Raw genomic sequence first — 72,089 nt, 5'->3', positions numbered from 1 at the left:
GAGTCTATGTACTTTAATTCTTTCTAGACTCTAGTAGATCAACCAAATGACGTAAAACCTATTGGTTGTAAATGGATCTACAAGAGAAAACGAGACCATGCCGGTAAAGTACAGACTTTTAAGGCTCGACTTGTGGCAAAGGGTTATACCTAGAGAGAGGGAGTAGACTATGAGGAAACTTTCTCTCCCGTTGCCATGTTAAAGTCAATTAGAATACTCTTATCCATCGCCACTTTTTATGATTATGAAATTTGGCAGATGGATGTCAAGACAGCTTTTTTGAACGGTAATCTTGAAGAGAGTATCTATATGTCTCAACCAGAGGGGTTTATAAAACAAGATCAAGAACAAAAGGTTTGTAAGCTTAAAAAATCCATTTATGGATTAAAACAAGCTTCTAGATCCTGGAATATAAGATTTGATATTGCGATCAAAATCTTATGGCTTTGAACAAAATGTTGACGAGCCTTGTGTTTACAAAAGGTCGTCAATTCCATTATAGCATTTTTTAGTCTTATATGTAGATGATATTCTACTTATTGGAAATGACGTAGGATATCTTACTGATATCAAGAAATGGCTAGCTATGCAATTTCAAATGAAAGATCTGGGAGATGCACAATACGTTCTCGGAATCCAAATTGTTCGAAACCGTAAGAACAAAACACTAGCCATGTCTCAAGCATCTTACATAGACAAAATGTTGTCTAGATATAAAATGCAGAATTCCAAAAAGGGTCTGCTGCCGTACAGATATGGAATTCATTTGTCAAAGGAACAATGTCCTAAGACACCTCAAGAAGTTGAGGATATGAGAAATATTCCCTATGCTTCCGCTGTTGGAAGTTTAATGTATGCAATGTTATGTACTAGACCTGACATTTGCTACTCAGTAGGGATGGTCAGTAGGTATCAATCCAATCATGGACGTGATCACTGGACAGCCGTTAAAAACATTCTACATGCTCATGTATCGTACAAAGGATATGATCCTTACTGGATACACTGATTCGATTTCCAAACTAATAAAGATGTTAGAAAGTCTACATCAGAATCAGTATTTACTCTAAATGGAGGAGCAGTAGTTTGGAGAAGCATAAAGCAAACTTGTATAGCTGATTCCACAATGGAAGCTGATCATTTTACAAAAGCCCTCATGGCTAAAGTGTTTGAGGGTCACCTACACAGTTTAGGTGTACGATGTTTGTAAACTAGGACAAGTGGGAGACTTATTGGCCATGTGCCCTAGTTTCATATATATTCTCTCACACCACATCTCTCATACCACTAGGAATTTTAGTCCAAGTGGGAGTTTGTTGGAATTTTTTGTCCTAAAACTCGTAGTTTGTAAATCATATTCTATTCAATAAAGTTGTTATTGAGAAATTAAATATTATAATCTTAAATCCAATAAATCAAAGTTCCAAGGCTATTTTTTGAATAAACTTGAACTTTATGTGTAAACATAAACGTGGATCAAGTTCGAGTATATAGCCTAAATAGTCTATAGTATATGAAATAAAGGTTGGGCGCCTTATTTTGAGAGACTATGGATGCGGCCCACTTTGTAGTACAAACGATGTGATCCTAATCGTTCATGTAGAGACATGAAAGTGGGGGCATCCTATGTAAAATGTTTACATAAGACTGAACCATGAATTAGTCATTTTTACGTTATAACACCGTTTACTGTTTAAAACTGACTATCTCAATTATTGATGACCTAGGTAACTTAGTCTTAATCCTGAGTTAACTATGAACTCCTGTTCATACGAGATTATCCTTAGATCTGCATAGGTGAGGGCAGCTCATCAGCGTTGGCCCAATAAGCCTCCCATTTCAGGGGTAAGATCGGGTGGATAGCTGGGAACATAGGGTACAAGATGGAATTCACTCCTACCCGCTTTAGGGTTAGTAGATAGGTTGCTCTCTTAAGCACTGAATCCAAGTCTTGAACAAGGGGCCCCACCCTCTCATTGGCCCGAGAGGGATTAAGTTTATAGGTTGAACCTTAAACCAATTGTTCAATAGTGGATTAGTGGGACTTAAGGAGCAAGATGTAATCTTGGGGGTAAAACGGTATTTTGACCCAGCCAAGGTTACGAGCAACCTGTGAAGGATTAACTTACTGATTATGGTTTTATCAAATGGACACAAATATATCTATAGTGAGGGGAGTGCAACTACGGGACTTTAGTGGAATGACCCGTTAGTTAACGAATGTTGATTAACTCGGTTTAAAAGAGTTTAGCTAGTTAATCTTGAATCGTTGGAGCCCATGATCTATAGGTCCATTAGGTTCCTCTGCTAGCTCATATGGATTAAACTTAGAACAGTGTGATGAAATAAGTCGAATTGTTCGAATAGGGAGAAGAAAGGAAAACCGACATATACAGTGATATAATCGTCGGTCTTCTAATTAGAAATAGAGCTTTATGTTTTACATACTATAAGTATGAATGCGGATTCATACTAAGAAGCTCGGAATTGGTCAAAAATAGTAAAAAGTCAAAATGTTGACTTTTGACTTTGAAAAGTCAAACTTTGACCGGCCTTATATTCAAATGTGATTTGAATTTTGGAAAAATGAATGCGGATTCATGCTCGGGAGGTTGGAATTAGTCAAGACGGACAAAATGGTAAAAAGTCAAAATATTGACTTTTGACTTAGAAAAGTCAAAGTTTGACTTTTGACTAGAAAAATCTAATGACCATTTTACCCTTGGACTAAGTTAGTGGGAAAATCCAACATTTTGTTGGATAATCCCACTAACTCTTAGTGGGATATGTGGCTATATGAGATATAGACACCTAGCCCACTAAGTTCCACTAATTGTTAGTGGAATATTAGGTGTTGAGATTTGGCAATTGAATTGCATGCATTTTTGCATGTAATTAGGCTATAAATAGAGATGTTTTCAAATGTTGAAGGACTTTTGCCTCTTTTATCATTTTCATAATCTCAACAAAAGAAAAAAGAAAGCTTCCAATCTCATTTTATCTCCATTACTTTCTACACCAAAATTGGGTCCCACAACCCGGTTCTTTGTCTAGAGGATAGCAGTTGAGTACTAGTGGTGGTCTCGGGTAGAATTGGTAAGAAGACATCAAACCTTTTGAAAGCTTCAAAGGTAATACTTCTTAAAACCCTAATTTGATTAGTTTATGGTTAGATGTTAATTGTGGCAATTAGGGTTATTCTTTTCCGCTGTCTTTTTCCGCTGTGCATGACTTAGTTCTATCAATTCTAACAGTAGCAGTGACAAGCATAAATGGAAAACCAATTCCTGTCTGCGAGCATTGCAAAAAACAATGCATACCAAAGAACAATGTTGGAAGTTACATGGTCGTCCCCCAGGAAGTAAGAACGCCCTTCCAACGACAAACAGAACACAGGGCGGGCGTATGTGAGTGAGTCTGCTGAACCTCCTCAACAATCCGATCCACACAAAAACCAAACTGATCTCAGTCTTGCCACTTTAGGTGCCATTGTCCAATCAGGTATACCTCATTCCTTCGGTCTTGTTAGTATTGATGGGAAGAACCCCTGGATTCTGGATTCTGGTGCCACAGATCATTTGACTGGGTCCTCTGAACATTTTGTATCTTACATTCCTTGTGCTGGGAACGAGACAATTAGAATTGCAGATGGCTCCTTGGTCCCCATTGCTGGAGAAGGGGAAGATTTCTCCTTGTGCAGGCCTCTTCTTACATAATGTTTTGCATGTGCCCAAACTATCTTATAATTTGCTTTCGATAAGCAAAATCACTCGTGAGTTAAACTGCAAAGCAATATTCTTACCTGATTCTGTCTCTTTTCAGGACTTGAGCTCGGGGAGGATGATTGGCACTGCCCGGCATAGTAGGGGACTCTACCTCCTTGATGACGATACCTCTTCTAGTAGCATTCCTAGGACTAGTCTCTTATCTTCCTATTTGACTACTTCTGAACAAGATTGCATGTTGTGGCATTTTCGTTTAGGCCACCCTAATTTTCAATATATTAAACATTTATTTCCACATCTCTTCTCTAAAGTTGAGATGACTACCTTATCTTGTGATGTGTGTATTCAGGCCAAACAACATCGAGTCTCTTTTCCCTCACAACCATACAAACCAACCCAACCCTTCACTCTTGTTCATAGTGATGTCTGGGGACCATCCAAGATAACAACCTCATCTGGAAAACGGTGGTTCGTAACCTTCATTGATGATCATACCCGTCTTACCTGGGTCTACCTTATCACTGATAAATCTGAGGTTTCCTCTATGTTTCAAATTTCTATCACACCATTGAAACACAATTCCATCAAAAAATTGCTATTCTTCGGAGTGATAATGGTCGGGAATTCCAAAACCATAACCTTAGTGAATTTCTTGCTTCAAAGGGGATTGTTCATCAAAACTCGTGCGCCTACACTCCTCAACAAAAATGGAGTGGCCGAGCGAAAAAACCGTCACCTTCTGGAAGTAGCTCGTTCCCTTATGCTTTCTACTTCCCTTCCTTCATACTTGTGGGAGATGCTATTCTTACAGCAGCTCATTTAATCAATAGAATGCCTTCTCGTATTCTTCATCTTCAAACTCCCTTAGATTGTCTTAAGGAGTCCTACCCATCGACTCGTCATGTTTATGAGGTTCCTCTTCGTGTGTTTGGGTGTACCGCTTATGTCCATAATTTTGGCCCTAATCAAACCAAATTTACCCCTCGGGCTCAGGCATGTGTGTTTGTTGGGTATCCCCTCACCAACGTGGTTATAAATGTTTTCACCCATCATCCAGAAAATACTTTGTCACTATGGATGTTACTTTCTGTGAGGATCGACCCTACTTTCCCGTTAGCCATCTTCAGGGGGAGAGTGTGAGTGAAGAGTCTAACACCTTTGAATTCATCGAACCCACTCCTAGTGTCGTGTCTAACATCATTCCTCATTCCATAGTCCTACCCACAAACCAAGTCCCCTGGAAAACGTACTACAGGAGGAATCACAAAAAGGAAGTCGGTTCCCCTACTAGTCAGCCGCTGGCTCCAGTCCAAGACTCTGAACCTCCTCGAGATCAAGGTATGGAAAACCCTACTGAACCCTGTACTAAGAATATGATAAGTGAGAATGACAGGTCTAATGTTGCTGTTCTTGAAAACGTGGAAGAAAAGGACAGTGGTGATGAGATTGAGGTCAGAATAGAAACCCGTAATAATGAAGCGGAACAGGGTCATACAGGAAAATCAAATGAGTATGATTCCTCTCTTGACATTCCCATTGCTCTGAGAAAAGGCACCAGGTCTTGTACTAAACACCCCATTTGCAATTATGTTTCCTACGATAGTCTCTCTCCTCAGTTCAGAGCTTTTACAGCAAGCCTTGACTCTACCATAATACCAAAAGATATCTACACTGCTTTAAAGTACCCTGAATGGAAGAATGCTGTCATGGAAGAGATGAAAGCTCTTGAAAAGAATAGTACTTGGGACATTTGTACTCTACCTAAGGGACACAAAACTGTGGGATGCAAATGGGTGTTCTCTCTCAAATACAAAGCTGATGGTACTCTTGACAGACACAAGGCAAGGTTAGTTGCGAAGGGATTTACTCAAACCTATGGTATTGACTATTCAGAAACTTTTTCTCACAGTTGCTAAGTTGAATACTATTAGAGTTATGTTATCTGTTGCTGTGAACAAAGATTGGCCTTTATATCAGCTGGATGTTAAGAATGCCTTTTTGAATGGAGACCTCGTAGAGGAAGTCTACATGAGCCCTCCGCCTGGATTTGAAGCTCAGTTTGGTCAGCATGTGTGTAAACTCCAGAAATCTACATATGGTCTGAAACAGTCTCCCAGAGCATGGTTTGACAGATTCATTACCTTTGTCAAGTCCCAAGGGTATAGGCAGGGACACTCTGATCATACTTTATTTACTTTATTTAAGGTTTCCAAAACAGGAAAGATTGCTGTTCTAATAGTTTATTGGATGACATTGTTTTGACTGGAGATGATCAGGTAGAAATCAGTCAACTAAAGCAGAGAATGGGCGATGAGTTTGAAATCAAGGATTTGGGAAATTTGAAATATTTCCTTGGAATGGAGGTGACCAGATCTAAAGAAGGTATCTCCGTATCTCAAAGAAAATACATCCTTGATTTGTTAACCGAGACAGGTATGTTAGGATGTCGTCCCACTGACACTCCTATTGAATTCAACTGCAAACTAGGAAACTCTGATGATCAAGTTCCAGTTGATAAAGAACAATATCAACGCCTCGTGGGTAAATTAATTTACTTATCTCATACTCGTCCTGATATTTCCTTTGCTGTGAGTGTTGTCAGCCAGTTTATGCAGACCCCTAATGAGGAACTATGATCAAACGTATTGTAGATGTTCAGTATATGGTTCCGACAACCCTTAAGGAGATAAATCCTCAAAGCGATTCTTGGTGTTAAACTAAATTTTTTTAAAGAATTTTTTCGGGAATGAATGGAATCAATAAGTGAACTGGTATTATCTTTAATAAATCCAAAGTAAACCAAACTTGCAAAAAATGTGACTTTTGAGAAAATAAATATACATCAACTATCTTCAATCACTTAAGAGCTCTAAAAATGAACGTAATTCCGCAACTTGATTCTATCTTTTCACTCATGAAACGCGAAAGTACTATAACAACCTTGTAAACTCAGGTATAAGGATGTGTAATATATGAATGGCATTCTTTCAAAGGAATAAAAAAGCCCATATGAATATATCTTGGATGAAATCATTTTTCAAGATGCAGTCTTTTGACGTCCATTAAAGAGATACTTACCTTGGAGAATATATCACGGTTGCGCAAGTTGGATGTAGAGAATGAAAGATGCCATTAGAAGAGGAGAAAAAAATAGGAAGAAGAAACGAATTAGATGGCTATAAGTTACATGAAGTTAAGAATAAGCAACGAAGGAGGAAGCAACCATGGCTACATCTACAACAAATCCAACATGTATACTCCAGAAGATAATACAACCCCATTGGAAACAGCAGCATAGAATAGAGAGGGTTGTCGAAAAAAAAATTGGAAGAGGGCGACGGTGGCTGCTGAAAATCCGTCACCTGGAGGTGGGCGCTACACACTGGCATTCAATGACTAAAATCAAAATCCCTTACACACCCCTTCCCCTAAAGAAAAAATCAAAGTTCAAGGACCCTATTAAAACGATTTTGAAGTTCAACGTCCTTTTAAAGACACAAAACAGAATTCAAAACCATAATTAAACAATATATAGAGTTATCAAATTCCCTTTCACACACTACCATTACTAAGAAAAAACAACAAACAAGAAACAGGTCAATCCTTATTAACCCAATCATACTTTAGCGTAATCGTACACCCAATCTAAACGAGAATCACAAGTTCATATCTATATCTCATACCAACACAATCTACAATCTTTGTCCTGTCAACATACACACACTTATATATATCTTCCATGACATTCACGATATACATTCGACGTTATGTCTACTTCAATTCACATGCATTCATATATATTTTCAGTCAAACCACAGTATACATTCAACACACATACAGTTCACAATCACAATTGAGTCCAGTAGAAAATCCCTTACCTCGATTTCTATGCAAATTCTTCAAACGACTAAATCCAATGAATCAAATCCGAAATATTGGCGAACTGAACCCTCAACAATTCACAATTTGGTTGTGAATTTAAGGGAGCCCAAGGTTACTCCCAACACTCAACGCACGACTGTCGAACTCGCAGCAAAATCCTAAGTGTGGGTCGGTCAGCGGTCGGCTAAAGAAGACGTGGCCGGAGAATCGCGCGGCAGTACAGCGGTTGGAACGAAGGTTGCGCGGCTGGCTTTACGGCGGTTGTGAGCGGCGAACGTGGTGGTTACTGGTTCACACGGCGGCTCGGGCTTCGACGAAGACAGAACCGGCGATGGAGACGGCAGATCGACGCGCGGGACGACTGCTGCAAGGTTGCTTCGCGAACCGAAGATGGAGACGGCAGATCGCGGGCTATACGGCTGGGCTGCGGCGGGAAGAAAACGAAAGAGAAAGACGGCTGGCTGCGGCGGGAAGGAAACAGAAGGGAAGGGAGAAGGAGACGGTGGAGTCGTCGCGGCGTACGGGAGGAAGGAGAAGAGGCGCGACGGTTGCGGCTGGGGAGAAGGGGAAGGACGCACGGGGAGGAAGAAGGAAATAGGGAAAAGAAAGAAAAAGGAAAAAGAAAAGAAAAGGAAAAAAGAAAAAAATTTTAACCCTAACATTCTATGACAGTTAATAACTGTCGCGAAAAGTGTTTTCCGAAAAATTCCGTCTTTTCCCGACAAAAACGCGAAATTTTATATTTCGTGACAGTTTTTTTTTCTTCCATTCATTTTTTGAGATATATAACTGTCATTGTAGGGTAGTTTTCTTCTAGTGGATGAAGAGGACGAAGAAGACGAAGAAGAGGACGAAGAGGAAGACGAAGAAGAAGAAGACGAAGAAGACAAAGAAGAAGAAGACGAAGAAGAGGAAGACGAAGAAGACGAAGAAGACGAAGAAGAGGACGAAGATGAAGAGGAGGAAGAGGACGAAGAGGAAGAGGAAGACGACGACGAAGATGACGAGGACGACGAAGAAGACGAAGAGGATGAAGAAGACGAAGAGGAAGAAGAAGACGAAGAAGGAGAAAACGAAGAAGGAGAAGACGAAGAAGACGACGACGAAGAGGAAGAAGAAGACGACGAAGAGGAAGAAGAAGACGAAGAAGAAGAAGAAGGAGGAGGAGAAGAAGGAGGAGAAGAGGAGGAGAAGGAGGAGAAGAAGGAGGAGAAGAAGGAGAAGAAGGAGGAGAAGAAGGAGAAGAAGGAGGAGAAGAAGGAGGAGAAGAAGGAGGAGGAGGAGAGAAGAAGAAGAAGGAGAAGAAGGAGAAGAAGAAGGAGAAGAAGAAGAAAAGGAGAAGAAGGAGAAGGAGGAGAAGGAGGAGAAGAAGGAGAAGGAGGAGAAGAAGGAGAAGAAGGAGGAGAAGGAGAAGGAGAAGGAGAAGGAGAAGGAGGAGGAGGAGAAGGAGAAGGAGGAGGAGGAGGAGGAGGAGGAGGAGGAGAGGAGGAGAGGAGGAGGAGGAGAGAGGAGGAGGAGGAGGAGGAGGAGGAGAAGGAGAAGGAGAAGGAGAAGGAGGAGAAGAAGGAGAAGGAGAAGGAGAAGGAGAAGGAGAAGGAGAGAAGAGAAAGAAGGAGAAGGAGAAGGAGAAGGAGAAGAAGGAGAAGAAGATGAAGAAGGAGAAGGAGAAGATGAAGATGAAGATGAAGATGAAGATGATGAAGAAGATGAAGAAGGAGAAGGAGAAGATGAAGATGAAGATGAAGATGATGAAGAAGATGAAGAAGAAGATGAAGATGAAGATGAAGATGAAGATGAAGAAGAAGATGAAGATGAAGATGAAGAAGATGAAGAAGATGAAGATGAAGATGAAGATGAAGATGAAGAAGAAGAAGAAGATGAAGATGAAGAAGAAGAAGATGAAGAAGATGAAGAAGAAGAAGAAGAAGAAAGAAGAAGATGATGATGATGATGATGATGATGATGATGATGATGATGATGATCATGAAGAAGATGAAGAAGAAAATTTATGAAAATTTTCATTTTGTCACACGAGCCGTAAATATTTAGTGGATTCGTTAAATTTATGAAAATTAACCCAAAAATTATTGCTCTTAGTTTCACATATATAAGAACATTGATATATGCATCTTTGGAGGAAACAAATTTTTTCCCCCTTCTCTTGGGCATCAAACTATATTTACAGAGAGAAAGTAACCAATGAGACAAAATTATATTGAATAGAGGACAAATTTTCCAAAACTCTAAAATATTTAAACAACTTAATTAAGGAACCACTCAGTTTCATACACAATTGCCAACTATGGCAATTCCATATATAACACACATGAGCTTATAAGTTAAGGATTATGACTTTCCATTTTTCGTTTTTTGGATTAAATTATAAGTTGAGTTTATATGATTTTCTAAGTTAACCTTTATTTTGACTGTTTAAGAATTGGTTTAGATTCACTTAACAAAAACAAAATATTTTCAACAAACTCAATTATGTGAAAATTATTTAAAAAATAGTTTTGAGGAGCTTTAAAATACTCTAATTTTTTTTAAAATCTTATATTTTAAATTAAAGATTTGAACATGTATTCTAAACACACACATAACTGTTTCTATATTTGTATACAATACGTTAATGTAATGTCTAATAGATATTTTTTTTTCTCGCTATCAAAACTGGTTGAGGTTGGTTGAAAACATTTTTAGATTGAGAATAGAAAATGGAATGGTAAAAGAAAAAACATACAAATATTTTCAAAACTAAAAACTAACAATAAAAAACAAAAAGAAGGAAATAGAACTTTAAAGACCTTCAACACTTAGGTTGGACCTTGAAACGTTAGAATGAGAGGTAATGAGGAGGTTTAGTTGCAACTTGCAATGAAACAATATATTTTTATGTTGTTGAAATGAAAGAATAATATTTTTATGAATTCTTTCTCTACATAAAGGAATATAAATGCGTGTGACGTCACAGCCAAAGAAAAGCTGGCAATTGATTTACAAAAACCCACGACCTTTAATTCATTATTAACTTAAAATGATATATATTGATTTGGATGTGTTGAGAGATGGAAAGAAAATTGAACTCCACCAACAATGTTTGTTTTAGTACTAGTTATACAAAAGTATATATGAATGGGTAATGTTTTGTTTGATATTTTGATACATTGAATATATATTTATGAAACCAATAAAATATGGTATCATTTTATTATTCTTTTATTCCCTTCCACAATTCTATTATTCTATTAGCACAAATCAAGGTAATGTTTTCCAACTTTGCACAACACTTGTTCAAAAAAAATTACTGTTTATCAAATTGTGTTCATATAAATATCTCTTCACATTTCTTTTTCTTTTTTTTTTTTTTTTTGCTATATTTGAAATAGCTGTTTTTGTCCTTTTATTTCGATTACAATTACAATTACTTTGGTTTCTATACTTTTAGTTTATTTAGTTGTAGTAGCTTATTTTTATCGTGATTTAGATATTTATTGATTATTAAATTTGTGACCTTAACAAAACTTCAACATAATCAACAATATAGATATTCACGGCCATTAATCTTTGTATTTGGGGTGGCAATTCCCCAAACTAACTAAAATAAAAATCTAATTGAACGAAATCAAATTTTGGATTTCTATTAAAGTAGCGATACAGTTGGGTCTAAAATTATAAAAATCAAACATTTGTAGTTCAAATCATTTTGATTTGATGTATACCCAACTCTATAATTTTTCAATTTGATTCAATTTCGCCATAAAGGAAACAGATTATTGTATGAATATAAATGAAATGTTGAAAAGAATGTAAAACTTCTTTATTAGTAAAAAATAATTTATAAAATTAACATCTTGACATGGATCAAGAGTACATTTTCGCTTGAAAGATCAAGTAAATCATGAAACTTTGAGAATCTATACAAAGTTCATACTTCCTTACCATTACGCCCGCTTATCAAAAATTGAGGGCTCCACACGTCTTTCTAATCCACTTGAACCAACAAATTATAATCCACAAATTGCATTAAAACATGCAAGCACATTGTTGTTATTGTTATACATTAAAATGTAGAAGGAAAAAGAAAAAAAAACAAATTTTATAATGTCAACACAGGGTGACCTTTTCAACTTCCAATCCTCATGTTTGCAAAGCTGTAATTCATATATATATATAATATATATATATATATATTTATATTTATAGGTCTGACTTCTGCAAATTAAAAGAAAAACCAATGTCTAACAATGAACAAAGAAAGACAAACTATATAAAGCAATCAAGAACTTGAATTTTCAAAACGTCTCATTTCAAACCCAGAAAAGAAAGACTTAGGGAGAGGTTACCCTGATATTTCGATTGAGATGGCAAGGTTTCAATCTTTTTCTCTAGCATTTTTGGTCATTGTGATTGTGTCTAATCACATTGCTGTTGATGCAAATATTTCAAAGAACATGGTCATAAGCTGGGGACATAGTCAGTCCAAAATAATAGGGGATAGCCTTCAGCTTGTTTTGGACAACAGTACAGGTGAAAATAATATCATTTCTTGACTTTTTTAACAAAGTACATGTTTCTCATACCTGTGTGAGAAGAAATAAACAAATCATTCTAGTAGTTATCTTTGACAAGCAAGAATGATTCTGTTGTTGCAGGCTCAGGAGCAAAGTCAAAGAGAAGTTTCTTATTTGGAAGCTTTGAAGCTCGCATCAAATTGGTTCCGGGAAATTCTGCGGGTGTTGTAACGGCATATTATGTACGGTTCAATGCTGGATAGTGAACGCACATCTTGACCCCACATTTCACAAAATATTGATGTGTTACATCCTTTCATTTCTGGTGCTAATTCTTGATCTTCAAATTTCTGCAGCTATCTTCTACTGGTACAGCTCATGACGAGATAGACTATGAGTTCCTGGGGAATGTTACAGGACAGCCTTACACCATTCATACAAACATATTCACTAAAGGTGTTGGAAATAGAGAACAGCAGTTTCGAGTGTGGTTCGACCCTACCGCTGATTTCCACAACTACACAATCCACTGGAATCCTAATGCTGTTGTGTAAGTGAGAATTAATGTCCTCAAACAAAAATTTAAAGTTCTACTTTAAAAGAACCCCATTTATTGCATTATCTCATACTTTTTTGGATAAGAAAACAATTTCCGATCTGAAATATTTAAACAAAAACAGTAGAAAACCCCACAAAGGGATACAAGATTATTTCATTCAAATATTAACATTTCGTATTAGAATTTCATTTTTAGTTTTCACTTTCGGAAATTTACACATGTTTCTTCTCAATTTCCATGTTATGATTATCACTTTCTTGAAGTAAGTTTTCAGCCAAATTGCAAACCTCTTAAAACAAGTTTTTAAAAACTACCTTGTTTTAGATCTCAAAAGTTAACTTGATTTTCTGAAAATTTAGTAGAAAGTGGATAACAAAACAAAGAGATCTATAAGTAGAAGTAATGTTAGCTTTCAAAAACCAAAAATCAAATCGTTATTAAACGGGACTTGAAATATTTGCCTGTGGAAGAAAATAACAAATATGAGGTATGGCTAATTTCAGGTGGTATATTGACGGCACCCCAATCAGAGTTTTTCGCAACTATGAGAATCAAGGAATAGCTTTCCCTAACAAGCAAGGAATGAAAATATATACCAGTTTGTGGAATGCAGATGATTGGGCAACTCAAGGAGGTCGTGTGAAAACAAACTGGATCTACGCACCATTCATTGCTGGCTTGCGCCAATTTAGGCCTAGAGCTTGTTACTGGAATGGTGTGCCCAGCATTATCCAATGTGCCACCAAGTCCCTAGCAAATTGGTGGAATTCTCCAGCTTATGCACGGTTGAGTCGTCCTCAGTTAGCCAAACTTAATGAAATCCAGAGCAAATACAAGATATATGATTACTGCAAAGACACTATGCGGTTCAATGGGAAAATGCCATCTGAATGTTATAAAGCACAGTACTAAGACAGAGATGAGTAAATTCTACCAACAATAATCCTATCGCACTCCAAGTTTCAAAATGGTTAATTTTTCTTATTTCGGAGATGAGAGAACATTTCTTCTTTTCTTTCTTGGTTCCTGTTTGTAAGGTTATAGCTCTCTGATTGGTTTGATATACATGTTTATTATGTTCTAAAATGATTTACATGTTTCATATAAAGCTTGCTTTCCCATTGCTTTACCTGTATAAGCCTTGTAACTAAGAAGCTAGACAAAGTATACGTGCAAAAAAGTAATCTAGGATGAAGAAAACATCCCCAATCCGTTCAAAAGTGGCAAACAAAGGTTCTATTTTATGCCTTTTAGAAAGATCTGTCATCGAAAAAGGACCCTTGTAAGATTTCCCGAAAGGAACAAATGCATTCTTTTTAGCTGTAGAATTTTTGAAACTGAAGTCAAACCTAATTAACTTTAAGAAAGGCATTATGCTTCGAGTAGTTGAGGAAGAGAAATAGCTACAAAAGTCAACTATCTTTGTTTCAGAATTTGTCCGTGGCTGTCCAGAACTAGAGAAATTCTCCAAGGAGACCACCACAATGTGGAGTGCAATTTTGCACCGTAAGAGAGCAACTGCCAAAAACATTTTGAATCTATATCTAGTTGTTATTGGGAAACATGTAGATTTTTTAAAATACACCCAACAATTATTAAAGGGCAACTATATTGCAGCGGCCTCATTGGATAATTCTCTGTAGCTCGTGAAACTGTTCAAGTAATTCATAGGCTGTTTAGCCCCCAAACTGAAGTTGATGGAGTTGGCTATTATAGCCCACTCCATGTTTGAGGCTCCAAATATATAATAGTGTTGACAATTATTTGTAACCAACAATTATCTACAATAATGATTTGAAATCCCTCATTTACTATTTCCTACATATCTCATTCTCCCTCTTTATTATCATGTTTACTATGTATTACTTGGACTAAAATAGTTTGCATCATAAACATAAAATATAACCAAGACTAAAATAGTTTGTACTCCAAATAGGGACTATTATAAACTATAAAAATCAACTCAATGTTCCAAACGCCCTTCCAATGGCCAATTTGCACCTATCTGTGCTCTTTCAAACGCCTAACCCTAACAAGAGACTAAGATCCACTTTTGCTACCAATGTACATGATAGGTATAGAGACCAAACACAAAGCCAAGTAGATAAAAAGAGTTGGATAGAAAGTTGGCATAGGAACTCACAACCATGTCCATCCTCTCAAGTTTCTAATTCTTCGACCCGTCATCAAAACAACCAGCTCTCTTTCAGTGCATTAAACAAATCATTTTCGAATTTGAAGAGACTAAACACATCCCAATTTCACTACAGTTAATGTCAGAGTAAAATTCAGCAGGGCTACTTTGGACAGATTCATATCATACATCTCTAGAAAGAGAAAAATTACAAGAAAACCTAAATTCTGCGATTGAGAAATCAGCATTAGTTAATGCAAAGCCATACGCCGAAACCAATGAGAGTGGTACCAAACAGAGCGTACCCGACACGAGTGGCCTCGCCAAGGAGCATTCCGAAAACAGCATGGCAGCAAAAGTAGTAGCGTTGGTGACCGGAACGGCGAGAGATATTGGGGCATGGCTTAGAATGGTGAAGAAGGTAGCAGAGGCAGTGAGATTAAGAAAAAAAGGGAGAGTGTACTGCCAAATAGAGAAGAGCTTGAGCCATCGACGGAGGGAGGAAAAGGGTTTAGTTGAATCAGAGGAAGATTTGAGAGCTTGGTCCCAGAGAAGAGCGCCGCGGCGCATCAGAACATTGGTGGCGCCCCAAACGAGACCGATAGCAACCATTTTTTCTACATCTCCTATCATCATTTTTCCCTCACTCTCTCTCTCGCTCTCTCTTTTCAGTCATAAGTTGTGAAGAAACCAAAGTTACCTTTTAAAACTAATATGTATCAAATAATTGGAGCATAACCAAAATATTTGCAAACCTAAAAAAAAAAGAAAAGAAAATGGCATAAACCACACCCCTACACTACCTTTACCCGTGCCCTTGCCATGAACGTTTGTTAATAGTTGCAAAATTATTAACAATCATGTGTGTTTTTAAAAGGGTCTCTTCAAAATATGGCAAATGTAATTTCATAAATTAGGCTCATACCACATATCTATTACGTTTGCAAAAATGAAAATTTTCAAACTCAACCTACATTTGAAAATTGCAAACTACAAAGCTACCCTTTTAAGATCAGCACGAATACAGCATCTCATCTCCGATCACACAGCAAGGATGAGGCATCCCATTAAAGATCACACAACAAGAATAAGGCTTCTAAAGTACAAAGATCAAATTATTCAATCGTTATGAAGTTCTCAAACCTCCTTTAAGCACATCATTTCTAATGTATAGTAAATCATATTCATTTGTAAATCGTATACATTTCAAGAATAGGAAACTTAAGAAAAATCATATAAGTCACGGTCTCGATAGAAATGCATTTTAGAAAACTTTGAAACTTAGAATTATTTTGTAAAGGAAACCACTCATAATATTGGAGGCTCCACTCCTTCCTTCTTGCTTTCAACTTTGACTCTCTTTTGATGAATTCTCATAATCCTAATATCTTATGCCCCCTTTTCTTTCGCTCTTTGATCCTATTTATAGTGGCCCTTCACATCCATGCGTTATTTTCACGCTTTACACATGTCACATTCTCATTTCACTGCGTCCTGCAGCCAACCCAAATTTGACACATAAGTCCAATGTGAGTTACGAATAGACACTCTCCTTGAGACACGTCAACCTTATTATCTCTTTAGAAAGTTAAACATCTCATTGTCTAACTTTTTTTTTGGAAAGTCACCGAACTAAACTTTGCGTCAATGAGTTGTCCAATCACCTATTCGACGTCCATCTTTTTAACGGTATGTCTACCTCATGTGAGTTACAAATACACACTCTCCTTGAGACACCCTAACATTATCTCTTTGGAAAGTTAAATGTCTCATCATCTAACCTTTTTTTTGGGAAGTCATCGAACATTAATTTTGCGTCAGTGAGTTGTCCAATCACCTATTCAACGTCCATCTTTTTAACAGTACGTCTACCTTATCACGACCAAACTTAGGTGTAGGCATTTCTCCTCGCATCAGTACTACACCCTTCAACTAACCTTCGACTTTTGTCGTGTGCTTCTTCCTCCCCAATTTATAAGTCTCATTGCCTCGCTTTCTTTAATGCGATAGCACTTGGGTTTACACGCTTCTTCTCGCATTGTTCTTTCTTCATTCTCATCCTTTCTCGTGGAATGTCTTTCTTTTATACTTAGACAAACTTATCCTTCTTAGTGGAGCTTTACTTCGACAAGATTTTCTTTTAGGATGAGGGTCTCATGTCACAATCGTAGCCTTTCAAACTCGGGATGGACAATTGTGCGGCACTTGTTCGAACTCGATGCACAAGTCAGCCGATCGAAATCCAAAAACTGCAGACAAACTTGCGATATGAATCAAACTCCCGTCACGTTCTTGAGAAAATATTTTAGAAAACGTGAGAGAGAAATAAATTCATTGAAATCGGCGTTACAATATAAAGTGAAAACTGTCAGTTGCAAAGGAAAAAGTTTGCTTGCAAAAAGTGCGACAATGCGTGGACGCGGATTCAACTATTATCTTCCCTATAGTACATTTTGAACATTTTCAACTCTGGTAGGCTTGCATATGAAAATGTTGAAACGTCACACCCAAGTTTTATGACTTAAAAAGGAAATCAACCAGCGAAATGAAATACAAGACATAAAGATAAGATAAATTTGGGGTATTTGGACATACAACCATAAGCAAACACACCCTGGACAAGTATGACCGTGATGCCTCACACCCCTATTGTATAGTATGGATCAATATGAGTTATAATTTAGTTTTAGATTTTACATGTTTGCAGTATTTTGTGTTGCATATATAAGACTTAGTTGTTCAGTTAAGATATATAACATTAAGATAGGGCTTGTTAAGTTAAGATAAGGGAAGGTTCAGTTCAACCTAACCTATGTTAAATTATGAATGTATATAGTAGGAACTCGTATACAATAGCTTAAGATGTTTCTAAATGATTGAGGAACTTATGATGAGTTTCTAAAAAGTTTTATTATGTCTTGTGTACAATGATTTATACATTTAAAGCTTAACATTGAACATAACCATTTGGAAAAATGTTTTAGAAAACATCATTCATTCGGCATTTTTAGCTCTTTCTTTCAAACGTTTTCTCACTTTCTAGATGTTGATCATGTTTCCCGGATCAAAACTTATCGCTGTCATATCGACCATTCCGTTAGGAAAATTCCGTAAAGTTATTATGGTTAAAGTAATTGTGTTGTGGGTAAAAGAAACTAATTGTATCAAAAATTTGGTTTGTTAGGACGTTTGTAAGTACTATATTTTACAAATTAGAAATAAAATGGGTTACACCTAAATTTTCTCTCTCAAAGATGAGTTATATGCTTCCGCTGAGTTTTAAGTAAGGTTAAAGAGTTAAGATTAGCATATATCGTTGAGGTGAAAGGCGGTATCCGATTGACCTCACATCATCTCTGAGATAGAGTAGATAGTTTGAAATGGATGTGACAATATCAATATTTTATCAATACAAATTATAAAATTGAAAACAATCTCTACCATCATCAATATCTTAATCCTTGCACAAGGATGATTTAAACTCAAGTTTAGCCCACTATTAGACCAAATGGATTCAAAGTATATTAATCCAAAGATCAATAAAACATGAAATTTTGAGAATCTATATCATAGTTCATATATAATTTCTTAGTGTGGACCATTGTTTCATTAATCAAATTGGGGGCTTCCACACATTATTTTGCACACACCATTTGAACCAACAAATTATTATAGCCAACAGATTGTACACCATAAAAACATACGTGCACATTGCTGTCTATCCATTCAGTGAAAATATTACATTAATAGAAAAAAGAAACCAACGTTCTAACATGGAAACAAGAGACCTTTTCAACTTTACTATTCTAAAATTTGCAAAGCTGTAATACATAAAATATAACCGATGTCTAATATTAAACAAAGAAATGAAAGAAAAAAACTATATAAAGCGATAATCTCAAACTTGAATATTTGGAACATCTCATTTCAATCCCAAAAGGGAAGACGATCTTCCTAAATATTGGGATTGAAATGGCAAAGTTTCAATCCTTTTTTATAGCCATTTTCATATGTGTGATTGTGTATAATCACATTCAAGTTGAGGCCAATATGTCAAAAAACATGGTCCTTAGCTGGGGAAATAGTCAGTCCAAAATAGAAGGGGATGACCTTCTGCTTGTTTTGGACAAAAGCACAGGTGATGAAAGAAAAACAATATCATTTCTTGCTTCCTTTCACCATGTCTTTCTTGTTAATTAATGATTTCTCATACCTTTGTGTGCAAAATAAATAAATTCATCTCGTCCTGATTTCGTTATCACAGGGTCGGGATCAAAGTCAAAGAGAGATTTCTTATTTGGAAGCTTTGAAGCTCTCATCAAGTTCGTTCCAGGGGATTCTGCAGGATTAGTTACAGCATTTTATGTATGGTTCAATCTAAACAGTAACGTTATAACTCATGAAGTGTTACGAAATTGACAAGCAAATAATTAAAAAGAAAAAGTCAGAAAAGAAAAGATTGACATATATTGTGTTTGCTTAAGTTTAGGAGGGATGAGAGAACAATGTTATTAGAGAGAATGCTACAAAATATCGAATAAATAGCGGGTTTGAAGTTAGAAAATCTATATAATGCACTCTTTTTTAGATCGTAAGAAAAGGAAAAGGATTAAACAATTGATAGAATTCATACTGGGTGGTTATTAACTGACGTGGAGGACACACGAGTTTGTGGTGCTAATTCTTGTTTTTTATTTTGTAGCTATCTTCTTCAGGGACATATCATGATGAGATAGATTATGAGTTTTTGGGGAATACTACAGGAGAGCCTTATACAATTCATACAAACATATTTGCTGAGGGTGTTGGACATAGAGAACAGCAGTTTCGATTGTGGTTTGATCCTACAGCTGATTTTCATAACTACACAATTCACTGGAATCCCAGTACCGTTGTGTAAGTGACATTTCATTATTGGAATTCATGAAAGTCGTGTTTGTTAACCACTCCCTTCAAATTTAGTTAAGAATTCAACATTTTTATTTGGGGAAGATGCAAAACATAGTAAGAAAGTTATTTGGAATTTTTAAAAACAAAACAATCAGTAAAAGGAGTCTAAATCTATCTATTTATATTCTAAACCTCATTTTCATCCAAATAAGACTTCAACCATAAATGGAATATTGGACCTTGCCTTAAACTTCAAATCCAGTTACTTACAGTCTAATCCTCTAAGTTTTTATTTGAAGAATAATTTTGAAATATATATATATATATAACTTTTTTCACAGCCAACGAGTTAGAGAACATTTTGAAATATATGAACAAAGTCTAAAATGTTGTTGCCTTGTCATCTAAGTTAGTAGCATTTTTTAAATATAAAAAAATAAATAAAAATATTTATAAAATATAGTAAAATTTTAAATTCTATCAACGATATAGACCTATTCATAAAATCTACAACTTTGTATTTACAATAATTTTGCTTTAAGTTAAAATAACATCGATCTATAAAACATGTTTGAATGTTACTTTGGATTATTTTCAGGTGGTATATCGACAGTATTCCAATAAGAGTATTTCGAAACTACGAGAGGTTGGAGCGAAGAAAAGCATATCCAAACAAGCAAGGAATGAGATTTTATACAAGTTTATGGAATGCAGATGATTGGGCAACACAAAGAGGACGTGCGAAAACAAATTGGACCAATGCACCATTCACTGCTACCATCCGCCAATTTAGGGCAAGAGCTTGTCATTGGATTGGAGAGCTGAGCAATAACCAATGTGCCACCAACTCTGCACAAAACTGGTGGACTTCTCCTGATCATTCTCAACTTACTGATCGTCAGTTGGCCAAGCTTGGTCAAGTTAGGAAGAAGTACATGATATATGATTACTGTAGAGACCCTGCACGAAAACGACCCAATGGTCTGATGCCACCGAGTGTTATAGACGGCAGTACTGACACAAATATGATGCATTAGTACTGATAAATGACAAAAATTGGTCACAGATAAAACACACATTTTATTAAAACTATTATTATGTATTGTTTTTACACCCCAACAAAATTTGGAGTGAAAAAAATAGCTATGAATGTCGTCTAGTCTAACACATTTGGTGCACTAAAAATAAGAATAGTTTGAAACTGAGGTCAAAGTATATATGAGTTTTAATTAGAGAAAAATAATGGGTCCAGTAGTTGAGGAAAAGAAATAGCACAAATTCAACTATCTTTCAACTCAGAAGTTAACACTTATTATGTTAGGAACTTTGACAAATTCGTTAATTAGGATATTATAAATAGAGGGGTGGGAAATAAGTAATATTGTGAATGATGAATTAAGGTGGACTTCAAGGATTGAAAAAGATGCAGTTTACCTCCAACAAAAACTGAAATATATCCAAATTGTGGGCCTTTTCTCACCCACATTATTTATAATTGTGATTTTATAACAAACTCTGTTTTACGTTCATATTAAATACAATTTCTCATGTGAATTTTTATAAATTCAGTTCATTTTTTTAATATAATTGTATTATAAATTATAATAAAACAAAATAATAATTATATAAATTTTAAAAATTATAAATATATAATATAAAATACATTTAAACATTTTTTAAAACTACGGCCAAACACACATTTAAAAACCTAAAATACAGCATCTTTTTATTAAATCTCATTTTCAAATTTCATTTTTCAGATACTCATTTTTATCTCTTTTCTAACGATGGAGGATTTAGCAAATCAAGTTATGTCGAGCTACCATAGCCGGACCGGTTAACAAATCAATCATTAAATTTAAAATAAATAAATAAACTTTTTTTTTTTTTTTCCTGAATATCCATTCAATATGTTAATATTAAAAAAGAAATTAGTTTAAGAAAAAAAGAAGATGAAAATAAATTATTGTAGAGCTGATTTAGTATCAACTTCATCAAGCGTCTCCCAATTCTTAAATATACTATAAAACAAGAAATTATTTTGATGTATGACATAAACTTAGATATGAGTGAAGATGATAGAAAAAGAGTGCATGAATTAGTAATATACGTAAGCGATCAAATCATTAACTAAAGTATAATTTACGTAAACAACAAAAACTAGAAGAAGCTTACAACAACCCTTCAAAAGACGCCTATCCATGAGTTGAAAGATCCCATCTCACTACTAACTGCACCCTTCTTTCCAAAACACCCACTCAACGGATCCAATGTGGAGTCACAAAATATACCCTTGATTCAAGAACTCAAAAGTTGGGATCCAATCTTCCCAACCCCACTCGTCCACTCGTCAAAGAAAAAAAAAAAAGAAAGAAAAAGACCAGCTGATGGCCTCTGTATTTGGTTCAGATGTCTATATTACTACACTTTACTTCTGGAAAACTAAAATTGGTCTATTGAATCCTCCTGAATTGCCGTCGGCCAAGCCAATGTTTAAGGCTTCAACTGTTCTGAATCCAATCTGGGGTGGGATGTTGTCCAAGAATTAGTGAAAACTGATGCTGTTTGAAAAACTCAGCCAAATAAATCATATAAATACCTTGTCTAGGAGTATTTCTTGAAAATCTTCTGGAAGGATCTTTATAGTCCTGAAGTTCATTTTAGTAGTCTGCATTCGAAACATCAGCTGAAATCTAAGGCAATATGATAGGAGAAGCTAGAACACCACTAAGAAAATTTTCAACTTTGGCTCAAGGTGATTGTCGATTAAAACAATCTGGATGCTCGGAATATTTTACCTCGGAAACACTATAGTTGGCTTCATAAGACTTCCAAGGTTGAGGCTCCAAAACAAGAATGCCACCCTGCCTTTTCAGAATGAATGGATAATTAAGAAGGTTCTGAATCAGATTGAAAATGTAAATACAAACCAATATAACAAAGTGCAGGATGACATGCATGTACGACGGTTAAGTACCGGGTTAAGCAGTTTCCAAATCTTGGAAAACAATGTAATCAAGCCATCATCTCCCCAGTTAAGATGAATCCACTTTGCCACACTCAAACTGCAATACAGGAAAAGAAAAACATGCATACTGTAACAACAAAAGGGAAATGTATCAAGGGTCAAAGAAACAAATAGCATTAATGCGTAACATACAAATTAAAAGATCAACTTACCAAAGAATTGTATCATAATGCTGGTCCGGTGGATGGTGACTGAATATAAAATTCTGCCGTTTGAAGGAGACAACCGCATGAAGATCATGTTCTTTGGAAGAAGAAATACTTGTAGAAGCTTCTACTAAGTCTATCCTTGAAGCTTTGGAAGCACGGCACTTCAAACCATTATCAGGGTTCCCATCACTCAGTCTTATTTCCCTTCTAAGATTCCAATAAGCATCGTCAACTCGATCTTGCATAAAGAGAAGATTAGGTTGGAAACAAAGCAACATTTTAGATAGAAAAACCGAAAGGTTAACTCGGGCTTAAACACCTTGATTTTTTAGAAGTATTTCACCTTTGAGATCAATTTTATCCCAAAATAACAACCAAATTGTGATGTAATGATTGCTAAAGGTACTAGTAAAAGATAGACTTCATAATGATGAAGTCACTATGATCCAAGAAACTCAACAAACAATGAAATTTCCAAGAAATATGTTCTAGACGCACAAGCTTCTTCAGGCAAATACTGGGCAGTTTAAAGTCAGTATGCACTATGTGCAACAATGATTAAAATCTTCTAGGACTGAAAATTTTCCTCCTTCAATGCATAAAATAATATTTCAGTTCATGAGCTTTATCATTTCCCACCCATTAAGTAACTAAGAGGCTCTCCAGCATGATATGGATTAAAGATATTAAAGAAGAAACAGCTTCATTGATGCTCCCTACTAATAGAGTCAAAACAATAAATCAACATCCAACCATCTCAAGCTACATTTTACATGACTAGTAAGTGCCTAAAATAGTTATTGTAAAATGCATCATTGATTAAGGCTTAGACCTCCAAAGAAAAGGGCCATTCACAAAACTGCCTCTATATACTTTGTAAAATTAAGAAGAGGATCTACAATGGGAGCTGAGAAGTTCAAAGTGCAAATCTTACCAGAGTCAATATCAACACCAAGAATACTCCGGCAATTAAACTTTCTAGCTGCAATAAGAAAATTATCCACATAAGTAAATAACTCTAGTATTTGAGGAAAACAAATTCCAGAATCTTCAACGATAATGAGAAATAGGCACTGAAAAGGAAAGACAGTTTGAAGCTCTCCATACGTATGCCTTCCAAGCATATACTATTATTAGAAGTACGGCAAATGACAATGATATATCAATATTTTTTTTTTCTTTACATGTAAATACTGAGATGGAAGTATTGGTACCTATCTGGATGGTAACTATCCCATTATTGCACCCAATATCCAGGCAATCCTTGCCTTCAAACCATTCTTTCTTGAAAACCTTTAAACGAGGATCTTCAACCAATTTTTGACCCACCTGCAACACAAAAGAAAAAAAGAAAACCCAACTACCGGGAAGGTTATGAACATTCTGCCGGCCGAATAAAAAATCATAACAGCATTGAAGTTGGAAAAAACAGAGATGAACTGAAAAAAAACAAAAGATCTAAAATGAGTTGGAGTGTCAACCAGAAGCCGGAAATGATGAAGAATACTTGTCTTAAGAAGCAGAAAGGGTAGGGGAAGTGGGGAAGAATAGGGGAGGAGAAATACCCGGTAGCCATAGTAATTTCGGTAATTGCCATAGGAAAAGCATGCTTCCTGTGCTTTTTAGGATTTTGGTTGCGTTCTACTTGGGTTCTATCATGGGCTTCCGCCATTTCCTTGAATCGAAACTTGGGATTACCTGAGACGCGGAAGATGAAAGGGGAATGGAGGGAAGAAAAATGGCTAGGGTTAGGCAGGTACCAGTAATTAACAAAGGTGATGTTCTTCCTAATTTTCGCGGCAAATCCAAGCGGCGGGTGTGTAGGTTACCTTTTACAATTCCACAAAATTAGCCCTTCCCACTCTTTTCTTTTTATTAACTTCTAAACAGCCACTTACTAAGTGATAAAAAAAAGTGTAGTATAGTTAATTCCTTTTTACATTTTTGCATAGCAACCCCACCTTTTATATTCCATCAACCACCCATTGAACTTGTGATTACATCCACATTTTTCTTCCTTTCTTTCTTTCTTCTTCTTCCTCTTCTTCTTCTTTCTTTTTTTTTTTTTGTTTATACGCACACTACTCGAGTGATCTCGAAGCACCCAACCCACATAATCTGAAAATCAGACTCCAAGTCGCAACAATCTTCAACTTTAGTAAAGATGGATCAAGAGGGTTTTATCTATTCTTAACAGGATAGAATTACGAAGAAGCGATTTCTTGCCTCTGGAATCAGCTTGTCCACCATAAGAGAAACATTTTAAGTCTACCTCGAAATTAAACCACATACTAGATAGACTGAACATTAACTTGTTGACTTTGAAACACCACTTTATCTTGTTAATATCAATAAAAGACACACGCTCAAAAATCTAAATATGAAATATGACTCCTCTATTCCTCTCACGTAAAATATTTAATAAAAGGGTGGGTACATGATTGGAAATACATAGTTTTTGAATACTCAACAAATCTCTCTTCATATATTCAATCCTCTTAAGCTCTTTTTCACTCATTCCTTTCCTTACCAAAATCGAAAAGCCCACAGATCATTTGCGTCTTCCTTGATAATAGAAAGAAAGATAATTTTGGTAGTGTTCTGTGTTTTCTTTTTTCACTTGGGTTCATGGAAGAAGTTTGAGCAATGAAGTGTTCGGGTTTTTTAGGAGAGCATTTATACGTTCATAGAAATTCTACGAAGGGAGAGTGTTTTCTCTTCTCTCTTTCTTCTTAGTAGAAGCATACTTTAGAGGTGATTGTTTTATTCGTTTCTTTTTCTTTCTTTCTTTATTATTTTTTTTTTTGGTCTGTTTTACATGTTTCTTTTGCAAAAATAGTGAGAAAAGCTCAACCCATGTAATACTTCACATATATACATCCTCAATACATTACTAATATATACACTTGATACACTACTGATATCCATTTTGATATATTAGATACACCATCAGTACGTTACTAATATATACTTGTATACACAGCCATATCCACTTTGATACACCTGTGATATACACCGAATACATTTGATGTCTTTCAAATATGTTTGATACACTTAATATACATTTGACTTAATGCACACTTGATACATGTGATATACACTTGGTACACATTCGATACACACTTGGTACACATTCGATACACACTTGTGACTTAGTATACACTTGAAATAACATATTTGGATTTGTGATAGAAGATTTTGAATTTTTGTTAATGATTTAGGTAAAGAAAAATATGTATTTTTTTTGTAAAAATATAAACCACAAACACATACTATATTATAACCAAACTAAAATAATCTACAACCTATAAGCAAACTATTATAACCCAACTATAACATAGGACTATACCAAACTCATTCTTACCCCAAATGTCTAAAAAATAAGTGTTTCACGTCTTTTGATCCTAAAGTTGATAAAGATCAACTTATTTACAAACTATCTCATTGTTTTATTTACCCAAATGTCATTAAGCATATTTACTTAATTGTCATTAAATTAAAAATATTTAATATTTTATCATTTTCAAACATTTATGTATATAAATATGTGTATCATGTGTATCAAATGTGTATCAGATGTATCACTTCGGTTAGACTTGAATTTTTGCCATATCCGCAAAATGAGAAAAAACGTGTGACAAGTTTGGAAATCTCTAAACTCAAATTGTCACCACTCCAATTTCCATTTATATTAATCACATAATATCAAATGCTCATAATTAATTTAAACAATTCAACTTATTTCCTAATACTTATTCATATTAATGTAATGAGGGATACCTAATAGAGCTACAAATTAGAAGCGTCAATGGTATCAGATTAATTAATTAAACTTTTTAAATTCAATTAATCAATATTTATTTACAACCGATCACTCCACTAAAAACAAATAGTTTCACTCTTCACAAAGTAGATATATTTATGTTTTGATGGATATAATCAGTCAATAGTGAGTTGACCCTTCACAAATTACTCATAACTACAACTTAGTTAAATTATCGTTTTACCCTTATAGTTACATTTAACTCCTTAATGGTCATTTTCACCCATATAGATCAAAGGAATGTTGTCATAAACAAAACTTCACAACTCACTCAAGATTAAGGTCAAGTTTCCCTATGGTCATCCTAAAAAATATTGGTTGCTTCAAGTAACAGTATTATAAAGAGAAATTCAATTATTTCGAGGTCCAATCTATGTATATAAACATTTTTGAGAATACCTCCATTCACATGAACAATATGGTTCATATTGTTTATAACAACAATTACATCTTCTCTAACAATTATAAAGTGAGTAATATGTGCAGTGTTACAAGGATAAGACACCCAACGTCTATCTATTTACTATAGACCTTTTATATTATAACTTAAACATAAACCACTTGTATGTCAACTACATATTGTTCAAGTAACACATCATAGTAACCATTTTGATCCTAGCCTTTTGGATTGAATTAATGTTGTCTAAAATACTTCTAATTTATATTAATAAAACTAAAAACTACTAGATTTGGCCAATTTCGACTGGAACATACAATTTAGTTCTTCAATAACGTTTAACACTCCTGGGTAAGAAGATAAATTGAAATTATGATGCATTCACAAAAGAAAACAATTGGTCCTTTTTTAAAAAAAAATCAAAGAAATTAAAAAAACACCCATTGGGTTGAATTGCCAAATTTATGTGGTATGGTATCCAGTGGGGAATTAATAACTTAGAAATGAATACACTGATTACCCCTCAACTAAAAATAGTACATTCAATGCATAATATTCAAACCCAAACGTAAATAAGTGGTTTAGATATTAAAACAACCAAAGACTTGGAACAACCCAAATCGAGTTGATACACTTTTTTGAAAGGTGTCATTGTAAAAGACAATTATTCATCCCTTTGCATGGGGCTACAAGTTAACCACATCAATTGTCTCAACCAAAAACAGCAAAATTCTCCGTCAAAATTCTCCGCTACTCGCTTTCACTTAACTCAATGTTAAAAGGAAAATGAGAGAGATCTCTTCAATGAACAACCAAGTTTGTTATTTGTTTAGTAACTCTTTAAAATACAAAATAAAAATCAAATAAATACAAAATTTGAATCATTATTCTACAAATCTAATTATTACTTCACCAAAAAATCAAACACAACTCATTCAAATTAAAGATAAAACTACAAACAAACAATTTATTTCTCTTTCAAACATCTCATTGTTAAAAAATTGAAAGTACATAGATATTAAACATGGTTAAAAATTTGAGAAGAGGGAGAGTTGTTAAAATTAAAGGACTAATTAGTTTAAAATGGAGTGAATTGTTATAAAAAGTTAAAAAGGAAAAACGAAAAGTGATTTATAACCTTAGAAGTATTTGATAAGAGTAAGAGAGAAAATTGAATTTAGTGTATAAATTGAATTATAAGTAATTATCCTTTTTAATGCTAATTTGGATAGAAATACTTAGTGGTTATAATTAACAAGGTTGTAGAGCAACAAAGATGCATACCTGGTGGCTGCTGTGTAATCACAAGCGTCTTCTTCGATAATTGGATGAGGTGGTGACAAATGGCAACTTGGGTGTGCTAACTGTTTCGTTTGGAATTTTCTTTACTTCAGGGCATCCTTCTATGTCCAACCTCTCCAAGCAGACATACTTAAGTATACATTTTCCAGAGTGAAAGTTGGTCAATTTTGGTAAATTATACAACTCCAAATAATTCAGTTGATTGAAAATAATTTCTTCCTCATTTTCTTCGTCTGCATCTCCTTCAGGCGCTGCAACTATATAACGCATTTTTGTACACTTACTTATGCTCAATCTCTTGAGATTCACTAGACTTTTTGCCACCAAACAGCTAAACAGATTCACCAATCCATTGCAATCTGTAACTCCAACATATGTTAAGTTGGAGAATGTGATTGATAATGGTAGCAAACACTTCAAATTATATCACATCCGTCCACATAAATATATTCCAAACTATCAAAGCTTTGATCAGTATCCTCCTCCCACCCCTGTGTAAGCTTAGGAAGATTACGTACGTAACGTTAAATGCTTCAATTCTGCACCACTTTGATCTTCTCTATTTGGGAATACTCGCACCAATTCAATGGAATTTATAATCGAGAGTACCTTAATTCTATATAATAATTCAGTCAACTCCTTTGGCAAACTGACCGTGCCATCATCTTTGAAACCACGTAAATGGACATCTTCAAGTGTGGGAAATGATTTCCATCCAAGCGAACAACTTCTTCCTGAGCTAGTTGCCAAAATCTTAATCTTGGGAATAATACAATCTGAAAAACAACCCAAGATCCATTTAAATTTAAATTTAGTTTTTATTAACTTTTTGTTTCTTAAATTTAGAATTGTTTGATTGTAAAACTGGTTGAGGTGTTTGTGAATAGTGTGAATTTCCACTATTTGTTGCTTTGCTGGGTAGAGAACCAAATATGTCAAGATTTATGAATTTAGTAGAGTTTGATTGGCAGAGATTTGATGGAAGAATCAACTTTGGCATATGGCAAGTGCAAGTCAAGAATGAGCCCTTGATAGAAGCTGTGGTTATACAAGGGCTTGAAGGGAAGACAAAATGTAGTACTTCTAAAGAGTTAAGCAATGATTGTGTGGTTAAGGAGAGTTGGTATGGGTTGAAAAAGCGTATAGATGGTTAGTATACATGCTCACTAATGTCATACAAATAACTCAAATAATAAATGAATCATCAACAAACAAAAGTAACGAAAGGAAACACAGAGGATGGTAATTCAATTTAGTGAAATACCACTTACACACTTACATCTGGACAGTGTCGAGGAAAGATAATTCTTAATAACCAAAAGTTAAGCAAATTAGAATACAATACTTATCTATAATAACAACTACAATGACTTCTATAAAGCTTAACTACCTAGACTTTTCCTAGATATAAGACTCTCTCTTAAGTAAACTTATGCTTTCCCTACAATATTGGTGTCTTCACCTCTCGGCTCCCCTTGGTAAATATGAGACTCTCTCGCACCTAGATATCTTTCTTTGTAATTCAACAAACTCTCTATGCTGAAAAATCTTAGACTTCCCTAAGATAGAGAATCCATTCTCTAAGACCAAGAATCCCTTCTTGATGGTAAAGATCGATTTAGGCTCTCCTAAACCAACGAACTCTTCAATATGTTGCGAATAAGGGTATAAATAACTTTGCAACAGAACAAGTTGAGTGATGAGAAAATGCAATGAAGAACATAATGGTCGTATGAACAACTGTTGCTCAAAATAAAGTTGTAGCTTAAATGCATTTTTCACAATAAACATGTTCATCTTCTTTAATAAACAAATTTGGCAACAGTAAAGGGGTTTCATAATTTGCTTCAAATAAACTAATTTGTTAAAGGAAATAACTTCCAAAAGAAAAAAAATCAGCCGCCATCCCAATTTGGGACAAATTTCGAATAAAGGAATGCATCCATATAATTCAAAACAAGGAAAGTATAAGTAGAATAATCTTCCGATGTTTTGACGTTAAGAATTTACGCATGACAACAAAGCAACCAACTGCCTTGTAAAAAAATATATAATATACCAACTAATAGAAATAAGCTCCAACAATGGTTCTAGTAAAATTTCTAAGATATCTATGTGGGCTATTAATTTGCCATGATCTTCCTAAATAGGTGGAAGAATTAAGTTATTTTTCTATTTATTGTTTTTGGTTATTTGTTTTCTAATCATGTCCAAAGTTTTAGCAAGCACTAAGTTAGTTCTTTGCTTCCTTTTAGACTATAAATATTAGTCATCAAATTGAATAAAGGTAAGAAGTTCCATTAATTTTCTCTCCCTCTTGGCAATATATATCTTACAAAGTATTTATCTTTGCTTTCTTCAAGAAGAGTGCGTGAGATTTTACAGATCCTTTGTTGTAAAACCAACATTTGGTATCAGAGCAGGTTGTCTTCTCATCGCATATTCCAACGAAGATGGCAAGCACCTCGCAACAAACAAAGGAGAATGGTGGAATGCTGATTCTCTACCCGATGTTAACTCCACACAACTACACAGTGTGGACGATAAAGGCAGAAGCAATCCTCGATGCCCAAGGAGTTTGGGAAGCAATAGAGCCAGCGAGAGGAGCCGAAGTGGATGTGAAGAAAGACAAGAAGGCGCGTGCATACATTCTCTAATGCATCCCGGAAGATGTGCTTCTACAAATCGCTAAGAAGAAGACCGCAAAGGAAATATGGGATAGTCTCAAGACAAGGTACTTGGGCAGTGAGCGGGTGAAATGGCGAGAGTTCAAACCTTGAAGAGTGAGTTTAATGTTCTTCGGATGAAGGAAACCGAGACGATCGATGAGTTCGCAGGAAAAATCAGCGGATTAGCAAGCAAGTTCACCACCCTCGAGTTGCACTTGAGGATTCATCATTGGTCAAGAAGCTCCTCGATTCTGTCCCCGACAAATATCTTCCCATTGTCGCCGGAATCGAGCAATTCAAGATCTCGAAACCATGTCGTTTGAAGAAGCAATTGGACGGATGAAGGCATACGAGGAACAACAACACGACTTAAAGAAACAATAACAACACGATGGACAACTCCTACTTACCCATGCCGAATGAAAGCTAGACAAAAAGGACATAGTGGTGACAACTCTCGATGAACAAAGGCGCAATTTGGTGGTACCGATCGAGGAAGATGGTGAGGACGTGGTCGTGGCACTGAGCGTCAAAATAGTGCGGGAGACACTAGCAACACTGGAAATGGCACTCGTGATAAAAGTCACATTAAGTGTTTCACTTGCAACAAGATGGGACATTACGCGTCGGAATGTCGTGGAAAAGGTCGTGACGAGGAAGCTCATCTAACTTGTGCGTCGAAGAAGAACCGACTTTGATGATGGCCATGTCCCAGGAGGGGACACGCACATAGATGTGATCAGGAGGATGCCATACTACTCAGCAAAGAGCGGTTGTTGCCAGAGATGTATTGCAACAACAAGAATGGAGAAAATAATGATGTTTGGTATCTAGACAACGGTGCTAGTAACCACATGACTGGCCATCGTGAGAAGTTCCAAGAATTAGATGAAAGCTTCACTGGGAGGGTGAAGTTTGGCGATGGATCAACCATTCAGATCATGGGAAAAGGAACAGTCATGTTCGAGTGCAAGAACGGTGATCAGAAGGCTCTCCAAGAGGTGTATTACATTCCAAAATTATGTAGTAACATCATAAGCCTCGACAAATGACAGAAAACGGAAACAAGGTGCAAATGATAGAAGATATCATGAAAGTGTCTGATAGGAGTGGGAAGCTTTTGATGTCGGTGAAGCGAACTCAAAATCGTTTGTACAAGATAACTTTGAAGACACTCAAGCAAGTCTGCCTTCTGACAAGCCTAGAAGATCCAACATGGTTATGGCACGTGAGACTTGGCCATGTAAATTTTCATGACTTGAAGCTCATGGGGGAGAAGAAATTGGTAGTTGGAGTACCACTAGTGACTCAACCGAACAAGTTATGTGAAGCGTGCGTGATTACCAAACAAGCCAGATTGCCCTTCCCCGTCAATCAACATATAGAGCAGAGAAGCCATTAGAACTCCTCCATGCTGATATATGCGACCGATTTCACCATGTACTCTTGCTGGAAACAAGTATTTTTGTTGATCGTTGACGATTCCACGAGATGGATGTGGCTGTATATGTTGGAGGCAAAAAGTGACGCATTTGAAGCATTCAAGAAATTCAAACTCTTAATGGAGAACAAGACGGAGTACAAGATCAGAACGCTCCGGACGGATCGAGGTGGTGAGTTCTTATCTGCAGAGTTCACTCAATTTTGCAAAAAGAAGGAATCGAACGACACCTCACCGCTCCATATTCACCACAACAAAATGGCATTGTAGAGCGTCGTAACCGCACCGTAATGGCGATGACGAGATCACTCCTCAAAAGCATGCATGTGCCTGCAAAATTTTGGGGAGAGGCAGTGAGACACGCGTTTATTTGTTAAACCGTCTTCCAACGAAGGCCCTTGGAGAACGCACACCATTTGAAGCTTGGATGGGGAGAAAGCCACATCTTGCACACTTGAGAGTCTTTGGTTGTGTGGCATATGTAAAGAACACAACCCCTCACCTCAAGAAACTCGACGATCGAAGCTCACCAATGGTATATTTTGGTGTCGAAGAAGGATGCAAAGCCCATCGCTTATATGACCCAGGCCGTGGAAAACTACAAATTAGTAGAGATGTTCTTTTTCAAGAGAATCTTGAATGGGCTTGGAACGAAGTTGTTAGTGACGGTAAGGAGATTACAGAGTTTCAGGTGATGGACCAATTTTATTCTGACGAGTTCGAAAACTTGGAGGATGCAGAAACTGGGGTTGAAAATGCCTTACCACATGCAACTGAGATACCTGCGATTGGAGAGACCAGTCCATCTCCTCCATCGACGAACACACCGGTCCGTCTAAGATCTCTCAGTGACATCTACGCCAACACAGAGGAAGTTGTAGGTGGTGATGAACAAGAGAATGAGGTGATGATGGTAGTGTCCGAAGAACCGACTTGTTACCAAGAAGCTGTTACAGAGGGTCGCTGGTACGAAGCAATGGAGAACGAATTAAAATCCATTGAGAAAAACAACACATGGAGTCTGACCGAGCTTCCACTAGGACACAAACCCATTGGTTAAAATGGGTGTTCAAATTGAAGAAAGACCCTAATGGAGAAGTTGTCAAGCACAAAGCAAGATTGGTTGCTAAAGGCTATGTACAAAGACAAGGCATTGACTTTGAAGAAGTTTTTGCACCGGTTGCAAGACTTGACACCATTCGAGTCATTCTTGCACTCGCTGCAAACCAAAGTTGGGAGGTACACCATCTAGATGTGAAGTCGGCATTTCTCAATGGAGAATTGGAAGAGGAAGTATATGTTACTCAACCGGAGGGTTTTGAGGTTCCAAATGAAAAACACAAGGTGTATAGATTGTCAAAGGCTCTCTACGGATTGAGGCAAGCTCCACGAGCTTGGAACATTCGACTTGATAGGAGTCTCAAAGATCTTGGTTTTAGAAAATGCACTCAAGAGCAAGCAGTCTACACAAGAAGAGAAGAAGAGGAATGTGTTCTTGTTGGAGTGTATGTTGACGATCTCATTGTAACAGGAAGTAGCACTGAAAAGGTCAATAAGTTCAAGCAATAAATGATGGCAAATTTGAAATGAGCGACTTAGGCCTTCTCTCTTACTACTTAGGAATTGAAGTTGAACAACAGAAGGGTCGAATCCTGCTCAAACAACCAACTTATGCCAAAAGAATTTTGTCCCAGTTTGGAATGGCTGATTGCAATGCCACAAAGTACCCGATGGAACCCAAGGCACAACTTCACAAAGACACGGAAGGAGCACCAATTGATGCTACGGAGTACAGAAGCATCGTTGGTTGTCTTAGATACTTACTGAACACAAGGCCAGATCTTTCATATGCTGTTGGGATGGCGAGTAGGTATATGGAAAGGCCTACAACCATGCATTACAAGGTGGTCAAGCAAATACTTAGGTATTTGAGAGGGACGATTCATTTTGGGCTCACTTATACGAAAGGTCCCAGAGAATTCAATATATTCGGTTACTCTGACAGTGATTTAGCCGGTGATCTCGACGGGAGGAAAAGCACAAGTGGAATGACATTCTACTTAAACGAAAGCTTGGTTTCATGGAATTCGCAAAAGCAAAAGACGGTGGCACTCTCATCTTGCGAAGCGAGTTCATTGCAGCCACTACCGCAGCTTGCCAAGCATTGTGGTTAAGATGCCTTGTTAGCGAGATAGTCGGAATGGAGCCAAGGCCGGTAACATTATTTGTGGACAACAAATCCGCATAGCTCTCATGAAGAATCCCGTATTTCATGGTCGCAGCAAGCACATAGATACACGTTTTCATTTCATTCGAGAGTGTGTCGAGAATGGACAAATTATCGTTGAATTTGTCAACACTGGAGAACAACGAGCCGATGTTCTGACTAAAGCATTGACGAGAGTAAAGTTAGCTGCTATGCGTCAACTACTTGGTGTTCGTAACTTAGAATCATGTCAGAATTAGGGGTAGTGTGGGCTATTAATTTGCCATGATCTTCCTAAATAGGTGGAAGAATTAAGTTATTTTTCTATTTATTGTTTTTGGTTATTTGTTTTTAATCATGTCCAAAGTTTTAGCAAGCACTAAGTTAGTGGTTACTAATTTTTGCTTCCTTTTAGACTATAAATATTAGTCATCAAATTGAATAAAGGTAAGAAGTTCCATATAATTTTCTCTCCCTCTTGATAATATATCTTACAAAGTATTTATCTTTGCTTTCTTCAAGAAGAGTGCGTGAGATTTTACAGATCCTTTGTTGTAAAACCAACAATCTAGCACGAGCGATGGAGATTCGGAGGTAACAAATCTGAGAGTTGGAAGTTCAATCATGCTAAACTTGGCTAAAAATGTTTTTGCAAACGTAGGAAGCTTGAAGTAATGTATGATATGAACAGCCGAGACACATCACATTACTAGTTTTTATGTTATTTAATAATTTTGATGTCATTTTAGTATTTTTCTAGATTTATCCTTTTTAATAAAAGTTGAGTAGGGCTAATTTTGTAATTATTTGATCTCGTTGAATTGGGGTTTTAGATTGGAGGCTAATTGAGCTAGACCATTAGGTTACAAAAGTAGTTTTTGGCATATTGAATTTGGAACGAGGTTTTTAGATTCATCATCGGACTTTAAAACTTTTATCTAGGGTTTAATTTGTGTGCTTTGAGCATTTAGGTAAATTTGATCAACAATTTCCTTTGGATTATTGTCAAATTGATTGGCAGACTTTAGTGATTTGATATTAGGAGTTCACCGATTAGGTTTCTAATTTTCAAATTCCTAGAGTTTTCGTATCAAATGTATGAGGTAAAAAAAAAGATATAAAATCGACTTTACCCAACCAAATGAGCATTTTCCATATGTTGTGAATGGTTGAAGGGACAAAAATCTCAACTTGTTGTGAAAGTTTTTCTGAGTTGGAGGTGATAGAAGTGATGGTAGAAGATGAAAATAAGGCACACCAACTTATTTGACCAGTTCCTTTCTTTCTATGGACATACGAAAATCTTGAAGTACAAGAGAGAAGCATTAGCCTTTGATGAGGTTACTAGTAGATTTTTGTCAAAAGAAAGAAATATTGAAGAGAGAAGGATCTTCGCAGGAGGGTTCAAGACTGGTAGCTAGCAAATGGAAGAAGAAGAAAGAGTTGGCGGGGAGAAAGGTTTGATGGAAATGTGTTGACTTTATAGACACACGTGAAGGAGATTGTCCTAATAGATTAGGTTCATTAAAGGCTGTCAGACGCTATAACATGGTTTCAATTGTTGGAGATGATGAAAATCCACTCTAGTGAAGTTGCAGATCCACATGTTTGCACATAAGAGAAGTTAAGTTAAGTTATGTAAGGTGTGCGGTGGAAATTAAGGACTTTGAAGTGAACGAAGTAGATGCAAATTAGATTGCACCATAAATTTGAATAAGATTTATATATTAACTCGTAACAAAGAAGAAAAATCTTAAAAATTATTTATATATTGACTTGTAACGGAGAAGAAAATTGTTAAAAGTTATTTATTTATTGACTTGTGACAGAAGAAAAATGTTAGAATGTGAAATTTTAAGTGGTCTATATTTTATAGCAAAAAAAAAAAAAAAGATAACAAAAATATTTAGAAATATAACCTAGTAAAATGTCATTGAAAAAGATGCATTACCTCATGGGACACCAAGTGGAAGCTTCATCGTTTGAAAATATTTGGTTTTGTTGAGATGCGTTTAATCTTTCAGTTTCCTTCATATGGGTGATGAAGGAAGGTGGAAAAAGAGTTTTAAGCGTCGGACACTTTGTAATCTCCACTTTCTTTACATTGGGGAAGAAGGTCTGAAGTTGTGGGATTTGGATCGGTATTCCAAACATGCTTTAAGTTTGGTAGAAAAGATAGGTGTAAGATCGTGAAGGGACTAGTACTTGGTTTACATCACCTGCACCACCACTACCACTCCATTCTTCAATTTCAAATATCCTTTCTACTAACTTACAATGATGTACTTCTAATGTATTTAAGAAAACAAGTAACGTAAGCATATGTGATGGAAATACGTATGTTAATTTGTTGCAACTTGAAATGTACATATATTGGAGTGTGCAATAAGGAATTTGCAGGTAATCCATTATTACGCCATAACGTCTTCAAATTGTTCTCTCCTCCAATATTAAATCCATCAACTGAGGAAATGAAACCTGCGAATTGCATTTTAGAAATTAATTATATAAATTTGGTGTTTTAATTTAAAAAACGAAAGAAATGATATATATGTTATCCGTAATTAGTTTTACCTGAAGATCAAGATGCATGGGTTATTTTCAATCCCACGTGGCATGTCTAAGTATTGATTTTGATTATTGTGAATGTAGATTTGAAGTTCCTTCAAACGGGGATACCAATTATAATTTCCATATGGAACAGTATGGTTATTATTGCAAAGAAGGTTTGTAAAACCCACCGAATCTTTTACAACTAAAATCTCACATTTTTGCAACACTATTTGGAGTACTCCACCAATTGAATGAATGGATGAGTTTATACCGAGCCCCAAGCTTGGTGTGTATCTCTCCTTCCTTGTGAAGTACACATCAACATTACCAACACAAAAACTAAATTCTTCCAACTTTTCTGCTTTTTCTACACTCAGTTCGTTTAACAAGATCTCAACATTCTGAATCCTTAACTCTAAACTGAAAAGGCGTGTCAGACGGTTCAATTCGGAAAGTTCATTCATTTTGAAGCCATCAAATTTCAACTCTTCCAGTTGTGTCATACTTTCAATGATGTTTGGAGGAAACTCCGACGGATTAAAGTCGTCGCATTTCAACACGTGTAGCACCTTTAGTTTTATCAATTCTCACATACATATACCCCACTCTCTAATCTCACATTTTTCCACATCTTCAAAATTTTCAATTGCTTTAATACTTTGACTAATGCAATCAATATCAATAACTCCACAATCTGACAACCATATAATGCTTCAAGGTTGTTAATTGATGCCCAACTTGATGGTTCAAAACTTATACTCATAGTTTCCACAGACAAAACTCGAAGCGCTTTCATTCTTTCAAAAAATGCAGTAGGAATTCGAATTTTATTACCCTCCCCGATGGATGATGATCCACGATTTGTTAATATTAACAATTGAAGGTTCGGAAACTCCAACTTTTGGGGGAAGGTATACACAATATTTCGCACAATCTGCATAAATTGCTTTATAAGATTCATGCATATCATCATCTTCTTCTTGCCAGTATTCCAGCCTTTGCCCACTCCTATACGTCAAGGACGTCATCTTATCTTTCTTTGATGCAACGTATTTCGCAAAATCGTGGACCACATCATGCATTTGAACACAATCATCTGATCCTTTCTTGGACTGCTCATCTTGAAGCAAATAGCAAGATTTAAGATCATCAACCAACTTGATTACTCTATTCCCTGCATCTTCCCAAGTATTTATGTGCTTTACCAATCCCATACCCATTGCATACATCTGCAAATCCTTCACTTCAATCTTGTAATCATCTGGAAATACACTACATAGAAGTAATACTTGCTCTGCTTCATCTTCTGTTGAATCGTAACTGAATTGGAGACAAGAATACAATTGCTCACTCACTCCTGAAATAGTCACTGTAACAGGATTTTTCAATGACTTTAACGCATCCTTCCATATCTGTACTCTTTTTCCCTTCAATGCTTTTCCTAGAATTTTAAGTGCAAGTGGTAACCCTCCACATTCTTTTACCACATCCTCTGCTATTTGTTGTATATTATGTCCATCTTCAACACACGAAGACTCACCAACTATTGTCACGAAAAAGTTCCTAGACTCTTCGTTGGTAAGAGAATTCACCTCAAATGTCTTTTCTGTGTTCATTTCATTGTTTAATACATGTTTAACTTGTCATAAGTATCTTACATCCTTCTTTTCTTGATTCTGAATGACAAGGAATTCCAAACTCTTTTTCAACATCGTGTTCCTTCCATATATCATCCAACATAAACAACATATTCTCTTTCCTCTCGGCAATATGAGTTCGTAGGCGACATGCTCTTACCTCCTCACATTCTATATTCAATTCCATATTTAACTCATCTTTAATTTGTTCTTGAATATTGAATACACTTTTGGATTCACCAACTTCCACTTGAATCACTCGATCAAACAAATTCTTTTCCAACACTAACTTCTTAACTTCATTCAATAAAGCAGTTTTTCCAACACCACCCATACCACATACTCCAACTGTGTCGACATTAGGGTTTGCAAGTGCCTCTTTTATTTCTTCTACTATTGAAGTTCTTGACGCGATAATTTGATAATCGGTAGGGAGAGTGGGAGAATTAGTATCGGGAGAAGGTACGGGATAACCAACATTATCTTTGTTAAATCCATTTCCTTCATTTATGAGTTCAATAATATTTTCCACCTCTTTTTTGCTTTTCTGGATAATTGATATCGTTCAACAAAATTAAAGCATGAGGGGTTTTCATTTTGTTGTGCTATCTCCAATACATCCTTTACAATTGTCAACCATTTAGAAACTCCATCAAAAACTGCATTCCCTTTTGCCTTTATCCTGACTGACCAAAATTTGGACACTGTCCTTAACAGTCCCAAGAGCTTCAACTTTCTTTTCAACTTCCTTAATATTTTGCTTGTAGTGGAACAGGTAATCAAGTTGGTGTAAAATGGGTATTTTGCTTGTAGTGGAACAGGTAATCAAGTTGGTGTAAAATGGGTTTAATTGTGTACTCAACTACTACTACCAACTACAGCATCCGCCATTTTTTCCCCCCTTCAAATTCTCCTCTCCCTGTAGATTTGGACATGGTCAAATGGAATGAAACTTTGTTGCCGAAACTACCTAAAATATTCCTAACGTTAATATTTTTTTTTTAAAAAAAGAAGTACCTTTAAATTTGATGTTTCAAAATTTCGATATGCCCTTAAAATTTTAAAGAAAAATATATTTAAAAACTAAGGATTGGGTTGGGATTTCGAAAAATTTGGCATCATGGCATGTCCACTATATTATTACAATGTCCAATGTATTATTAGAAGACAATAATTGTCAAGTTTCATTTGAGAGCTTCAAATATCATGTTTAATTCATATTATTAAGCTTTACACATACATCAAACATTGAAGTTTACTTTTTGCAGAGTAAATAATTTTAGCGTACCAACCTGCTAGAATGGCCGTCGGAGGGAGACAGGAGACGTACGGCTACTGAGGAGGGAGCGGATGGCGGCGAGAAACTGAGGGGAGAGAAGACGCACGACTAACTCAAATTATTTAACTTTTTTATTAAATAAATAATAAAATACATAATTAAATTAATTTAATCCCACTAAACCTTAAGTTTTGTTTAAAAAATAGGGATACTTTGTAAAAATGGCCGAATAAATTGTAATTATTAAGTTCATACCACACATTTTATTATTTGCAAAAATGGCAAAAACGAAGCCCAACCCACACATCAAAAGCTAAAATATCACAAATGTCCTCGTTACTAATATACGTTTGATACACCTTATACACGTCTCATACAACTAATACACCCCTTGATACACCTAATTGTTGGAATTTTTTGTCCTAAAACTCGTAGTTTGTAAATCATATTCTATTCAATAAAGTTGTTATTGAGAAATTAAATATTATAATCTTAAATCCAATAAATCAAAGTTCCAAGGCTATTTTTTGAATAAACTTGAACTTTATGTGTAAACATAAACGTGGATCAAGTTCGAGTATATAGCCTAAATAGTCTATAGTATATGAAATAAAGGTTGGGCGCCTTATTTTGAGAGACTATGGATGCGGCCCACTTTGTAGTACAAACGATGTGATCCTAATCGTTCATGTAGAGACATGAAAGTGGGGGCATCCTATGTAAAATGTTTACATAAGACTGAACCATGAATTAGTCATTTTTACGTTATAACACCGTTTACTGTTTAAAACTGACTATCTCAATTATTGATGACCTAGGTAACTTAGTCTTAATCCTGAGTTAACTATGAACTCCTGTTCATACGAGATTATCCTTAGATCTGCATAGGTGAGGGCAGCTCATCAGCGTTGGCCCAATAAGCCTCCCATTTCAGGGGTAAGATCGGGTGGATAGCTGGGAACATAGGGTACAAGATGGAATTCACTCCTACCCGCTTTAGGGTTAGTAGATAGGTTGCTCTCTTAAGCACTGAATCCAAGTCTTGAACAAGGGGCCCCACCCTCTCATTGGCCCGAGAGGGATTAAGTTTATAGGTTGAACCTTAAACCAATTGTTCAATAGTGGATTAGTGGGACTTAAGGAGCAAGATGTAATCTTGGGGGTAAAACGGTATTTTGACCCAGCCAAGGTTACGAGCAACCTGTGAAGGATTAACTTACTGATTATGGTTTTATCAAATGGACACAAATATATCTATAGTGAGGGGAGTGCAACTACGGGACTTTAGTGGAATGACCCGTTAGTTAACGAATGTTGATTAACTCGGTTTAAAAAGTTTAGCTAGTTAATCTTGAATCGTTGGAGCCCATGATCTATAGGTCCATTAGGTTCCTCTGCTAGCTCATATGGATTAAACTTAGAACAGTGTGATGAAATAAGTCGAATTGTTCGAATAGAGAGAAGAAAGGAAAACCGACATATACAGTGATATAATTGTCGGTCTTCTAATTAGAAATAGAGCTTTATGTTTTACATACTATAAGTATGAATGCGGATTCATACTAAGAAGCTCGGAATTGGTCAAAAATAGTAAAAAGTCAAAATGTTGACTTTTGACTTTGAAAAGTCAAACTTTGACGGCCTTATATTCAAATGTGATTTGAATTTGGAAAAATGAATGCGGATTCATGCTCGGGAGGTTGGAATTAGTCAAGTACGGACAAAATGGTAAAAAGTCAAAATATTGACTTTTGACTTAGAAAAGTCAAAGTTTGACTTTTGACTAGAAAAATCTAATGACCATTTTACCCTTGGACTAAGTTAGTGGGAAAATCCAATATTTGTTGGATAATCCCACTAACTCTTAGTGGGATATGTGGCTATATGAGATATAGACACCTAGCCCACTAAGTTCCACTAATTGTTAGTGGAATATTAGGTGTTGAGATTTGGCAATTGAATTGCATGCATTTTTGCATGTAATTAGGCTATAAATAGAGATGTTTTCAAATGTTGAAGGACTTTTGCCTCTTTTATCATTTTCATCATCTCAACAAAAGAAAAAAGAAAGCTTCCAATCTCATTTTATCTCCATTACTTTCTACACCAAAATTGGGTTCCACAACCCGGTTCTTTGTCTAGAGGATAGCAGTTGAGTACTAGTGGTGGTCTCGGGTAGAATTGGTAAGAAGACATCAAACTTTTGAAAGCTTCAAAGGTAATACTTCTTAAAACCCTAATTTGATTAGTTTATGGTTACATGTTAATTGTGGCAATTAGGGTAGAAATTCGATTCTTTTTCCGCTGTGCATGACTTAGTTCTATCACTAATACACCCATTGATACACCTAATACTTCTTGATACACCTGATACATTTGATTGATACACTTGATGCACCTGATACTCTTTGATACACTCGATACCGAAACATGCTAATATATGTTTGATACACCTGATACATTGCATATACATTTAGTATTATCCACTTATACAATTGATTGATTAAATGAACTTGATATGCTTGAAGTCCTACTTATACACTTGATATGCTATCGATATACACTTGTAAACTCGATTCATATACTTGTTAATGATTCACTTTACTGATATGTTTTAACAATATATTGTTGATATACTTGATAATGATATATTGAATTACATCATTCATATACTTAATAATACTCTAATAAACTACATAAAATTTGAAAAAATGAAAACCACGTAGTAAGTATATTAACCAACTAATACATATAATATAAGTATACTACAATACTATCATACGAAACTGAGACAGAGTAAAACAAAAAAATTAATATAAAAAAATAAAAGAAAATCATTTGGAATCAAATTCAACTCAAAATACACATAAAGAAAGTAAAAAAAAATCACAAATAAAGTTAAATTACTCCAATCAACAACCATTATATTATATTATTCATATTAAAACTAATGTACTATTGATATTTTAAAATTAAGATGAAGACAGAAAGAATAAATAATTTTTCTAGTATAAGAATAAACAAGTAATTAGGGCCTTAAAAAGTGGGAGCATAAATAAATAATGAGTAGGACATTAAAAAGAGGAAGAAAAATAAGTTATTGAATGGTAGTTTAGAAATAATGTCAAATTTAAGATGAAGAAGTAAAAATTTTACCATATTTGCAAAATTCTAAAACAATGTGCTATAATTGTTATATTATATTCTCAAAATGTCATCCTATGCAATTTTCCTAAAAAATAACCCTCAACTATTAAAAAGTTTTAAAAAATATAATACCCTTATGCTTCAAAAAAAAAAAAAAAGTTAAAAGATAATCTCCAAATTTTGCACCAATTTATAAAATAAAAATAAAAATTTTAAATTAAAACTATAGTTTTATTTTTATCTGACTATTAACCCATAATCATAGATCACAAACATAACCCTTCTCAATAGTTATTGTTGTACCATTGTCAAATAACAAAATGTATATGACTATTAACATATAGTGATAGTCTGATAGATCTCTCAACGTGAGATGTTTTTTATTTGACTAGTAATTGTTTTAACGAGAAAACTTCGTGAAATTTTGTAAAATTGTATGGTTTAAATCATGTTTAAGATATGAATGTTGACTGATATATTGAAGTCTTGATATTACATAAATTTTGATTTCGATAGATATTTTTGAAAAATTATTATAAAAACAATAATTAAAAAATAATAATTTTAAATTAGTAAATAAATATTTTATTATTTTCAAATAAGTAAACATGTCTATTATTTATATTTTATATTAGTGTTATTTTTATGTTTATTTGTTGTGATTTGTGCATTTTTCTATGGTGTAATGGAAATATTGCTTCATTACTATCAATATCAAACACATGAAAATGTGAAAATATCGATAGAAATGCCTACATATGGATGAAAATTTAAAACTATAGTTTTAACTTAAAGTTTTGATTTTTATTTTGAGGGATAAGAAATTTTGTTTAAAAATTAGATAAATGAAAGTATTTTTGAATTTTTTATAAGTTTAAGAGTGTTTATGAAAATTTTGAATAGTTGGAGGATACTTTTGAAACAAAATTTTAATAGTTTTCATACAAAACTAACTTATAGAACTTTTGAACCATTTTTAAAAGTTTAAAAACAGATTAAAATTTCTTAATTTTGTTTCTCTCCTACTCGTCGTCTCCCAAGTTTCGTTGAAGGCTTCGCTCACAGCGTTGCCTCCGAAACAAATGGGTATCCCTTTTGATTTTGTTGAACGACCGAGTTTTGCACTTTACCTCCGAAACTCAATCGCTTGCATGTTCACCACTCTTCTTGGTGAACATGCAATTCCGACTCAGTTTTCCCCTTCCACTTCCCCTTGCCGCTTGGACTCCCATTTGCCGATCGAGTATTTTTTTCTCTCTGATTTGGACACTTCCTACACTATCGTTACTATCATCTTCTGCAATTGGGATGTTTGAGCAAGGTAGGGTTGGAGGTAAGTGGTTGGATTTTGAGTTTCTATCGAAGCTGATGATAAGGATTACACTTATGTATTGTCTGAATAATTATTTGTGATTAATTCTGTTTATGTACTTGTCTGAATAATTATTTGTAATTGTTTTTGTTTTTTTCTTCAATTTACTTCCAATTTTTCATATTCGGTCATCCCTGTTTGAAACTGCAATGTTGTTGTTTGTTTTTCATGTTTCTGATTAGTTTTGTTTGTTTAAATTCATAATTATTCGTAATTACTTTTGTTTATGTGCTTCTCTGAAAAATTATTTGAAGTAGTTTTGTTTCTTACTTCAATTTACGTTCATGTTTTTTCATTTTTGGGCATCCTCTTTGAAACTACAATGTTGTTTATTTTCCATGTTTTTGATTAGTTTTGTTTCTTTGAATTCATAATTATTTGTAATTACTTTTGTTTATGTGCTTGTCTGGAAAATTATTCGTAAGTAGTTTTGTTTCTTACTTCAATGTCCTTCCATATTTTTTCATTTTTGGCCATCCCCGTCTGAAACTACAATGTTGTCCTTGTTTTTCATGTTTTTGATTAGTTTTGTTTGTTTGAATTTCTTGTTGCTACGATGTTTAGCAATCTGAACACTGCATTTTCAGGCATGTTTTTTAATTGGTGCCCTAAGAAATATGTTGTCATATTTATTTCTTTTGACACTAAGAAATATGTTGTCATATTTATTTCTTTTGACATTTGACATTTGAGTAACTATGTTTACAGTTTCAGTTTACTTGCAATTAAGATGCCTTATGATGTTGAGTTGCTGTGAAGTCTGCTCTCTTTATTTGCAAGCAACTGTCTGTTCTGTTTTATTCTCTTTATTTGTAAGCAAATCTCATCAATCCATAACATTGCACTGTCTGTGTTCAATCATTTTCCTTGGTTATGCATTTGTCTATTCATAGCTTATCTTTGTCTTAATGTGGTAGGTTTTGACTATGTCCTCCTCTTTTCTGTACACTTCTGTCATTTAAAGAGGTTCCCTTCTTTTATTTTTTTGGTATGGGTCAATAAAGGCATACTTGACCATCTATCCCTCTATATATAGCACTTCATTTGTTGTATTTTATTATGTGTTGTTTTCCTTGCTTCCTCCTCTGTTCTTTCTTCATTTGGTAGGTAAATTCATTTTCTTTTATTCTTTTGAAGTTCCATTTGTCCTTCTTTTTTCTTTTGTCATATCTATGTTAACAAGAATGTGCATGTCTGTCCTTACTGTTCAATTCCGATCTGTTATGTTTAAGGCATATTATGGGTCATGAATTTCTTCATTATTTGAAGGATATACCTTCTTATACATAAAACCTTATCCACTGCCATTTCATACTTTTCATGATTTCTTTCATGTCATCTCATGTTTACTATCCATAGCCATTTTAAGGGATGTTGATGTTGATGTTGATGTTGTATGATTGTTTGATATATATTTTTTGTGTCGATGTTGTATGACTGTTTGATTTTTATGTGTTGATGTTGTATGCTTATTTTGTTTGCATTTACAACCCTATATATACTTTGCTGCATAATTTGTATTGATGTTTCTACTAATAGATTCAGTTCGTTACATCGAACAGATTCAACTCCTCTGAGGCACAACATTTTTTAAAAATAAAATAAGATCATTTTCTCATTCATTTTAATGAATCTTGTTTTTTCATTTCATCATCGACATTCCTCCAAATAATAGGGTATGTAAGCGATACACTTCATCCTTATAGTATTTTTACTCGTACTTGTGTTAGACCAGAACACCGATTTCCTTACTTTCTTTGCAGAATATTCGACTTCATACTGTTGGAATTTTTTGTCCTAAAACTCGTAGTTTGTAAATCATATTCTGTTCAATAAAGTTGTTATTGAGAAATTAAATATTATAATCTTAAATCCAATAAATCAAGTTCCAAGGCTATTTTTTGAATAAACTTGAACTTTATGTGTAAACATAAACGTGGATCAAGTTCGAGTATATAGCCTAAATAGTCTATAGTATATGAAATAAAGGTTGGGCGCCTTATTTAGAGAAACTATGGATGCGGCCCACTTTGTAGTGCAAACGAGGTGATCCTAATCGTTCATGTAGAGACATGAAAGTGGGGGCATCCTATGTAAAATGTTTACATAAGACTGAACCATGAATTAGTCTTTTTTACGTTATAACACCGTTTACTGTTTAAAACTGACTATCTCAATTATTGATGACCTAGGTAACTTAGTCTTAATCCTGAGTTAACTATGAACTCCTGTTCACACGAGATTATCCTTAGATCTGCATAGGTGAGGGCAGCTCATCAGCGTTGGCCCAATAAGCCTCCCATTTCAGGGGTAAGATCGGGTGGATAGCTGGGAACATAGGGTACAAGATGGAATTCACTCCTACCCGCTTTAGGGTTAGTAGATAGGTTGCTCTCTTAAGCACTGAATCCAAGTCTTGAACAAGGGGCCCCACCCTCTCATTGGCCCGAGAGGGATTAAGTTTATAGGTTGAACCTTAAACCAATTGTTCAATAGTGGATTAGTGGGACTTAAGGAGCAAGATGTAATCTTGGGGTAAAACGGTATTTTGACCCAGCCAAGGTTACGAGCAACCTGTGAAGGATTAACTTACTGATTATGGTTTTATCAAATGGACACAAATATATCTATAGTGAGGGGAGTGCAACTACGGGACTTTAGTGGAATGACCCGTTAGTTAACGAATGTTGATTAACTCGGTTTAAAAGAGTTTAGCTAGTTAATCTTGAATCGTTGGAGCCCATGATCTATAGGTCCATTAGGTTCCTCTGCTAGCTCATATGGATTAAACTTAGAACAGTGTGATGAAATAAGTCGAATTGTTCGAATTGGGAGAAGAAAGGGAAACCGACAAATACAGTGATATAGTCGTCGTCTTCTAATTAGAAATAGAGCTTTATGTTTTACATACTATAAGTATGAATGCGGATTCATACTAAGAAGCTCGGAATTGGTCAAAAATAGTAAAAAGTCAAAATGTTGACTTTTGACTTTGAAAAGTCAAACTTTGACCGGCCTTATATTCAAATGTGATTTGAATTTTGGAAAAATGAATGCGGATTCATGCTCGGGAGGTTGGAATTAGTCAAGACGGACAAAATGGTAAAAAGTCAAAATATTGACTTTTGACTTTTGACTAGAAATATCTAATGACCATTTTACCCTTGGACTAAGTTAGTGGGAAAATCCAACATTTTGTTGGATAATCCCACTAACTCTTAGTGGGATATGTGGCTATATGAGATATAGACACCTAGCCCACTAAGTTCCACTAATTGTTAGTGGAACATTAGGTGTTGAGATTTGGCAAATGAATTGCATGCATTTTTGCATGCAATTAGGCTATAAATAGAGGTGTTTTCAAATGTTGAAGGACTTTTGCCTCTTTTATCATTTTCATCATCTCAACAAAAGAAAAAAAAAACTTCCAATCTCATTTTATCTCCATTATTTTCTACACCAAAATTGGGTCCCACAACCCGGTTCTTTGTCTAGAGGATAGCAGTTGAGTACTAGTGGTGGTCTCGGGTAGAATTGGTAAGAAGACATCAAACCTTTTGAAAGCTTCAAAGGTAATACTTCTTAAAACCCTAATTTGATTAGTTTATGGTTACATGTTAATTGTGGCAATTAGGGTAGAAATTCGATTCTTTTTCCGCTGTGCATGACTTAGTTCTATCATGTGGTATCAGAGCATGCTTCATTTTTACCCAATTGCATGTGGTGGGTTCATATTTATTAGATAAATTTTGGTTTGAACTAAAATGGATATATTATGATTTTGGCTCTAGATTAAGTGTTTTTGTTCTAATTATTGTAATTAGCCTTGTTAATGGCTTATTTTTATTGTTGCAAAGTGTTTGTAATTTTTAAAAAAATAAAAAAAGTCATTAGAGTTGAAGCTAGGCTGTAATTGGTTCAACCGGTGAGAGAATTGAAAAAAATGAAGAAAAGAAGGTCACAGACCGAAAACCCGCCTTGACCCGCTTCGCGACCCGCACGCGCCGCGCGCCCCTGCGCCGCGCGCCCGCCTCGCCGCGCGCCTGCCTTCGCCGACCCGTGTGCGCCTGGGCCGTTCAAGCCAATAAATTTGGTTTTTGGGCCGGTTCAAGCGGTTTCGGTTGGTTTTTCAGCCGGTTCGAAGTTTTTGGGAGTGGTTCTGTACTACACCAAATTAATTATGTAATAATTTAGTACTTAGCTTAATTTAGGAGCCAAAAATCAGTCCATTTTAGGGTGTTTTTTTTATTTATGCATGTGATGTATGATTAAATTACTTTAAATTTGTATGTGCATTTTGAATGTCATATAGATTTAAAATCCCACCATAGGTTAACATGTTCATGCATTAAAATGTATGATATAAAGGTTATATTGTATTGTATGCATGTTAATTGATTAATATGGAAATTAATTAATATGATTAATTAATTATTTAATAAATTAAGTTATTCTTGATTAAATATGATTTAATCAAATTAATTATATTTATTGTTTGATTTAATTTAATTAAATATGATTTAATTAAAGTTAAATAAATTAAAATCCATATTAATTGATTGTTTTATACGTTTATATATTGATAAAATGATTGATTAAGTTTAAAAAGTTTTTATAAGTGTTATAAAATAAATTAGACTTTTAAAATCAATAACAAAGATTAAATGCATGCTCACTTAGGTTAAACATATCTTCCATTTTTCATAGAAATAGGTCGATATCTTGTAAAACTGGTTACAAAAGGCTCACCTGGTTCAATCTTGTCAACAAGTCAGATAAGATGACTAAGGTTGGAGGTTCTTAAGTTGACGGTTTACGGAACACCTCCTACCTGGAGATCGTAATCAGTTCTTGAGCCTAGTTAACCTAGTTTTATGAGCATTCGTGAGAGGTGTGAGGTAATAAAAATGGTTTTTCACCTAGACATCATAGGTTAAAATCCTGTATAATGGTTATACTTGGATGTTTTATCTAGACTTAAGATTTGTTTAAGTTAGCCTAAATATAAATCTTGAAGCTTGGATTACCCTATTTTTTTCTCTAGAACACTTCAACTAGAGAAAAATAATGTATTTTAGCTCTAGTGTCCCTAAGAGTTCACACCGTGAGGTCCATGCAGGGCTTTGTGCCGTGCATAGGAGCGGCCTCCCTTCGGAGAGTGTTTGCATGGATCAAAATCAAGGTGAATAGGGGAAGTAGTTCATAGTAAGTGGGTGAGGGATTTGTGGCAGCACATCCCACGGTCTCTTCCATTAGGTCGCACCGTGAGATTTCTATAATATGCCTGCTTGTCTGCCCTGGAGCGACGTTCCCTTCGGAGGGTTGTATTATAGGATTCGGAACACCGCGAACTCCAAACTGGATAGGATTTCTTAGATTAGTTTTCATAAATGATTCTAATCTATGAAATCTGAAAATGGTGGGTAACACTTACAAGAATTACTAAGTTGTTAGTATATTCTTGACTAAAGTAGCGATAACTAAGTGCTATAAAGAATAAAGAGTTATTCTAGAGATAGCATCTAGTCAAGATTGTCTTGGTTCAAAGGAGGAATAATCAACTACCCTTCGGAGAAGGTTGTTCTAAACCTTTGAAATATTGTTGCAAAATACAAATAATGAAAGGGTACATTATTAGTAATTGCTAAATTAGATTGGATATTTTTTATGATTATAGTTTTTTCCTAAAAAGAATATGTTGTTTTCAGCATGAATAGCTCAATAGTTCAACTTTTAGCTTCCGAAAAACTTAATGGCGATAATTATGCGGCTTGGAAATCAAATCTTAACACAATACTAGTGGTTGACGATTTAAGATTTGTCTTAACTGAGGAATGTCCTCAAAACCCTGCCTCTAATGCTAACCGAACTAGTCGGGATGCATATGATCGATGGATAAAAGCTAATGAAAAAGCCCGTGTCTACATTCTTGCCAGCATGTCTGATGTATTGGCAAAGAAACATGAATCCTTAGCCACGGCTAAAGAGATTATGGATTCATTAAGGGGAATGTTTGGGCAACCAGAATGGTCCTTAAGACACGAGGCAGTCAAATACATTTACACTAAGCGTATGAAGGAAGGGACCTCTGTTAGAGAACATGTTCTGGACATGATGATGCACTTCAACATCGCTGAAGTGAATGGTGGTCCCATCGAAGAGGTTAATCAAGTTAGTTTTATCTTAGAGTCTCTTCCGAAGAGCTTCATTCCATTCCAAACGAATGCGTCTTTGAACAAGATAGAATTTAACTTGACAACCCTTCTGAATGAACTCCAGCGATTCCAAAACCTACTATGGGTAAAGGAAAACAAGTGGAAGCAAATGTTGCTACCACAAAAAGAAAATTTATAAGAGGATCGTCCTCTAAAACCAAAGCTGGACCCTCAAAACCTAATGCTCAAATAAAAAAGAAGGGAAAGGGAAAGACTCCCAAACAGAACAAGGGTAAGAAAGTGCAGAAAAAGGTAAGTGTTACCATTGTGGCCAAAACGGGCACTGGTTAAGAAACTGCCCAAAATACCTTGCAGAAAAAAAGGCAGAGAAGGAAACACAAGGTAAATATGATTTACTAGTTGTAGAAACATGTTTAGTGGAATATGAAAATTGTACCTGGATACTAGATTCAGGAGCCACTAACCATATTTGCTTCTCATTTCAGGAAAATAGTTCTTGGAAAAAGCTTTCAGAAGGCGAGATCACTCTCAAGGTTGGAACAGGAGAGATGGTCTCAGCTTCAGCAGTGGGAGATTTAAAGTTTTTTTTAGAGATAGATATGTCATACTTAAGAATGTCTTATATGTACCTCAAATGAAAAGAAATTTAATATCTATCTCTTGTATTTTGGAACAAATGTATAGAATATCTTTTGAAATTAATGAAGCGTTCGTTTTCTATAAAGGTATTCTAGTTTGTTCTGCTATACTTGAAGACAACTTATATAAGTTAAGACCAACTAGAGCAAATTTTGTCTTAAATACTGAAATATTCAGAACAGCTGAAACTCAGAATAAAAGACAAAAAGTTTCTTCTAATGCCTATTTATGGCACTTAAGACTTGGTCACATAAATCTCAATAGGATTGGGAGATTGTTAAAAGTGGGCTTCTAAGTCGTTAGAAAATAACTCTTTACCTCCTTGTGAATCTTGTCTTGAAGGAAAAATGACCAAGAGATCTTTTACTGGAAAAGGTCTAAGAGCCAAAGGACCCTTAGAGCTCGTACATTCGGACCTTTGTGGACCAATGAATGTCAAAGCTCGAGGTGGATATGAATATTTCATTAGCTTCATTGATGATTATTCAAGGTATGGTCATATTTACCTAATACATCATAAGTCTAATAGTCTTGAAAAGTTCAAAGAATATAAGGCTGAAGTAGAAAACGAATTAGGTAAAACAATAAAAATACTTCGATCAGATCGAGGTGGAGAGTATATGGACTTACGATTCCGAGACTATTTAATAGAAAATGGAATCCAGTCACAACTCTCTGCACCTAGTACACCTCAACAGAACGGTGTATCAGAAAGAAGAAACCGGACCTTGTTAGACATGGTTCGCTCTATGATGAGTTTTTCTCAGATGTCAGATTCTTTTTGGGGATATGCTTTAGAAACAGCTGCTTATATTTTGAATAATGTTCCCTCTAAAAGTGTTTCAGAAACACCTTATGAGCTATGGAAAGGGCGTAAAGGCAGTTTACGTCATTTTAGAATTTGGGGTTGTCCAGCACACGTGTTGGTACAAAATCCTAAGAAATTGGAACATCGTTCAAAATTATGCTTTTTATAGGTTATCCAAAAGAATCAAGAGGTGGTTTGTTTTATGATCCTCAAGAAAATAAAATATTTGTGTCAACAAATGCCACATTCTTAGAGGAAGACCACATCAGGGATCATCAACCTCGTAGTAAACTAGTATTAAAAGAAATTTCCAAAAGTGCTATAGATAAACCTAGTTCATCCACTAAGGTAGTTGATAAGACTAGGAAATCTGGTCAATCACATCCTTCTCAACAGTTGAGAGAGCCTCGACGTAGTGGGAGGGTTGTTCATCAGCCTGATCGCTATTTGGGTTTAATTGAAACTCAAGTCGTCATACCTGACGATGGCATAGAGGATCCATTAACCTATAAACAGGCAATGAAAGATGTAGATCGTGACCAATGGATCAAAGCCATGGACCTCGAAATGGAGTCTATGTACTTTAATTCTGTCTGGACTCTAGTAGATCAACCAAATGACGTAAAACCTATTGGTTGTAAATGGATCTACAAGAGAAAACGAGACCATGCCGGTAAAGTACAGACTTTCAAGGCTCGACTTGTGGCAAAGGGTTATATCCAGAGAGGGAGTAGACTATGAGGAAACTTTCTCTCCTGTTGCCATGTTAAAGTCAATTAGAATATTCTTATCCATCGCCACTTTTTATGATTATGAAATTTGGCAGATGGATGTCAAGACAGCTTTTTTGAACGGTAATCTTGAAGAGAGTATCTATATGTCTCAACCAGAGGGGTTTATAGAACAAGATCAAGAACAAAAGGTTTGTAAGCTTAAAAAATCCATTTATGGATTAAAACAAGCTTCTAGATCCTGGAATATAAGATTTGATACTGCGTGATAGAACTAAGTCATGCACAGGGGAAAAGAATCGAATTTCTACCCTAATTGCCACAATTAACATCTAACCATAAAACTAATCAAATTAGGGTTTTAAGAAGTATTACCTTTGAAGCTTTCAAAAGGTTTGATGTCTTCTTACCAATTCTACCCGAGACCACCACTAGTACTCAACTGCTATCCTCTAGACAAAGAACCGGGTTGTGGGACCCAATTTTGGTGTAGAAAGTAATGGAGATAAAATGAGATTGGAAGCTTTCTTTTTTCTTTTGTTGAGATTATGAAATGATAAAAGAGGCAAAAGTCCTTCAACATTTGAAAACATCTCTATTTATAGCCTAATTACATGCAAAAATGCATGCAATTCAATTGCCAAATCTCAACCTAATATTCCACTAACAATTAGTGGAACTTAGTGGGCTAGGTGTCTATATCTCATATAGCCACATATCCACTAAGAGTTAGTGGGATTATCCAACAAAATGTTGGATTTTCCACTAACTTAGTCAAGGGTAAAATGGTCATTAGATTTTTCTAGTCAAAAGTCAAACTTTGACTTTTCTAAGTCAAAAGTCAATATTTTGACTTTTTACCATTTTGTCCGTCTTGACTAATTCCAACCTCCCGAGCATGAATCCGCATTCATTTTTCCAAATTCAAATCACATTTGAATATAAGGCCGTCAAAGTTTGACTTTTCAAAGTCAAAAGTCAACATTTTGACTTTTTAGCATTTTTGACCAATTCCGAGTTTCTTAGTATGAATCCGCATTCATACTTATAGTATGTAAAACATAAAGCTCTATTTCTAATTAGAAGACCGACGATTATATCACTGTATATGTCGGTTTTCCTTTCTTCTCCCTATTCGAACAATTCGACTTATTTCATCACACTGTTCTAAGTTTAATCCATATGAGCTAGCAGAGGAACCTAATGGACCTATAGATCATGGGCTCCAACGATTCAAGATTAACTAGCTAAACTCTTTTAAACCGAGTTAATCAACATTCGTTAACTAACGGGTCATTCCACTAAAGTCCCGTAGTTGCACTCCCCTCACTATAGATATATTTGTGTCCATTTGATAAAACCATAATCAGTAAGTTAATCCTTCACAGGTTGCTCGTAACCTTGGCTGGGTCAAAATACCGTTTTACCCCCAAGATTACATCTTGCTCCTTAAGTCCCACTAATCCACTATTGAACAATTGGTTTAAGGTTCAACCTATAAACTTAATCCCTCTCGGGCCAATGAGAGGGTGGGGCCCCTTGTTCAAGACTTGGATTCAGTGCTTAAGAGAGCAACCTATCTACTAACCCTAAAGCGGGTAGGAGTGAATTCCATCTTGTACCCTATGTTCCCAGCTATCCACCCGATCTTACCCCTGAAATGGGAGGCTTATTGGGCCAACGCTGATGAGCTGCCCTCACCTATGCAGATCTAAGGATAATCTCGTATGAACAGGAGTTCATAGTTAACTCAGGATTAAGACTAAGTTACCTAGGTCATCAATAATTGAGATAGTCAGTTTTAAACAGTAAACGGTGTTATAACGTAAAAATGACTAATTCATGGTTCAGTCTTATGTAAACATTTTACATAGGATGCCCCCACTTTCATGTCTCTACATGAACGATTAGGATCACATCGTTTGTACTACAAAGTGGGCCGCATCCATAGTCTCTCAAAATAAGGCGCCCAACCTTTATTTCATATACTATAGACTATTTAGGCTATATACTCGAACTTGATCCACGTTTATGTTTACACATAAAGTTCAAGTTTATTCAAAAAATAGCCTTGGAACTTTGATTTATTGGATTTAAGATTATAATATTTAATTTCTCAATAACAACTTTATTGAATAGAATATGATTTACAAACTACGAGTTTTAGGACAAAAAATTCCAACAAACTCCCACTTGGACTAAAATTCCTAGTGGTATGAGAGATGTGGTGTGAGAGAATATATATGAAACTAGGGCACATGGCCAATAAGTCTCCCACTTGTCCTAGTTTACAAACATCGTACACCTAAACTGTGTAGGTGACCCTCAAACACTTTAGCCATGAGGGCTTTTGTAAAATGATCAGCTTCCATTGTGGAATCAGCTATACAAGTTTGCTTTATGCTTCTCCAAACTACTGCTCCTCCATTTAGAGTAAATACTGATTCTGATGTAGACTTTCTAACATCTTTATTAGTTTGGAAATCTGAATCAGTGTATCCAGTAAGGATCAGATCCTTTGTACGATACATGAGCATGTAGAATGTTTTTAACGGCTGTCCAGTGATCACGTCCATGATTGGATTGATACCTACTGACCATCCCTACTGAGTAGCAAATGTCAGGTCTAGTACATAACATTGCATACATTAAACTTCCAACAGCGGAAGCATAGGGAATATTTCTCATATCCTCAACTTCTTGAGGTGTCTTAGGACATTGTTCCTTTGACAAATGAATTCCATATCTGTACGGCAGCAGACCCTTTTTGGAATTCTGCATTTTATATCTAGACAACATTTTGTCTATGTAAGATGCTTGAGACATGGCTAGTGTTTTGTTCTTACGGTTTCGAACAATTTGGATTCCGAGAACGTATTGTGCATCTCCCAGATCTTTCATTTGAAATTGCATAGCTAGCCATTTCTTGATATCAGGAAGATATCCTAGTCATTTCCAATAAGTAGAATATCATCTACATATAAGACTAAAAAATGCTATAATGGAATTGACGACCTTTTGTAAACACAAGGCTCGTCAACATTTTGTTCAAAGCCATAAGATTTTGATCGCAATATCAAATCTTATATTCCAGGATCTAGAAGCTTGTTTTAATCCATAAATGGATTTTTTAAGCTTACAAACCTTTTGTTCTTGATCTTGTTTTATAAACCCCTCTGGTTGAGACATATAGATGCTCTCTTCAAGATTACCGTTCAAAAAAGCTGTCTTGACATCCATCTGCCAAATTTCATAATCATAAAAAGTGGCGATGGATAAGAGTATTCTAATTGACTTTAACATGGCAACGGGAGAGAAAGTTTCCTCTAGTCTACTCCCTCTCTCTAGGTATAACCCTTTGCCACAAGTCGAGCCTTAAAAGTCTGTACTTTACCGGCATGGTCTCGTTTTCTCTTGTAGATCCATTTACAACCAATAGGTTTTACGTCATTTGGTTGATCTACTAGAGTCTAGAAAGAATTAAAGTACATAGACTCCATTTCGAGGTCCATGGCTTTGATCCATTGGTCACGATCTACATCTTTCATTGCCTGTTTATAGGTTAATGGATCCTCTATGCCATCGTCAGGTATGACGACTTGAGTTTCAATTAAACCCAAATAGCGATCAGGCTGATGAACAACCCTCCCACTACGTCGAGGCTCTCTCAACTGTTGAGAAGGATGTGATTGACCAGATTTCCTAGTCTTATCAACTACTTTAGTGGATGAACTAGGTTTTATCTATAGCACTTTTGGAAATTTCTTTAAATACTAGTTTACTACGAGGTTGATGATCCCTGATGTGGTATTTTATTTTCTTGAGGATCATAAAACAAACCACCTCTTGATTCTTTTGGATAACCTATAAAAAAGCATAATTTTGAACGATGTTCCAATTTCTTTGGATTTTGTACCAACACATGTGCTGGACAACCCCAAATTTTAAAATGACGTAAACTGCCTTTACGCCCTTTCCATAGCTCATAAGGTGTTTCTGAAACACTTTTAGAGGGAACATTATTCAAAATATAAGCAGCTGTTTCTAAAGCATATCCCCAAAAAGAATCTGACATCTGAGAAAAACTCATCATAGAGCGAACCATGTCTAACAAGGTCCAGTTTCTTCTTTCTGATACACCGTTCTGTTGAGGTGTACTAGGTGCAGAGAGTTGTGACTGGATTCCATTTTCTATTAAATAGTCTCGGAATCGTAAGTCCATATACTCTCCACCTCGATCTGATCGAAGTATTTTTATTGTTTTACCTAATTCGTTTTCTACTTCAGCCTTATATTCTTTGAACTTTTCAAGACTATTAGACTTATGATGTATTAGGTAAATATGACCATACCTTGAATAATCATCAATGAAGCTAATGAAATATTCATATCCACCTCGAGTTTTGACATTCATTGGTCCACAAAGGTCCGAATGTACGAGCTCTAAGGGTCCTTTGGCTCTTAGACCTTTTCCAGTAAAAGATCTCTTGGTCATTTTTCCTTCAAGACAAGATTCACAAGGAGGTAAAGAGTTATCTTCTAACGGACTTAGAAGCCCACTTTTAACCAATCTCCCAATCCTATTGAGATTTATGTGACCAAGTCTTAAGTGCCATAAATAGGCATTAGAAGAAACTTTTTGTCTTTTATTCTGAGTTTCAGCTGTTCTGAATATTTCAGTATTTAAGACAAAATTTGCTCTAGTTGGTCTTAACTTATATAAGTTGTCTTCAAGTATAGCAGAACAAACTAGAATACCTTTATAGAAAACGAACGCTTCATTAATTTCAAAAGATATTCTATACATTTGTTCCAAAATACAAGAGATAGATATTAAATTTCTTTTCATTTGAGGTACATATAAGACATTCTTAAGTATGACATATCTATCTCTAAAAAACAACTTTAAATCTCCCACTGCTGAAGCTGAGACCATCTCTCCTGTTCCAACCTTGAGAGTGATCTCACCTTCTGAAAGCTTTTTCCAAGAACTATTTTCCTGAAATGAGAAGCAAATATGGTTAGTGGCTCCTGAATCTAGTATCCAGGTAGAATTTTCATATTCCACTAAACATGTTTCTACAACTAGTAAATCATATTTACCTTGTGTTTCCTTCTCTGCCTTTTTTTCTGCAAGGTATTTTGGGCAGTTTCTTAACCAGTGCCCGTTTTGGCCACAATGGTAACACTTACCTTTTTCTGCAGCTTTCTTACCCTTGTTCTGTTTGGGAGTCTTTCCCTTTCCCTTCTTTTTTATTTGAGCATTAGGTTTTGAGGGTCCAGCTTTGGTTTTAGAGGACGATCCTCTTATAAATTTTCTTTTTGTGGTAGCAACATTTGCTTCCACTTGTTTTCCTTTACCCATAGTTAGGTTTTGGAATCGCTGGAGTTCATTCAGAAGGGTTGTCAAGTTAAATTCTATCTTGTTCAAAGACGCATTCGTTTGGAATGGAATGAAGCTCTTCGGAAGAGACTCTAAGATAAAACTAACTTGATTAACCTCTTCGATGGGACCACCATTCACTTCAGCGATGTTGAAGTGCATCATCATGTCCAGAACATGTTCTCTAACAGAGGTCCCTTCCTTCATACGCTTAGTGTAAATGTATTTGACTGCCTCGTGTCTTAAGGACCATTCTGGTTGCCCAAACATTCCCCTTAATGAATCCATAATCTCTTTAGCCGTGGCTAAGGATTCATGTTTCTTTGCCAATACATCAGACATGCTGGCAAGAATGTAAACACGGGCTTTTTCATTAGCTTTTATCCATCGATCATATGCATCCCGACTAGTTCGGTTAGCATTAGAGGCAGGGTTTTGAGGACATTCCTCAGTTAAGACAAATCTTAAATCGTCAACCACTAGTATTGTGTTAAGATTTGATTTCCAAGCCGCATAATTATCGCCATTAAGTTTTTCGGAAGCTAAAAGTTGAACTATTGAGCTATTCATGCTGAAAAACAAACATATTCTTTTTAGAAAAAACTATAATCATAAAAAATATCCAATCTAATTTAGCAATTACTAATAATGTACCCTTTCATTATTTGTATTTTGCAACAATATTTCAAAGGTTTAGAACAACCTTCTCCGAAGGGTAGTTGATTATTCCTCCTTTGAACCAAGACAATCTTGACTAGATGCTATCTCAAGAATAACTCTTTATTCTTTATAGCACTTAGTTATCGCTACTTTAGTCAAGAATATACTAACAACTTAGTAATTCTTGTAAGTGTTACCCACCATTTTCAGATTTTATAGATTAGAATCATTTATGAAAACTAATCTAAGAAATCCTATCCAGTTTTGGAGTTCGCGGTGTTCCGAATCCTATAATACAACCCTCCGAAGGGAACGTCGCTCCAGGGCAGACAAGCAGGCATATTATAGAAATCTCACGGTGCGACCTAATGGAAGAGACCGTGGGATGTGCTGCACAAATCCCTCACCCACTTACTATGAACTACTTCCCCTATTCACCTTGATTTTGATCCATGCAAACACTCTCCGAAGGGAGGCCGCTCCTATGCACGGCACAAAGCCCTGCATGGACCTCACGGTGTGAACTCTTAGGGACACTAGAGCTAAAATACATTATTTTTCTCTAGTTGAAGTGTTCTAAAAGAAAAAAAGGGTAATCCAAACTTCAAGATTTATATTTAGGCTAACTTAAACAAATCTTAAGTCTAGATAAAACATCCAAGTATAACCATTATACAGGATTTTAACCTATGATGTCTAGGTGAAAAACCATTTTTATTACCTCACACCTCTCACGAATGCTCATAAAACTAGGTTAACTAGGCTCAAGAACTGATTACGATCTCCAGGTAGGAGGTGTTCCGTAAACCGTCAACTTAAGAACCTCCAACCTTAGTCATCTTATCTGACTTGTTGACAAGATTGAACCAGGTGAGCCTTTTGTAACCAGTTTTACAAGATATCGACCTATTTCTATGAAAAATGGAAGATATGTTTAACCTAAGTGAGCATGCATTTAATCTTTGTTATTGATTTTAAAAGTCTAATTTATTTTATAACACTTATAAAAACTTTTAAACTTAATCAATCATTTTATCAATATATAATAAAAACAATCAATTAATATGGATTTTAATTTATTTAACTTTAATTAAATCATATTTAATTAAATTAAATCAAACAATAATTAATTAATTTGATTAAATCATATTTAATCAAGAATAACTTAATTAATTAAATAATTAATTAATCATATTAATTAATTTCCATATTAATCAATTAACATGCATACAATACAATATAACCTTTATATCATACATTTTAATGCATGAACATGTTAACCTATGGTGGGATTTTAAATCTACACTAGAAGAAAACTACCCTACAATGACAGTTATATATCTCAAAAAATGAATGGAAGAAAAAAAACTGTCACGAAATATAAAATTTCGCGTTTTTGGCGGGAAAAGACGGAATTTTTCGGAAAAACACTTTTCGCAACAGTTATTAACTGTCATAGAATGTTAGGGTTAAATTTTTTTTCTTTTTTCCTTTTCTTTTCTTTTTCCTTTTTCTTTCTTTTCCCTATTTCCTTCTTCCTCCCGTGCGTCCTTCCCCTTCCCCCAGCTGCAACCGCCGCGCCTCTTCTCCTTCCTCCGTACGTCGCGACGACTCCACCGTCTCCTTCTCCCTTCCCTTCTTTTCGTTCCTTCCCGCCGCAGCCCAGCCGCAGCCAGCCGTCTTTCTCTTCCGTTTTCTTCCCGCCGTAGCCCCGCGATCTGCCGTCTCCATCTCTGGATCGCCAAGCAACCCTGCAGCAGTCGTTCCGCGCGCCGATCTGCCGTCTCCATCACCGGTTCTGTCTTCGTCGAAGCCCGAGTCGCCGTGTGAACCAGTAACCGCCACGTTCGCCGCTCACAACCGCCAGTCGTCGATCCACATTCTGTTTTCCTCTTCATTCAATTTCCCCTGAAAAAACCCTCCACATCGAATTTCAAGACAATCGAAGCAACCTCAAGAGGGAAATCAAGACAATCAAGCCGTCCGATGGGTGGTGCCTGTTTTTGATTGGTTGCAACGCGAAGGGGCTTTGGCTTTGGGCCTGAAGGCCCTTTGGTTGAGGAATTTTGGGATAATGTTAGAAGATACGCAATTTACGCCCTTACTGTGAGTACCGGTGCTATATATACTATTCTTCACTTTATTTTGGAACTGATTTTTGGGGGTGCCATTCTCCAAGGTAAACCACATATTGCCTTCTCTATCTTCGTTCTTTTCTTTCTGCGTTGGAGTTTCAGAACTGACAATTTTATAGTTTGTAGTTTATAATTTCTCATTGAATTGGATAGTAGTAGAAAGAGAGGTCTTCCGATTAAGATGGATAAAGTTTATTATAATATTATTGTTTATTTTTTTACCATATTAGTTTGATGTCACTGTCAATTCATGAATGCATTTGATGCTTGTAATGGTTGAAGAATTAAACATATTTTTCTAGAAGAAGAAACCATTGTTTAAATAATGATCTCAACGAAGTTCTACTTCCTATGTTTGTTTCAGTTTTTTGAAGTGGAATGAACAAAACTACAAATGTTTATCAAACTGCCTTTCAAGTGTATGGTATTAAAAAGTGTAATGGAATTGGAGGCTCTGATGAAATGAAACATCAAAAGATAGACATAACTTAAATTTCTTTAGGTAAAATTCTGCGTTAATTGTATTTCTTAGTTGAAGTGAAATTTACTTTTCATTCAATTGCATCAGTGTCTGCATGAAATATTGTGATGTGGCTTTGATGTTCCACACTGATATGTTAATTTTGACATTTTGAATAACATTGAGAACTTTCCACTTTTCAAACCTCTATTGGTTTGTATCTTAATTAACAGTTGTTGAATTATGAAATGTCACCTACACTTGTAAATTATTTAATTATCGTTTATTTCTTCTTTTCAGTGAAATATATATTTTGCACCTATTCTTTGGCAAGAAGTTTAAAGTCACACTCATATTTATTGTGCTAAAAATTTCTGATGTGTTGCCATAAATATTTTGTCTTTTTTCTACTATTTACTCTGAAAGAATATTGCTTTTTTTTTTTTTTGTAATGGGTGTTTAATGATTCCTATGAGTTACCACATTTGTGATTTTCTATGTTTCTCGGTTTGTGAAGAGGCATTCACCATTTACCTATATTATTGTGGACAATAAAACGTAAGTATTTGATTTCCATGCTCCTCCTCTGTAATTGAGTGTAAAGGTCGTCTTGTTTTGGCTTGTTTTGGTTTCATCTTGCCCCTGTATATTCTTCTCTCTATTTTGGTTACTGGTGTTAAACTTTACTCTAAAAAATATGGACGTGGTTAGAACTTTGAAAAAATGCAAATGCAGTATCCTTTGATTTTGATTGCATAATTTGGATTTAGTGAAATCATTGAGGTAGCCTTGCACCGTTTGGATTTTGATAGCATATTGCAAATGTGTGTATTTTGTAGCGAAAACTATGTGAGAATATGTATGGTTATTCTCTATTGTCCTTCATTTTTTATGTTTGTTGTCCTTCAATTTAGAAATTTGTTATTTTTTAGAAGATCATCATTGATAACATCATCGGCCATGTTTATGATCATAGAAAACTTATCTTCTGATGCATGCTATTGATTCTGTACCAAGATTTTCAATATCTTCAACTCATGTAGCATTTTTTTTATGTGAGATCTTAAGACCTAGATAGCAAGCAGCTTTAACTCTCCTTCAAACGCTGTTTGATCGTTTGTATGTTGACAAGCAAATGCAATGGGTCTTAAACCCTTTTCTTCCATTCTCTAATCTTCTTTTCCAGGTTTAACCTCTTTGTTTACTTGTAAAATAACATATTATCTTTAATCTTTAAAACGTGTTGATTAATTTTTTGCCATGTTTCTAGTGGATTACTTTGGTGAGGAGACATGCTGAAGTTGTATTGAATGATGAAATAATATTCTTCTCTTTATGAAATTTTGTAAGGTGCAGAATAAAAGTTTCAAGTAGTTCAATTTAAGCTTCGGTTTAGTAGCTAGTTGTTTTTAGGTTTTTAAAATTAACCTAACGATTTACATCTTTCTAAAGTACAAAAGTTAAACTTTTAGCTAAATAAAAAAAAAGTTCAAAACAAAAACTGTTTTTTCATGGTTCTAAAAAAAAAACAAAAACCAAATAGTTATCAATGGAAAGTATTTTATATTGTAAGAACGTTTGATATCCCAAACTATGGACCTAAGTTTTTGATAGATGATATGTTCTTATTCTCAAATAGTTAATATTAGTTTCTACTGTAGTTCAAAACTCTAAATGCAAAGTTTTTATTTTCTTTGACATTTGTTGTATGGTAGTAGTTCAAAACTCTCTATTGTAGTTTACAAAATGTAACTTTTGCGTTTTTATTAGGTTTTGCATGAATATGATCTACTATAGTGTTGAAGCTACCAAGTAAGTGATTATATTACACAACAATTAAGGAGGGTCTTTTTACAACGAGTTATATTGTTATGTTTAATGTTACTCTTATGAGTTTTATTGATATGTTAATATTACTTTGTTGCTTCATACCCAAGTTGTTGATTCATATCTCTATTGTTCGTCCCTATTTTGATATTGATTTTTCCTTTGTTTTTTGTTTATTACCTAAATTGTGCTATTTGCTATCATTTCCTTCTTTAAATATTATTGGCATTTGACCTTTTGATTTTGTTTGGGCACTTTGGTGTCCTATTTGTTTTAGTTTTGTTATAAAACAGAAGTTTTGACTTCTATGGTCAACATGAAAGATGAAAACAAAGGTCGTTGGTTCATAAAGCTAAGGTTTGTTCAACTAGTTATGAATGTTGATATATTGTTCTCGTATGATCAATTGATTTTGGATGATTATCTGCTTTTGGGTTCTTATAAAATGATTTGTACTAGTCAAAAATGATTTTTAATCCTCTGGAGACCACTCTCCAACATTCTCTTTTTTTGTCTTAAACAGCTAGATTGAGATATTGAGAGTGTTTTTTGGCGACAGATTAGAGCGATTTTCAGGTGAGTTTCCGTTGTGTGTTTGTTTTAGTTGTGGGTTCTTTTAGGATTCTTCTAACCTGTGCACATTTTTAGCAGTTAGTATGATAAGCATACTATCTATACACCTAAAACCCATTGTACTATTTATTATTGACGTATTCAATATTGATTGTGGACTGTGTATTCTAGAGAGAAAGAGTGAGCTGGTATGTTTTTGGTATGTGTATTCTAGAGAGAAAGAGTAGCAGTATGTTTTGTTTGCTGTGTTTGCCTAATATAGTCCTCATGGTCTTCTCTTTTCATTCATGGAATCAAGTGTTGAAGTTCTTGTTTGTGTCTGTATTTTGTTGAGACTTGATTTAGTTATTCATTGACTGTACGTATGTGTATGGATTCTTTGTAGGTTCAACTGGAGTCGACAAGTTCATGAGTTTTGTTTCAAATATCATTTCCAGAAACGAACATTCTCGGTTGGTCCAGTCAAATATATTCGAATGTTATTTAAGATATTTTTGATTAAGGTTAGTATTTCGTACATGTGGATTACTGAAACTTGTATTAAGATGTACAAATATTATAAATCGTATTATAGTGTATATATATTAAAGTGTTGGCTATTTCTTGTACATTGGTGTGAAACTTGTATAATTTCAAATTTTGTCATTCTCAGCTACATTATTGTCATTCTAATGGTCGTGTAATGGTGGAGCTGCATGGAGAACAAAATAAAACTATAGGAAATTGAGAAAGTGATAGTTAATAGTTGTTGTAAATTGGAGAACGATGACAGTTATTTAACAAAATAAATTGTCACGATTGCTCTATATGTGACAGGAATAACATGTCGTCATAAGATAAACAATGACAATTTTTTTAAAAAAAAAACTGTCACGATTGCATTATATTATTGAATGGAAAAAAATGTCGTCAATGGCAAACAATGACATTTAATGTTATCGAAAAACTGTCACGATTGCACAATCGTTGACTGGAAAAAAATGTCGTCAATAACTAAACAATGACATTTTTACAAAAAAAAACTGTCGCGAAAAACATATTCATGACAATTAATACATGTCACGATAATAGAATTCGTGACAATTATTAACTGTCGTTAATAAAAAATGATGATAGTTATTGAATGTTAAAAAATAATTATGACAGTATGAATGTCGTTGAATGTTGATTAACGACATTTATTTCATGTCATAAAACAACCTATTGCGACAGTTTTCAAAAACTGTCGCGAAGGCCTTTCCATGACCCCGCTCTATGACTGAAAATAACTGTCACGAAATCCGTTCGCGACAGTAAATAACTGTCGTCGTAGCCCACTTTTGTACTAGTGCTATATGACATTCAAAATGCACATACAAATTTAAAGTAATTAATCATACATCACATGCATAAATAAAAAAGAACACCCTAAAATGGACTGATTTTGGCTCCTAAATTAAGCTAAGTGCTAAAATTATTACATAATAATTTGGTGTATACAGAACCACTCCACAAAAACTTCGAACCGGCTAAAAAACCAACCGAAACCGCTTGAACCGGCCCAAAAACCAAATTATTGGCTTGAACTGGCCCAGGCGCACACGGTCGTGCGAAGGCAGGCGCGCGAGCGAAGGCGGCGGCGGGCGCAGGAGGGCGCGCAGGCGCGCGGCGGTCGCGAAGCGGTCAAGGCGGGTTTTCGGGTCTGTGACCTCTTTCTTCATTTTTTTCAATTCTCTCACTCGGTTGAACCAATTACAGCCTAGCTTCAACTCTAATGACTTTTTTTATTTTTTTAAAAATTACAAACACTTGCAACAATAAAAATAAGCCATCAACAAGGCTAATTACAATAATTAGAACAAAAACACTTAATCTAGAGCCAAAATCATAATATATCCATTTTAGTTCAAACCAAAATTTATCTAATAAATATGAACCCACCACATGCAATTGGTAAAAATGAGCATGCTCTGATACCACATGATAGAACTAAGTCATGCACAGCGGAAAAAAATCGAATTTCTACCCTAATTGCCACAATTAACATGTAACCATAAACTAATCAAATAGGTTTAAGAAGTATTACCTTTGAAGCTTTCAAAAGGTTTGATGTCTTCTACCAATTCTACCCGAGACCACCACTAGTACTGCAACTGCTATCCTCTAGACAAAGAACCGGGATGTGGGACCCAATTTTGGTGTAGAAAATAATGGAGATAAAATGAGATTGGAAGCTTTCTTTTTCTTTTGTTGAGATGAAAATGATAAAAAGAGGCAAAAGTCCTTCAACATTTGAAAACATCTCTATTTATAAGCCTAATTACATGCAAAAATGCATAGCAATTCAATTGCCAAATCTCAACACCTAATATCCACTAACAATAGTGGAACTTAGTGGGCTAGGTTCTATACTCATATAGCCACATATCCCACTAAGTTAGTGGATTATCCAACAAAATGTGATTTTCCCACTAACTTAGTCCAAGGGAAAATGGTCATTAGATATTCTAGTCAAAAGTCAAAAGTCAATATTTGACTTTTACCATTTGTCCGTCTTGACTAATTCCAACCTCCCGAGCAGAATCCGCATTCATTTTTCCAAAATTCAAATCACATTTGAAATAAGCCGTCAAAGTTTGACTTTTTCAAATCAAAAGTCAAATTTGACTTTTCTATTTTTTGACAAATTCGAGCTTCTTATGAATCCGCATTCATACTTATAGTATAAAACTAAAGCTCTATTTCTAATTAGAAGATCGACGACTATATCACTGTATATGTCGGTTTCCCTTTCTTCTCCCAATTCGAACAATTCGACTTATTTCATCACACTGTTCTAAGTTTAATCCATATGAGCTAGCAGAGGAACCTAATGGACCTATAGATCATGGGCTCCAACGATTCAAGATTAACTAGCTAAACTCTTTTAAACCGAGTTAATCAACATTCGTTAACTAACGGGTCATTCCACTAAAGTCCGTAGTTGCACTCCCCCACTATAGATATATTTGTGTCCATTTGATAAAACCATAATCAGTAAGTTAATCCTTCACAGGTTGCTCGTAACCTTGGCTGGGTCAAAATACCGTTTTACCCCCAAGATTACATCTTGCTCCTTAAGTCCCACTAATCCACTATTGAACAATTGGTTTAAGGTTCAACCTATAAACTTAATCCCTCTCGGGCCAATGAGAGGGTGGGGCCCCTTGTTCAAGACTTGGATTCAGTGCTTAAGAGAGCAACCTATCTACTAACCTAAAGCGGGTAGGAGTGAATTCCATCTTGTACCCTATGTTCCCAGCTATCCACCCGATCTTACCCCTGAAATGGGAGGCTTATTGGGCCAACGCTGATGAGCTGCCCTCACCTATGCAGATCTAAGGATAATCTCATGTGAACAGGAGTTCATAGTTAACTCAGGATTAAGACTAAGTTACCTAGGTCATCAATAATTGAGATAGTCAGTTTTAAAAGTAAACGGTGTTATAACGTAAAAAAGACTAATTCATGGTTCAGTCTTATGTAAACATTTTACATAGGATGCCCCCACTTTCATGTCTCTACATGAACGATTAAGATCACCTCGTTTGTACTACAAAGTGGGCCGCATCCATAGTTTCTCTAAATAAGGCGCCCAACCTTTATTTCATATACTATAGACTATTTAGGCTATATACTCGAACTTGATCCACGTTTATGTTTACACATAAAGTTCAAGTTTATTCAAAAAATAGCCTTGGAACTTGATTTATTGGATTTAAGATTATAAATAATTTCTCAATAACAACTTTATTGAACAGAATATGATTTACAAACTACGAGTTTTAGGACAAAAAATTCCAACAGTATGAAGTCGAATATTCTGCAAAGAAAGTAAGGAAATCGGTGTTCTGGTCTAACACAAGTACGAGTAAAAATACTATAAGGATGAAGTGTATCGCTTACATACCCTATTATTTGGAGGAATGTCGATGATGAAATGAAAAACAAGATTCATTAAAATGAATGAGAAAATGATCTTATTTTATTTTTAAAAAATGTTGTGCCTCAGAGGAGTTGAATCTGTTCGATGTAACGAACTGAATCTATTAGTAGAAACATCAATACAAATTATGCAGCAAAGTATATATAGGGTTGTAAATGCAAACAAAATAAGCATACAATCAACACATAAAAATCAAACAGTCATACAACATCGACACAAAAAATATATATCAAACAATCATACAACATCAACATCAACATCAACATCCTTAAAATGGCTATGGATAGTAAACATGAGATGACATGAAAGAAATCATGAAAAGTATGAAATGGCAGTGGATAAGGTTTTATGTATAAGAAGGTATATCCTTCAAATAATGAAGAAATTCATGACCCATAATATGCCTTAAACATAACAGATCGAATTGAACAGTAAGGAGACATGCACATTCTTGTTACACATAGATATGACAAAAGAAAAAAGAAGGACAAATGGAACTTCAAAAGAATAAAAGAAAGAATTTACCTACCAAATGAAGAAAGAACAGAGGAGGAAGCAAGGAAAACAACACATAATAAAATACAACAAATGAAGTGCTATATATAGAGGGATAGATGGTCAAGTATGCCTTTATTGACCCATACCAAAAAATAAAAGAAGGGAACCTCTTTAAATGACAGAAGTGTACAGAAAAGAGGAGGACATAGTCAAAACCTACCACATTAAGACAAAGATAAGCTATGAATAGACAAATGCATAACCAAGGAAAATGATTGAACACAGACAGTGCAATGTTATGGATTGATGAGATTTGCTTACAAATAAAGAGAATAAAACAGAACAGACAGTTGCTTGCAAATAAAGAGAGCAGACTTCACAGCAACTCAACATCATAAGGCATCTTAATTGCAAGTAAACTGAAACTGTAAACATAGTTACTCAAATGTCAAATGTCAAAAGAAATAAATATGACAACATATTTCTTAGTGTCAAAAGAAATAAATATGACAACATATTTCTTAGGGCACCAATTAAAAAACATGCCTGAAAATGCAGTGTTCAGATTGCTAAACATCGTAGCAACAAGAAATTCAAACAAACAAAACTAATCAAAACATGAAAAACAAGGACAACATTGTAGTTTCAGACGGGGATGGCCAAAAATGAAAAAATATGGAAGGACATTGAAGTAAGAACAAAACTACTTACGAATAATTTTCCAGACAAGCACATAAACAAAAGTAATTACAAATAATTATGAATTCAAAGAAACAAAACTAATCAAAAACATGGAAAATAAACAACATTGTAGTTTCAAAGAGGATGCCCAAAATGAAAAAACATGAAACGTAAATTGAATAAGAAACAAAACTACTTCAAATAATTTTTCAGAGAAGCACATAAACAAAAGTAATTACGAATAATTATGAATTTAAACAAACAAAACTAATCAGAAACATGAAAAACAAACAACAACATTGCAGTTTCAAACAGGGATGACCGAATATGAAAAATTGGAAGTAAATTGAAGAAAAAAACAAAAACAATTACAAATAATTATTCAGACAAGTACATAAACAGAATTAATCACAAATAATTATTCAGACAATACATAAGTGTAATCCTTATCATCAGCTTCGATAGAAACTCAAAATCCAACCACTTACCTCCAACCCTACTTGCTCAAACATCCAATTGCAGAAGATGATAGTAACGATAGTGTAGGAAGTGTCCAAATCAGAGAGAAAAAATACTCGATCGCAAATGGAGTCCAAGCGGCAAGGGGAAGTGGAAGGGGAAAACTGAGTCGGAATTGCATGTTCACCAAGAAGAGTGGTGAACATGCAAGCGATTGAGTTTCGGAGGTAAAGTGCAAAACTCGGTCGTTCAACAAAATCAAAAGGGATACCCATTTGTTCGGACAACGCTGTGAGCGAAGCCTTCAACGAAACTTGGAGGACGACGAGTAGGAGAGAAACAAAATTAAGAAATTTTAATCTGTTTTTAAACTTTTAAAAATGGTTCAAAAGTTCTATAAGTTAGTTTTGTATGAAAACTATTAAAATTTTGTTTCAAAAGTATCCTCCAACTATTCAAAAATTTTCATAACACTCTTAAACTTATAAAAAATTCAAAAATACTTTCATTTATCTAATTTTTAAACAAAATTTCTTATCCTCTAAAATAAAATCAAAACTTTAAGTTAAAACTATAGTTTTAAATTTTCATCCATATGTAGGCATTTCTATCGATATTTTCACATTTTCATGTGTTTTGATATTGATAGTAATGAAGCAATATTTCCATTAACCATAGAAAAATGCACAAATCACAACAAATAAACATAAAAATACACTAATATAAAATATAAATAAACATGTTTACTTATTTGAAAATAATAAAATATTTATTTACTAATTTAAAAATTATTTTTTAATTATTGTTTTTATAATAATTTTTCAAAAATATCTATCGAAATCAAATTTATGTAATATCAAGACTTCAATATATCAGTCAACATTCATATCTTAAACATGATTTAAACCATACAATTTTACAAATTTCACGAAGTTTTCTCGTAAAACAATTACTAGTCAAATAAAAACATCTCACGTTGAGAGATCTATCAGACTATCACTATATGTAAAGTCATATACATTTTGTTATTTGACAATGACAACAATAACTATTGAGAAGGGTTATGTTTGTGATCTATGATTATGGGTTATAGTCAGATAAAAATAAAACTATAGTTTTAATTTAAAATTTTTATTTTTATTTATAAATTGTGCAAAATTTGGAGATTATCTTTTAATTTTTTTTTTTTTTAAGCATAAGGGTATTATATTTTTTAAAACTTTTTAATAGTTGAGGGTTATTTTTTAGGAAAATTGCATAGGATGACATTTTGAGAATATAATTTTAGAATTTTTAAATATGGTAAAATTTTTACTTCTTCATCTTAAATTTGACATTATTTAAACTACCATTCAATAACTTATTTTTCTTCATGTCCTACTCATTATTATTTATGCTCCATTTTAAGCCCTAATTACTTGTTTATTCTTATACTAGAAAAATTATTTATTCTTTCTGTCTTCATCTTAATTTTAAAATATCAATAGTACATTAGTTTTAATATGAATAATATAATATAATGGTTGTTGATTGGAGTAATTTAACTTTATTTGTGATTTTTTTTTACTTTCTTTATGTGTATTTTGAGTTGAATTTGATTCCAAATGATTTTCTTTTATTTTTTTATATTAATTTTTTTGTTTTACTCTGTCTCAGTTTCGTATGATAGTATTGTAGTATACTTATATTATATGTATTAGTTGGTTAATATACTTACTACGTGGTTTTCATTTTTTCAAATTTTATGTAGTTTATTAGAGTATTATTAAGTATATGAATGATGTAATTCAATATATCATTATCAAGTATATCAACAATATATTGTTAAAACATATCAGTAAAGTGAATCATTAACAAGTATATGAATCGAGTTTACAAGTGTATATCGATAGCATATCAAGTGTATAAGTAGGACTTCAAGCATATCAAGTTCATTTAATCAATCAATTGTATAAGTGGATAATACTAAATGTATATGCAATGTATCAGGTGTATCAAACATATATTAGCATGTTTCGGTATCGAGTGTATCAAAGAGTATCAGGTGCATCAAGTGTATCAATCAAATGTATCAGGTGTATCAAGAAGTATTAGGTGTATCAATGGGTGTATTAGTGATAGAACTAAGTCATGCACAGCGGAAAAAGAATCGAATTTCTACCCTAATTGCCACAATTAACATGTAACCATAAACTAATCAAATTAGGGTTTTAAGAAGTATTACCTTTGAAGCTTTCAAAATGTTTGATGTCTTCTTACCAATTCTACCCGAGACCACCACTAGTACTCAACTGCTATCCTCTAGACAAAGAACCGGGTTGTGGAACCCAATTTTGGTGTAGAAAGTAATGGAGATAAAATGAGATTGGAAGCTTTCTTTTTTTTTTGTTG

The 72,089-nt window shown here is 34.8% G+C and overlaps 6 protein-coding genes across 6 annotated transcripts; 3 read left to right on the top strand and 3 right to left on the bottom strand.

The window, feature by feature from the left end:
* The first annotated feature begins 11,813 nt into the window (after positions 1-11,813).
* Positions 11,814-13,891, top strand: LOC101215153 (probable xyloglucan endotransglucosylase/hydrolase protein 26). Its single transcript, XM_004150506.3, has 4 exons — positions 11,814-12,134; positions 12,260-12,360; positions 12,475-12,668; positions 13,181-13,891. The coding sequence occupies exons 1-4, from the start codon at positions 11,969-11,971 to the stop codon at positions 13,587-13,589; spliced, it is 870 nt and encodes a 289-aa protein (XP_004150554.3). The 5' UTR covers positions 11,814-11,968; the 3' UTR covers positions 13,590-13,891.
* Positions 13,892-14,776: 885 nt separating this feature from the next.
* LOC101215396 (transmembrane protein 234 homolog) lies at positions 14,777-15,508 on the bottom strand. The gene is given in 2 exon segments (XM_004150507.3): positions 14,777-15,159; positions 15,162-15,508. Coding segments are annotated over 2 exon segments (387 nt in total). The 5' UTR covers positions 15,448-15,508; the 3' UTR covers positions 14,777-15,058.
* A 3,200-nt stretch (positions 15,509-18,708) lies between these two features.
* LOC101214914 (probable xyloglucan endotransglucosylase/hydrolase protein 26) lies at positions 18,709-21,005 on the top strand. The gene is made up of 4 exons (XM_004150505.3): positions 18,709-18,949; positions 19,076-19,176; positions 19,514-19,707; positions 20,300-21,005. Exons 1-4 carry the CDS (start codon positions 18,784-18,786, stop codon positions 20,736-20,738), a joined length of 900 nt encoding a protein of 299 aa, XP_004150553.2. The 5' UTR covers positions 18,709-18,783; the 3' UTR covers positions 20,739-21,005.
* Positions 21,006-21,777: 772 nt separating this feature from the next.
* Positions 21,778-31,777, bottom strand: LOC101214673 (probable RNA methyltransferase At5g51130). Its single transcript, XM_031886220.1, has 10 exons — positions 31,693-31,777; positions 29,010-29,176; positions 24,444-24,491; positions 24,093-24,207; positions 23,813-23,860; positions 22,882-23,116; positions 22,679-22,766; positions 22,500-22,565; positions 22,301-22,369; positions 21,778-22,222 (listed from the first exon to the last, which is right to left on the bottom strand). The coding sequence occupies exons 1-10, from the start codon at positions 31,775-31,777 to the stop codon at positions 22,130-22,132; spliced, it is 1,014 nt and encodes a 337-aa protein (XP_031742080.1). The 3' UTR covers positions 21,778-22,129.
* Positions 31,778-34,096: 2,319 nt separating this feature from the next.
* LOC116404039 (secreted RxLR effector protein 161-like) lies at positions 34,097-34,684 on the top strand. The gene has a single exon (XM_031886210.1). It carries the CDS (start codon positions 34,097-34,099, stop codon positions 34,682-34,684), a length of 588 nt encoding a protein of 195 aa, XP_031742070.1.
* Positions 34,685-38,099: 3,415 nt separating this feature from the next.
* LOC101215874 (disease resistance protein At4g27190-like) lies at positions 38,100-69,973 on the bottom strand. Its single transcript, XM_031886204.1, is given in 3 exon segments — positions 38,100-38,907; positions 38,909-39,453; positions 69,728-69,973. Coding segments are annotated over 3 exon segments (1,599 nt in total).
* Between the last annotated feature and the right edge of the window lie 2,116 nt (positions 69,974-72,089).

Source organism: Cucumis sativus, chromosome 1, assembly GCF_000004075.3.
Source record: "Cucumis sativus cultivar 9930 chromosome 1, Cucumber_9930_V3, whole genome shotgun sequence".
Lineage (NCBI taxonomy): Eukaryota > Viridiplantae > Streptophyta > Magnoliopsida > Cucurbitales > Cucurbitaceae > Cucumis > Cucumis sativus.
The sequence above is the reverse complement of the archived record's forward strand: the minus strand, read 5'-3'. Positions and strand labels throughout refer to the sequence as shown.

What these genes read in the sequence shown, in the direction of transcription:
- LOC101215153 (XM_004150506.3), top strand. Translation starts at nt 11,969, where the DNA reads ATGGCAAGGTTTCAATCTTTTTCTCTAGCATTTTTGGTCATTGTGATT. An exon ending in TGTTTTGGACAACAGTACAG is followed by an intron (nt 12,135 to 12,259) that starts GTGAAAATAATA and finishes CTGTTGTTGCAG; the next exon opens with GCTCAGGAGCAAAGTCAAAG. An exon ending in TGGAATCCTAATGCTGTTGT is followed by an intron (nt 12,669 to 13,180) that starts GTAAGTGAGAAT and finishes GGCTAATTTCAG; the next exon opens with GTGGTATATTGACGGCACCC.
- LOC101214914 (XM_004150505.3), top strand. Translation starts at nt 18,784, where the DNA reads ATGGCAAAGTTTCAATCCTTTTTTATAGCCATTTTCATATGTGTGATT. An exon ending in TGTTTTGGACAAAAGCACAG is followed by an intron (nt 18,950 to 19,075) that starts GTGATGAAAGAA and finishes TCGTTATCACAG; the next exon opens with GGTCGGGATCAAAGTCAAAG. An exon ending in TGGAATCCCAGTACCGTTGT is followed by an intron (nt 19,708 to 20,299) that starts GTAAGTGACATT and finishes GATTATTTTCAG; the next exon opens with GTGGTATATCGACAGTATTC.
- LOC101214673 (XM_031886220.1), bottom strand. Translation starts at nt 31,777, where the DNA reads ATGGCCATCATCAAAGTCGGTTCTTCTTCGACGCACAAGTTAGATGAG. An exon ending in GAAATTACTATGGCTACCGG is followed by an intron (nt 24,208 to 24,443) that starts GTATTTCTCCTC and finishes TTTGTGTTGCAG; the next exon opens with GTGGGTCAAAAATTGGTTGA. An exon ending in GATAGTTACCATCCAGATAG is followed by an intron (nt 23,861 to 24,092) that starts GTACCAATACTT and finishes TTCTTATTGCAG; the next exon opens with CTAGAAAGTTTAATTGCCGG.
- LOC116404039 (XM_031886210.1), top strand. Translation starts at nt 34,097, where the DNA reads ATGAGCGACTTAGGCCTTCTCTCTTACTACTTAGGAATTGAAGTTGAA.